Raw genomic sequence first — 72,089 nt, forward strand, 5'->3', positions numbered from 1 at the left:
AACACACGAAAGAGTCTAAGCCAAAGCCGGCGTACTGTGTGCCCATAATACACAGTCGCCCAGAATGATGGTGAAGCTGGCTTTTATCCACGAGGCACCGCCCCTTCCAGGAAGTCCCAGCACTGCAGGCGACCAATCCTGGCGGAGGAGAGGAGCAGCTCCTGATGGCAGTCGTCAGGTCACAACGAGACACAGCTGGATCCAATTCCGGCACCAGGCTGACAGGCCGAGGGCCGTAACAGCTAACTAATTATGCTTCACATGACTCTTCAGGATGTAAATCTAAGTCTTTCATTGACATTTTTCCTTAAATAGGCATTTATTTTTTTTACAAACTGGCTTGTATGAACACTGTCATTATTAACTGGACTATCATAAATTTGTTTTAATGGGATCACAGTGAATTAGCTTGAATTGATTATGTCTATAAAGTGCCTCCAGATGACTGTTGTGAATTGGCATTATACAAATAAAGCTGAACTAAAATTGAACTCTTTTGGCAGTAATTCTATTGTAAGAGGGGTTGTTGGGATTTTGTTTTAGTGCTTGCAGTAATTATCCAATTATCCAGTAGATCCAAAGATTAAATATTGAAAGGAAGAAAGTCTGTCTTGTGTCTCCTGTACTGATTCATCTCACCTGCAGAGTTATCCACACTCAGCTTCTTGTCCATCTCTGATACTCAGAGTTGTGTTGGAAGCTAGAGGTGTACAGTAAGTTTTAGTTCTTTGATGGGTCAAAACCCAACAAAAAGTTGTTAAAAGCTTATTCAAGGACTAAGAAAATATTTTAGGTGGTTGATAAAACGTATTTTATTCTTCATATTGGCTCTTTCTTTCTTTGTTTGTGATGGCACTGAAACTAAGTACTATATCTGTTGGAGGTGCCCTGATCCAGGTGCAAGCAGTGGGGGGATCGGTCCAAGATTCTGGAATATTATTCCCCAAGACTTACACTCCATCACTGACCTGCTTCCATTCAAAGCCAAACCCAAGCCCAATTTATTTAAAAATGCCTTTGACTTTTTGTACTTTGATACTTTGCTTTAATGTGTTTTGCATTTATTTGTTTTTGAATTTATTTATTTGATTGTGTTTTTTGAAGATCAAAGAAAGCAGAGCTACGATGCTGGTTGACTCGGCCAACTTAGTAATAGATTCAATCATTGATGTCAAGCTGAATGGTTGATATGTTTTTTTTTCTGTTATGACAAAGTCGTATTTATTACGTTACAGACAAATCTTTTATTTCTTATCATACTTGAATATCTTGGTTGATATGGACTAATATATTTAGAAAAACAGATCACCTTTAGCTTTGAATCTTTTATCAGGTAATGTGGTCTGTCGTGTCAAGTACACAAGATTAATTACAGTCAGTGGTTCATGGATTTTCTTTACCCAATCACACAGATAATTAGCTTTTTATGTTACATAAGTACCCTATATACAGTCTGCTGTCATTTTTATATAAAATCAAACACCAATGACCATGTAGGGGGCAGTGTGGTGTTCACTACCTTGACATTTTGATGTATGAACACACCTGGATCAAACTGGATGACCACTCTACCAGTTAATCCACAGCTGTAGATAGCAAAGATAAATTACAGCCTCTTTAAACTATTTTAAATGCGTTTAATGATATCAGGACAATAAAGATTTTAGTGATAAAGTGGACTGGAGTTGTTGCTCCCTGACCTCTCCTCTATGTAAAAAGAACATTTGCCTGTTCTGATTTATTGCACAACTCCTCATGCAAACATGCAAATCAACTTCATTGGCTGTCATCCTGACACATGAGCATTATTTTTCACCTGAAACACACATTAAGCATCATTATATACGTGGATTAGACACCACTGAACAGCAGTCTGCCATTTTCAGGACGCTGGAGCCGGATGGTGCAAACACTGCTGTGGAGGTGGGTGTTTGCTGGTAACTTAACAATTTAGAGTTCAGATTTTATTACCCGTGATAAGAAATTTTGATCTCCACAGGATAAATCAGTTTTACATTTCATTCTTATTATTATCTTCATTTCTTATTAACTATTTGTAAAATATTGGATTTTGACAACCGGGACCCCTCCAGTCAGGTCCCGGTCAGGTCCAGCAAGATTACACAAATTCCATAATTCAAAATAAATAAATTAGATTATCAAGAGTAGCCCAGACTACCCATAAAGCTCAGCAAGAGCACAACACTGCAGCCAGACCATCATTCTGCTGTTACCATGCTGGACAGGACAAGTTAAAAAAAAAAATATATATATATGTAAAATAAAGAACTGTGGCACCAACTAAGCATGACTTAAATTATTCAGTATCAGTTTATGACCTTTATATGTTGAACCTGCTTCACAGCACAGGCTGTAGGTCTTCACCTGACTTTGAAACTGTAACATTTCAGATTTCTCCTCTTCTCCTCAGGTCTTCATCTACCCACCATACCATCATGATGTCAGTTAACTACTCCTCTCCCTTCAACTCCTCTCTGGATTTGGTTCACTCTCTCTGTTTCAACTCCACACTTGGCCATTCAATCATGCACGCCCTTTCTGCCACCAGACTCATCCTCCTGATCCCCATTTCCATCTTTGTCCTCCACCTGGGCATCCAACAGTGGTGGCAGCATCATTCCTTTAAAACAGCGAGCCACTCCGACCTCTTCACCTACAACCTGACTGTCATGGAGCTGATATGGAGTTTGGGGACAATTTTTTCCTTTTCAGGGGTTTTCTCTGATTTTGCTGATTTAATTTCAGCGATGTATTTTTTTTACACCATGATTTTTTTTGCAGGTATCTGCTTTCACACACTTACCTGTGTAGATCGCTACCTAGCTGTTGTTCATCCAGTAACATATCGTAAACTTCGAAGTACCCGTGGAGTCACAATCAGAAACATCAGCATAGTTTGTGTTTGGCTGATGCCGTTAGGTTTGAGCTGTATGTCAAGTTTTTATATCTCTACTTTATCCGTTATCATATTGTTCAGTTTTTTTGTCATTTCTGTGGTTGTTGTCTCTTTCTGCAGCCTTTCTGTTCTCTATGTGCTCTTTCGTCCAGGCCCGGGGGCAGGAGGCAGGAACAGGGGCCATATTGACCAATCGAAACAAAGGGCATTCTTGACTGTTATGACCATAATGGGGGTCCTGTACTTGTTTTTCTTGGGGTTACTTATTTCCTCTGCACTTTTGTTTTCACAAGTGTTGTGTCCTGGTATCTCCTCTGTAGTCCATTCTTCTCTGATGTGGTTTAGTCTGCCCAGCAGTTTGGTTTTACCACTGCTTTATCTGCACAAGGTGGGAAAGCTACCATGTGGACACCTTGGTTGTTAAAGAGATTTGAGTTTACAAAATTTTACAATCGTAATTTGTCAGGCTGTCAAATCAGATCATCTGAGGAACTTAAGGTTTAATGATTTGATATTGCAGAGTGATGTAAACATGCAAAGATGGATGAAAAATCCTCCTAGAGCTACAGTCTAAAACAAACTGTTGAACTCTCAGGCCCTTTCCTTATTTGGTCATGTTTCCTGTTACTTCTCTACCCCCTCTCTGTTCACAGCAATCAGCCACTAATTATCTAAATTAGTTTCATCTGTCCCTCTCTCTTCATGAGCAGTGTCAACCCCAGCCCTTTGCCAGATTGTCTGTGAACATCACCACAGCTAGGGACTTTCCAGCCTTCTAAACCCTGCACCTGAATGTCTGTTATCTGACTTGTTCTGGACCTGACCCTGATCTTTGCCTCTGGCCCCACTGGTCATGTGAGTTTATTGATACCTTAAACCTGAATGTTAGTGATGACTAGATGAAGCTTCATAAAGCATCAAAGCTTTCCAGCAAATTGGTTCAGAAAATGAATCATTTCTTGAGGCTTCATGTGAACATTAAGCCACCTGCTGGCCAAAGTGTATAAAACAGGCAGCTTTGATATAATCCACAACATCCTGCACTTTGTGTCTGTAAAGACTGTCTTGATTTAAAAAAGACCATAAAATTAGCTTCTATCAGTGTGTTGTGTTTTCTACAGTATATCAATATTATGTTGAATCATTTACATGAGATAAAAATAGGTCCATATTCTTTCTCAGTGGGTTATTACTTTAATCAGACAGATGATCAACCAGCACAATGATCCACGGTTCAGAAATTTTATTAATTTTTAACAAAAAACAAAAGAAAAAAGTTTTTTTTCCAACTGTGCTGACGCAGACATCAAGACTTTGGACATAATCAGTGATGTCAGTCCTCAGCAACAATACAAGCCCTGATAGATGCTCCGAGAAAACACTTCTTGAATTTCACTCTTTTAATGATTTTACCTTAATTATTGATCACAAGTTTGCTCATAATAAAACATAGTAAAGATGTGGGTCAAATTAAACTTTTTTTTAAACTAAACTGAGAAATTTAAGCTTTTTTGTTTGTAAACAATATAAACTAACATTACAAGATAATAAAATGACTGTTATTCACTTTTATCACAAAATTGTTTAAGAAAAATAAAGTCACCAATGTAAATTAACTAAATAAAGGCTAAACCTATGATTGGCTGGCTTTTATTTGCATTCTTCAGCTTTTTGCCCCAAAGCCCTCTAAGAAAAACCCCATTATGTTGGTATTGATCGATACAGAAAACCTTCTTATTGATATCTGGGTTGATGTCTTAACAAGAACACAGAAAAAAGCCCAGCACCTCTGTCCTGGCTGCTTGTTTGACCTTAGAGTGCTTTTTAAAATTCTCCCTTTTTTTCTTTTTTTTTAAGTTTTAATTGGTTTTGCTCCACTTTCCTTCTTGGCTTCTCCACCACTGAGCATCCACTCGGTCTCTCAGGGCTGCTAACCAGCTGCTCCTGTTCGTCATCATGGAGCGATTTACTGTCCAACTCACTGACCTCCAACCCAGCTAGAGAGTGTAAATAACTTTATTTAGATACTAATCAAGGAATTACTCAGATGTGCTACTTATTTCCATTTACATAATTATTCTATTATTCATATTAAATCTGTAAGCTCATATGTTTACTGAACAGTGTGCTTGAGCAACAATAAGGCTCCTCAAATGGGACATGTGAGGAAGTTGACTAATGCTGTGCTGCCAGTAAAACAAAATATGTGGTCTCAGGTCTGCATTTACGTTGCACTTAAGGGGAAATTTCTAGTTCGACCAGAGTTCAGAGTGAAAGGACATTTGCACTTGTTTGTATGGTCTTTTTTTGTTCCTGCTTTTCAGAAAACAAGAAGCCAGTAACAGATAAGGGCCACAAGGCAAGCTCCAGACATATGCATGTGGTCGACTTGTGACTGCATGTGACTTTGCTCCAGCAGCTGCAGCATTAATTTAAAAAAAACTATGTACAGAAAGAGGAGGAGCATATATAAGGGTTCAGGGGCCGATAGTTGAGTGTTCTGGCTATGGTGGACAGCAGGACATTTTAATGTCTGTTGGTCAGGGTTAGATATCTGAACCCAGAGACTCTGTTGCACATTTCTCATACTATTGTAATCAATAAATTCTTAACTGAAGAGAAGTAGTTTGTCATCTGTACTCCATTAAACAGACATGCGGGAGAACAACCTAACAAGAGAGGTAATTAGAAATTAGGTGGGAACAGTAACTGGTTAACACTAGAAGTCCCAGGAATTTTGATGTCTCCCTAAAGTCCCAGAGAAGGGTCGAAAGACCTTTAGTCCAAACTGACGACTCTGCTGGCAAAAATTAGCATCTCTTCATTTGTAAATGCAGCCATTACCTGAGGAATGCACCCATTGCATCCAGCCCCTCCTTGTTACCTTGAAACGTCTGGTAAATTCTGTGGCAGTGGGGGATGGTGGGCTGAGGGGGATAAATAGTAGCTAGCTTCACCTCGAACAAATAGAAGGAAGCAAAATGCAGAGGCGGCTTACAACTCAGCAGGCATTGGACCTGATCCTCAGCGATACAAACCCTTGTGACTCAGATGGAGAAGAGATACAAATTCAGCTGGATTCGGACTCTGACTCTGAGCAGTCTTCAGGTAAGATTTGAAACTATTATTGAACTTTTTGGTATGACAAATTTCTTTCTTTCTGCTTTGTCCTGTACTGTGAGTTGCAACACTGGAATTTCTCCATTTTGGTACAAATAAAGGATTTTTTTAATCTTATTTCCAAAACATCCTATTTTCGTCCTCTGAAATTGTGAAATTGTTTACCTTGCAGATGATGAGACTGCTCCACTGCCAGAAAAGAGGGCTCGGTTGGGAAGTGAGAGGACAGAGATGGCTAAAGATGGCACAGTGTGGCATGAAGAACAGCTGGGGACATGTCTCAATTTCACCCCAATAGAACCATACGGCACAGATGGAGAGCCAACTGCTAAGGCCAGAAGAAGTATCCGGACTCGTCTTCAAAGCTTCTTCTGTTTTATAACACTTGAAATGCTTCGTAGCATTCAAGAATGGACCATTCAGCATGCACGGCAAAAGGAGCAGGCAGATTGGTTCATGAACCTCCCAGAACTAATGGCATTTATTGCAATTATTATCTTGCGGGGGGTGAAGAAAGTTCCATCACTACGTGACAATTGGTCAGCAGAGCTGGGAAACCCACGAATCATTGCTACTATGGCCCGAAAGTGCTTCCAAAACATCATGCAACACCTACGCTTTGATAACATGTTCACACGCAGTGAGCGAGTGGAGACAAATAAGTTTGCTGCAATTTCTAATCTGTGGGAATCTTTTGTCAATAACTGCATCAGATCTTATAACCCTGGTCGACACATCACTATTGATGAACAGCTTTTCCCGACAAAGACTCGCTGCAGTTTTCTGCAGTACATTGCAACAAAACCGGACAAATTTGGCATTAAGTTTTGGCTGGCTTGTGACTTGAAATCAAAGTACATTTGCAATATCCTGCCATATCTTGGCAAGGACCCCAGTCGTCCCAGTGGAGAGAGACTCTCTGAGAGTGTAGTGATGAGGCTGATGGAGCCGTTCATGGATAAGGGCAGAACTGTAACAACAGACAATTTTTTTACATCGCTGTCCCTTGCGCAACGACTGCTTAGCCGGAAAACCACCATCCTTGGCACAGTCAACAAGATTCGCCGGGAAATTCCTCAGTCAACTAGACTGAAGGACCACACTAAATTCACCACTCGAGTGTTTTCCACCACTGGTGCAACACTCACAGTATATGCGCCGAAACGGAAAAAGACTGTCTATCTTCTCAGCAGCATGCACAATGTGGTTGAGACTGAGAATACCACCAAAAGGAAGCCAAACACTGTCACACAATACAACACCACAAAGTGTGGTGTGGATGTGATGGACCAGATGGTGCGGGAGTACAGCGTGCGTGCAGGAACACGGAGATGGCCAGTCGCCGTGTTCTACAACATGATCGACATGGCGGCACGGAACGCTCATGTTCTTCATAAGGAATGCACCGGAGTGCAGGAGAGAAGAGTGGACTTCCTGGTTGAGCTCGCGAAAGAGTTGGCCAACTCTCATGTGAGTCAGAAGAAGGCACATAAGGAGCAACTGCTTCAGCAGCAACCTCCCACACCTAGATATAACTGGTATAGTGGGAAATTAGTTCCTGCCTAATTAATATTGTAGGAAGAAGTACCTGTTATTTTACTGCTTGTGCATTTTTAAGGTTTTTCCTCCAACTAGAGCATTATAATTAGAGGATGGCTTCAACATGAGCTGTCTGACATATCACACAATGAAATTTGTCACTGGTCACATCTGATATTCTGGTGCCCCTGCCCCGTCGCTCCAGGGGGCTCCGGTCTGGGGGCCCCTCTGCTCTGGTCTGAGTGGGCCACTGCTCTGTCTGCTTTGGCTGTCCTGGGCTTGGTGCTCTATGGACCTGCTGGACCTTTGGGGCCTCGGGCTCCCCCTGTCCCCCGCTGATGCTTCGGGGTGTGGTGTGGTCACGGCCCCCTTGCAAGCACACATTTCTTCCTTGTTGCATGGCCACACACAAACATTCACACGTGCATGCTCACAAACGTGCTCGTCTCTGATTGTGTGTTGGTACGTTTCTCTGCAGGTACGTTTGATGACTACTGTACTTTTTCATATCATCATTATCCTATTTTTCTTTATGTCTCATGTAGTACTGTGGTAGTTTATATTGTTTTTGGTGATATGTTGGCAACTGTTATTTCCACAGTTTAATCCTGTCCTTTTCTCCCTTTTTCCCCCTTTTTCCTCTATCTCCCTGTCAGATTCGGCACTGACATATAAAGGCTAGAGGAAAATAAGATTTCAATAAAAATAATAAAAATATCAAGGGCGGCCATGTATATAATATCTCTCCCTTGGTAGAGCAAATCTGTCAAGCAAAATATGGCACACAGACCACCCTTCTGTATGTTAGGATGCTGGACAGGACAGGGTAAAAAAAAAAAAAAAAAAAAAAAGATATTCTGGTCTACACTCCTTACCAGCTGGTGGGAGCAAGAAGTCATCGCCTCAATGTGATGTCTGATTGTGACCAGAGTTTGGTGGAGAAAGCCTGCTTTGAAAGTGATTTTACAAACACATAAAGTTACAGTTTAAAGGAGGGATACACAAACTTTTTGCCTCCAAGGGCCAAAATGAAAATGTACCAGTGAGCCGTGGGCCAAACACAGCTATATAAGGGTGAAACACAAATAAATGTAAATCATAGTTCTTTTAATTATTATTCATGCATGCAAACGAATTCTTTTCCATCATTGCAAATAACACACTACAAACATCAATATGACCAAATAATAACAAAGACATAATAAAAACATAAATGGCAGGTACTAAATTGTAACCAAATATAGTGCAAAATGCCATCAACAACAATGCATGTTAAACAAGGCAAGTTGCTAACGCTAGTGTGACATGCAGCTGATCTTTGGACATTACTAGCCTGTCGATGTTAGGTTGCACCTGGCTCACTGACAAGGTGTCATTGAGGTGTGAGTCAATCTTTCCAGTGTGACATACTGGAAATAGTTTTGACATCTAATTGGGGAACCAGATGTAACAGGCTGGCGGGCCAAATTTTAGGCACCCCTGGTTTAAAGTACCAGACTGGTATTGCCAATACAGGCTTGAATTTTACTTGGCATATGATCGGAAAGATAATCAGTGGTATCAAACATTGCTGCCACACACCTCCCACATGTCATACACAGGCAATCTTCTGGAAATAATGGTCTATGCTCTATACATTCACCCCACTGACCCCAATTTAAGTTTCTCACTCTTGTTCGAGCAGCCAAGAACTGCACAAGTCATGACTGACAACCTTAATATCGTATGGAAATATGCTACTCTTCCCTTCATCATGGACATTCACATACATAGCATCATAACAATCATCGAAATAGCTGTATTCGAAATAGCTGCAGCACTCATGGTGCCAATTACATCACGTTCACAAATAAGTGACATTTAAAGGTCCCAAATTATACATTCTTTCAATCTTTACTATTCTACTATTCTATTCTACAGTCATTTAGCAGACGCTTTTATCCAAAGCGACTTACATTTGAGAGTAAGAACAACACAAGCATGAATTCAAACAAGATGGGACGTCATAATTAAGTGATAGTCAGACCGCTTTTGAGTCCAGTTGGACCCAGGTGCTGTCATGTAGTGCTAGTGCAGTGCATATAATTTTTTTTTTTTTTTTTTTTTAGTCATTTTAAATACAAGATCACGAGTTCATCACACAATATCAACTTTGTCATAAGTGCACACAGCTTCTTCAGTACTTGGTTGAGCCAAAAAGCTGGACAAATCTTTCTAACTCATTTAGTCAAGCTACATGTGGAAATGCTCCTTAAACAACTGAGTCTTTAGCTTGGTCTTAAAAGTGGATACGGACTCTGCAGATCGGACGGAGTTTGGTAGATCGTTCCACCACCGGGGAACAACAGAGGAGAGTTTACCTTGTAAGGACACAAAGGAACTAAAATTGAACACTTTTAAAAGTAATTCTACTGTAATATGGGTTGTTGGGATTTGATTTTAGTGCATAATTTTAATTGAGATTTTAACATTTTCTTAAGAGAGAGAAAAAAAAAGCCAATAGTTTCTAAACCAAGTGACTCAGTCACTTCAAACCACAGCTGAATTGAAGCAGATGAACATCCAAACAAGACACAACTCTTCCTGATTTTCTTAAAGCTGTGTCACAGTCAAGTGTTTGACCACTTTGTAGAATTTAAAAATAGGCAGTACACTTTAAAAGACTCATGCTTTTTTTTTTATTTGACTAAAACTAGACTAAAACCTTTTTGAGTTTTCGTTAACTACAACTGGACTAAAACTACCAAACTCAGAAATGACTAAAATGTGACTAAAACTAATAATCATTTTTGTCCTGAAGACTAAGATTAAAACTGAGATGCCTGCCAAAAACAACATGATTCTTTTTTACTTTTTATTCTTTTTTTTCCCCCAGCTAGGCCACTTAAGAACCCATGCAACCGGGAATTGTCCCGCTGCTCCCGACGGCCAGTACGGGCCTGGCTGTAGATAAATTATAGCCTCTTTTTGTTGGTTTTCCAGTTTTGTCTTAAAAACTGACATTTACTCATGTCAGAACAATCAAGCTTTTAGTGACAAAGTGGACTAGAGTCATTGTTGCTCCCTGGTGTCTCTGAGAGGTGGAAAAACATTTGCCTGTTCTGATTTATTGCACTGATTTTTTTTTATTAACAAAGTGGACTACATACATTGTTGCTCCCTGACCTCTCCTCTATGTAAAAAGAACATTTGCCTGTTTTGATTTATTGTATAAATCACCATAATTTGTCATATAAGCATGCAAATCAACTTCATTTCTGTCACCCTGACACACGTACATCATTTATCACCCTGAAACACACATTAAGCATCATTATATCCGTGGATCAGACACCACTGAACAGCAGTCTGTCAGTTTCAGGACGCTGGAGCCAGACGATACAAACACTGCTGTGGAGGTGAGTGTTTGCTGGTAACTTAACAATTAAAAGTTCAAATTTCATGATCTGTGATGTAAAATTTTTGATCTGGAATATAACAACCCGTCCAATGGTTGCACGCTGGACATTCTTGCCTCTGTAAATTAAATTTTTAAAACCGTCTATCCATCACTCATCATGCAGTAGCAAGGAACTATAATTTGGTAAAAATATAAACATGCCAGACAACTTCAAAACAATGATCAGACCAGCTGAAATAAATCTGTTGATCGTGAGATTGTTCATCTGTAGGTTTAATCTGTTGAACTAAGAAAGTTTATTTTTCTGGAGCTGAAACCTGCAAAACTATTACATTTCCCATCAGATATGATAATATGATTTTTGTGCTCATTAAAGCGCAATGTTACCTGGTCACATATGGAAAACAAGCTGCTTTTATCTAGTTTTTTATCAAGTACAGATGTAATCCACACAGACGTGGGAACCTTTCAGGCTCTGGTAAAGGATTAGGTTTATATTACAAGGATTAACATAATTTTCAACATAAAAACGTAACTTCTGTGTTGAAAAAACAAACTGTTTCTGTGGTTTATGAAATAATCTAAACCATGCTCCATAATTTCACTCAGAAGCGTCTCGCCTGGGCTAAAGACTAAAAGGACTGGGCTGCTGCTGAGTGTCCAAAGTTATGTTCTCTGATGAAAGTAAATGTTGCATGTCCTTTGGAAATTAAGGTCCCAGGGTCTGGGGGAAGAGAGGAGAGGCACAGAATCCACGTTGCTTGAGGTGGAGTTTAAAGTTTCCAGTCAGTGTTAACATCTGGTGTTGGTCCACTGTGTTTTCTTAGGTCCACGGTCAACACAGCCGTCTACCAAGAAGTTTTAGTGCACTTCATGCTTCCTGCCGCAGACCAACTTTATGTTATTTTCTAACAGGACTTGGCACCTGCACACAGTGCCAAAGCTACCAGTGCCTGGTTTAAGGACCATGGTATCCCTGTTCTTAATTCCCCAGCAAACTGGCCTGACCTTAACCCCGTAGAAAATCTATGGTGTATTCTGAAGAGGAGGATGCGATATGCCAGACCCAACAATACAGAAGGGTTGAAGGCCACTATCAGAGCAACCTGGGCTCTCATAACACCTGAGCAGTACCACAGACTGAGTGCTGTACATGCTCATACTTTTCATGTTCATACTTTTCAGTTGACCAATATTTCTAGATATCCTTTTTTGTACCAGTCTTTAGTAATATTGTAATTTTCTGGGATATTGAATTTGGGGTTTTCATTAGTTGCCAGTTATAATAATCAAAATTAAAAGAAATAAACATTTGAAATATGTCAGTCTGTGAGGAATGAGTGTCTACATTATACAAGTTTAACTTTTTGAATGGAATTACTGAAATAAAAAAATTTCTGATGAGGACCTGTAGCATATATATATATATATATACAGTATATATATATATGTATGTATACATGCTCCCTCTTCCTTTTTCTACTTTCCTTTTTAATTTCCCGTTTAATTTATTATTCTCTTTTTTTGTGTCCCCTCCAGTCAGGTCCAGCATGATTACATAAATTCCATAATTCAAAATAAATGAATCAGATTATAAAGAGGAGCCTTTTACCCATAAAGGTCCCCTTGACAAGAGCACAGTACAGCAGCCAGACCATCATTCTGCTGCTACCATGATTGACAGGACAAGTAAAAAAAAAGACAAAACAAACAAAAAAACAAGCAAACAAAGAAAAAAGAATTGTGACACCACCTAAGCATGGCTTAAATTATTCAAAACAAGTTTATAATGACCTTTATACACTGAATCTGCTTCACTGCAAAGGTTGTAGACTCACCTGACTTTGAAACTGTAACATTTCAGATTTCTCCTCTTCTCCTCAGGTCTTCATCTACCCACCATACCATCATGATGTCAGTTAACTACTCCTCTCCCTTCAACTCCTCTCTGGATTCGGTTCACTCTCTCTGTATCAACTCCACACTTGGTGATTCAATTGTCCGCGCCCTCTCTGTCACCAGACTTGTCCTCCTGATCCCCGTTTCCATCTTTGTCCTCCACCTGGGCATCCAACAGTGGTGGCAGCATCATTCCTTTAAAATAGCGAGCCACTCCGACCTCTTCACCTACAACCTGACTGTCATAGAGCTGATATGGAGTTTGGGGGCAGTTTTATACCTTCTGGGGGTTTTCTCTGATTTTGCTATTTTAGTGATGCATTTTCTTTACACCATGATTTTTTTTGCAGGCATCAACTTTCACATGCTAACCTGTGTGGATCGCTACCTAGCTGTTGTTCGTCCAGTAACTTATCGTAAACTACGGAATACCCGTGGAGTCACCATGAGAAACATCAGCATAGTTTGTGTTTGGCTGACGTCATTAGGTTTAACCTGTATTTCAAAATTTCATTTCTCTACTTTATCCATTATCATTTTGTACAGTTTTGTGGTCACCTCAGTGCTTGTTGTCTCTTTCTGCAGCCTTTCTGTTCTCTATGTGCTCTTTCGTCCAGGCCCGGGGGCAGGAGGCAGGAACAGGGGCCATATTGACCAATCGAAACAAAGGGCATTCTTTACTGTTATGGCCATAATGGGGGTCCTGTACTTGTTTTTCTTGGGGTTACTTATTTCCACTGCAGTGATGGTGTCACAAGTGTTGTGCCCTGGTGTCTCCTATGCGGTGTTTACATCTCTAATGTGGCTTACTCTGCCCAGCAGTCTGGTTTTACCACTGCTTTATCTGCACAAGGTGGGAAAACTACCATGTGGACACCAGGGTGGTAGTTAAAGAGAACAAGCAGAGATTTAAATTTCCAAAATTGTTATATTAGTCAGGTTGTTAAATCAGATCATGTGAGGAACCTAAGATTTTATTATTTGATATTGCAGAGTGATGTAAACATGCAAAAATCCTCTTAGAGCTACAGCCTAAAACAAACTGTCCAACTGTCAGTGGGATCCTGGCCTATTCCTTATTTGGTCATGCTTCCTGTCACTTCTGTACCTGTTCACAGAAATCAGCTGCTAATTATCTTAATCAATTTCCCCTGTCCCTCTCTCTTCATGAGCAGTGTCAACCCCAGCCCTTTGCCAGATTGTCTGTGAACATCACCACAGCTAGGGACTTTTCAGCCTTCTAAACCCTGCACCTGAATGTCTGATATCTGACTTGTTCTGGACCTGATCCTGATCTTTGCCTCTGGCCCCACTGGTCATGTGAGTTTATTGATACCTTAAACCTGAATGTTAGTGATAACCAGATGAAGCTTCTAGAGATGGGAGTTATGGCTCTTTAAAGGGTGCCGGATCATGACGAGCCGTTCCTTTCAAAGAGCAATTCAAAAGAATGGCTCGTTCTTACAATATCTTACAAAATTTCACAATATATAAGAATGACAATCAAAATGTGTACCTGTATAAAATCAACTATATAAGATTAAAAATGATAGGAAAAATACAGATATAAAAGGATAAACCTAAGCAGTCAGTGCAAATTCTAATAAATGTTTTGGATAGAACTCAGTATTTGTTTCCGAACAATACTCTCTGTCCATAGATGCTTCACATGAATGGAGGAAGTTGAACATCAGAATTCTGTGATGTTTCAAATGTGATGAAGCCAATGTGGAAATTTTGTATATAAACAGAATGGCTCATAAATGAACGGCTCAGAGCTGTGACTCGGTTTCCATCGTTCATTTAAAAGAGCCGTTCAAAAGAATTGATTTGTTCATGAACGTCACATCTCTAGAAGTTTCATAAAGCATCGAAGCTTCAATCATTTCTCGAGGCTTCATGTGGACGTGAAGCCACCTGCTGGCCAAAGTGTATAAAACAGGCAGCTTTGATATAATCCTGCACTTTGTGTCAGTAAAGGCTGTCTTGATTAAAGAAGACCATAAATTAGCTTCTATCAGTGTGTTGTGTTTTCTACAGTATATCAATATTATGTTGGATCATTTACATGAGTTAAAAATAAGTCAATGTTGTTTTCCAGTGGGATTTTTTGTCAATTTAAACATTTTTTATTAGACTGAAGGGTAGAACTGAGGAATTTAATATGTAAGTTTTTTTTGTAAACAATATAAAATGACAATGTAACAAAATAATAAAATTACTCTTTTTCGCTTTTATCGTGCAATTGTTTGAGAAAAATAAAGTCAGCAGTGTCAATTAACGAAACAAAAGCTAAACCTACTATTGGTTGGCTTTCATTCACATTCATTGGGAGACACTAAGACACTAAGCTTGGTATCGATGTCTGGAATGATCCACCAAGCCCGAGCTGCACAACTTAACAGGAACACAAAAAGCCCATCACCCTGTCCTGGCTGCCTGTGCTCATTAGATTTTTTTTTAAAATTCTACAGTTTTTTGTTTGTTTGTTTGTTTGTTTTGAGGTTTTAGTTGGTCTGCTCCACCAGCTGCTCCTGGTTGTAATTATGGAACGATTTACTTTCTAACTTACTTACCTCCAACCCAGCTAGAGAGTTGCCCGTGTGTTTGTTTTCATGTTATCTTTGCTTGTCATTATCTCTATTTGTCCTTTTGTTTAAGCTGTAAATGTATACAAAGTGTATAAATGAACTGACTAATGATGTGCTGTGTAATTCTGTTATTAATCCAAATGAAGTAAATTACAATCGGATCTGGCTTTGAGTCTTTTTTTTATTTCTGTTTGGCCTTTTTGTTTAACACTCGATTAGCTTGCAGATTATCAAGAGGCCGCCCTGCAGCAGCATCCTTGATGCCACAGAAGTGCACTGATGGGAAAACACATTTGCATTCTCAAATTTACTGGAAGAAGTTGCCTAAAACATACATCAGCTTTGCAACATGCAAAAGACTCTTCAGTGTTCATTAGTGTTAGATATTATTATAAATTATTATAAATTTGTCTTTGAATGCGACAAGTGGATGCTTTTGGCCGTGCATCTGTTTTTGCAGGAACAGGAAACCAGAACCTCAGATGGATAGAAGCAGGCAGACGAGGCTGACAGCAGAAGATGCAGAAAAAATCTGCCTTGCAACAGCTGACTAGTTAGTTATATCGTCCAATCACTGTTTAGTTTAGACAAGGTATACCTACTAGGTTCAGAGAAAGCAGTGGGGTTCTGATTTTGGCTGTTATTTCATTTGTAAACAGAGAGGGTGGGATAGTCTCTGAACCCAGAACTCTGTAACATTTCCAATTATTTGTAAAAATAAATATCTTAATTTGAGAGAAGTTGTTTGTTCTCACTGACCAAATCAAAGAACGCGCAACAGATATTAGTGTAGAAAGTATCTTTATTACCTGTGCATTTCTATAGTTTTCTTCAACATTAGTTCCCTCTTATATAGAAAAACAGTCTGACACATTTCTACTCATTTGTTTATGACACCAGCAAGAAGCAGCTTGAAGTTGGAGACATTTCTGCAGGATAATTACTGAGGTGAGCTTTTATTACAAATATTTTAGTGCTTTATGTCTCTTCACAGATTCACCATTCCACTTTCTGCATAAGGAATTTCTCTCATGCATGTTAGTTCTGGTTGGAAAGTCATCTGGGAAGCGCCGGTGTGTGCTGGAGATATTATTGCTTGGTCTGTTGTTTGTCTGTTGTTTTTAAAATTTCTTTTGAATCTTCCCTTCTGGTATAAATAATGTATTTTTTATTTAATTTTTCTTTCTGTTTAATGACTTGCGTATTTTCACGCGCTTTGTTGTAACTTTAAATTAAAAATTCAAACTTGAAAAATAATTCAAAAACAAACAAACAAAAAAATAATAAAACGAATAATTCAAACTGGATAAAATAAAACAAGGGCTCAGATCTGATTTTTGGATTTTTCATCGGAAGCGATGACGTGACCCAGAAGTTCTGTCTCCTCCACGTACCTTGTATCTCATTCCTCGTATCTGCTGCTCCAGCATGGAAATCTGGACTGACCACAGAGACAGTGGTCCGCAGTTACTGTAACGGTATCTGGCTTCCTCAAAGTTATTCAGTTTCTTGTAATAGTTAGTTTACATTAATGCACTGATGTCTATCTGACAAAATGCTTTTAATAACTGACAACCCACTCTGGAATATAAAACACTAATCTGCTTATAATAAGTTATCAAAAGTTGGTAAAGAAATAGCTTCAAACTTTTGCAAACCCTTAATCATTTTCATTTTCTGGTCAAAGGGGAAAGATCTCAGACTCACCTGTTTGAGCACACATTTGCTAAAAAGTGCAGCAAGAAAGTGAGAGCAGACAATTTTCTCATTTTTGGGCCTCACAGGTTGTGAGGACACATATGATTGTTATAAAACCTTTAGAATTAGGGAATTTTGCATAATATGGAACCTGTAAGCAACCCTGTCTAAATGCAAACATTGTAAAGACATAACAATGAACAATAAAAAGGTAATACATAAGGGTGCAGTTCAACTAAAAGTGCTCTTCCAGTCTGCGATTTTGTGCTGCTCCATGTGACCTCTGTAATTACAGTTCATGGCCACTAGGGGGCTACAGCACTTTAGTCCATAGGTAGTATTACAGCGTTCGGCAGAGAGACGCAGACCCATCAGGATGTAGTGTAATACGGTCTTCTGTGATAGAGACAGATAATTGATATCTCCAGGATAATAGTATAGACAGTTTTGGACATGTTGTCAACGCGGAGCAGAAAGAATGTCCAGGTCATGCTGCAGCCTGAAATGAAAAATACAAAATCAGAGCATTTTATGCACAAAATCACAGAATGGATAACGGTGCATTATCCAATTTTTTATTTTGGATTAGGACACATAAAAAGGGTTTTTCCATATTTATTCTTTCTCTTCATTTAAAAACAAACAGCCTGAGTGCACAACTTCTGTGTTTGAGTCTAAAATAACTTTTATACACCGTTTCCAGCAAGCTCTGTCAGCAGCTGCTGGTAATATATAGGCCAAACATCGGGGTGGATGATGCTGTCATCTACCTACTGCACAGGGCGCTGGCTCACCTGGAGACCGCTGGGAGCGTCATGAGAGTCATGTTTTTTGACTTCTCCAGTGCGTTTAACACCATCCAGCCGGTGCTGCTGCGGGGGAAGCTGGAAGGAGCTGGTGTGGATGGAAAGCTAGCCGCGTGGACCATCGACTACCTCACCAACCGGCCACAGTACGTGCGTCTGCAGAACTGTGTGTCTGAGGTGGTAGTCTGCAGCACGGGGGCCCCTCAGGGAACAGTGCTCTCACCGTTCCTCTTCACCCTCTACACCTCGGACTTCACCTACAACACCAGCAGCTGTCATCTCCAGAAGTTCTCTGACGACTCAGCCATTGTGGGCTGTGTGTCTGAGGGGAACGAGCTGGAGTACCGGTCAGTCATCAGGGACTTTGTGGACTGGTGTGAGCGCAACCACCTGTGCTTAAACACCAGTAAGACCATGGAGATGGTGATTGACTTCCGGAGAAGGACACTACCCCACACACCGGTGAACATCCAGGGGAAGGAGATTGACCGGGTGGACAGTTTCAAGTACCTGGGTGTTCACCTCAACAATAAACTGGACTGGTCACACCACACAGACGCCCTGTACAAGAAGGGCCAGAGTCGCCTCCACCTCCTGAGGAGACTGAGGTCCTTTGGAGTATGCAGGCCTCTGCTAAGGACATTTTATGACTCTGTGGTAGCCTCTGCTGTCCTCTACGCCGTTGTCTGCTGGGGAGCGAGCAGCACCCACCGGGACAGGAAGAGACTGAACAAGCTGGTCAGGAGGGCCAGCTCTGTCCTGGGCTGCCCGCTGGACTCTGTGGAGGAGGTGGGTGAGAGGAGGATGTTGGCCAAGCTCACATCCATCATGGACAACACCTCTCACCCACTGCACCAGACTGTGGGGGGGCTGAGCAGCTCCTTCAGCAGCAGACTGAGACACCCTCAGTGTAGGAAGGAGCGCTACCGCAGGTCCTTCATCCCCACTGCTGTCAGACTGTACAACTTGTCTGTATAGTCATATTACTGTGTAATATTTATTTATATTTTACTGTGCAATACCCCCCATTATCAATGTCATCATATTCTTCATATCCCACCATCACCATGTAAATATGTATATAGTCTGTGAGGTTGTTGTTATATTTTATTTTATTTTATGTATGGATGTAGTGTGTGTGTGTGTATGTATATGTATATATATGTATATATATATATATATATATATATATATATATATATATATATAATGTATGTGTGTATGTATGTATATATATGTATGTATATATATATATATATATATCTTTATATTATAACGGTACATATTTTTGCTTTTCTTAGACTTGTAAATAATTTCTATTGCACTTTCTTGCTGTGATGCATGTTCACCTTATTTTGCCTCTCTGTACTTTATTCTATAACAAGAGCTGCTGTAACAAGTGAATTTCTCCACTGTGAGATAATAAAGTCTAATCTAATCTAATCTAATATTAAAAACCGATCTTTAGAACAAAGCTGCTGCTTATAAATGTACTAAAAATGAACAATTACTTGTTTTGTCTTCTTGAAATGAATGAAATGAAATGAAAAATACTTTATTAATCCCAAAGGGAAATTCAATATTGTAGTAGTAGTAATTTTTTTTTTTAAACAATCACATTAATTAATTAAGGGCTTTGTTCTTCAGCCTGATAGCTGCTGGAAGGAAGGATCTTCTGTATCTCTCTGTCTTGCATCGGACTTGAACAAGCCTCCCACTGAACACACTCTGTTGTTTCGTCACGGCGTTGTGTAGAGGGTGTGAAGGATCTTCCATTATCTTCGTCAGCTTGTACAGAATTCTTTTTTTGATGATCAACTCCAGCGGCTCCAGAGTTACTCAACGCACAGAACCAGCTTTCTTGATCAGTTTGTTAATTCTTTTCAAGTCTCTGGTTCTGATGCCGCTGCCCCAGCAGATTGCTGCAAAGCTGATTGCACTTTCAACAACAGACCTGTAGAACATTTGCAACATTTTGGTGCAGACGTTAAAAGATCTCAGCTTCCTTAAGAAGTAGAGTCTGCTCTGACCTTTCTTGTAAATGTACTCAGTGTTGCTTTTCCACTCAAGTCTGTTGTCCAGCTGAACTCCAAGGTACTTGTATTCCTCCACCACCTCCACCTCCTCTCCCATGATGGAAACACTTCTATGTGTGTTCTTGTTCCTCCTGAAGTCAACAATCATCTCCTTTGTTTTCTTGGTATTCAAGATGAGATGATTGTCACCGCACCATTTCACAAACTGACCGACCAGTTCTCTGTACTCTGCTTCTTGTCCATCACTGATACACCCAACAACTGCTGAGTCATCAGAGTATTTCTGCAGATGACAGAACTCAGAGTTGTACTGGAAGTCTGAGGTGTACAGCGTGAATAGAAATGGTGAAAGTACAGTCCCTTGTGGTGTTCCAGTGCAGCTGACCACCATCTCAGACACACAACCTTTCAGTCTCACAAACTGTGGTCTGTTTGTGAGGTAGTCGTAAATCCAGGTGGTTGTGGAGGGATCCACCTGGAATTTCTGCAGCTTCTCACACAGCAGAGCAGGCTGAATCGTATTAAAAGCACTTGAGAAATCAAAGAACATGACCCTCAAAGTGCTGCCTGACTGGTCCAGACGAGAGTGGGCTCTCTGAAGCAGGTATATGATGGCATCTTCAACCCCAAGCCCATTACGGTATGCAAACTGTAGTGGGTCCTGAAAGGTCTTCACCTGCTTGCTGAGGTGAGCCAGTAAGAGTCTCTCCAGGACTTTCATGACGTGAGATGTCAGGGCGACTGGTCTGTAGTCTTTTGGTTCAGCTGGTTGTGGTTTTTTAGGCACTGGAACAAGGCAGGATGTTTTCCACAGCACCGGGATTCTTCTCTGACTCAGGCTGGTGTTGAACAGGTGCTGGAGAATCGGACATAGCTGTTTTGAGCAGGTCTTGAGAACTCTGGGACTGACACCATCTGGACCTGCAGCCTTGTTCTGGTTCAGTTTCACCAGTTGTTGCATGACTTGGTTACAGGAGACAGACAGAGTGGAGGTGGAGGCAGAGGAGGTTTCAGGAAGTCCTGATGTGGAGGGAGATGAGGTTGTGTCCAGGTCCTTGACTGAGCTGCAGGGTGACAGAGTGGAGGTGTGACAGGAAAGCTGTGGGCTCATGGAGGGTGTGTGGCTAGTTGGGGTTGAAGCAGGAGGTGAGCTAAACCTATTGAAGAACATGTTCAGTTCATTCGCTCTGTCCAGACCTCCATCAGTCTGATCCTCCTTTATCCCTCAAGCCAGTGATCTTCTTCATTCCTGACCACACATCCCTCACATTGTTTTTCTGAAGCTTACTTTCCAACTTCTTCCTGTAGTCCTCCTTGCACTTCTTCATTTGTGTTTTAAGTTGTTTTTGTGTGGACTTCAATAACTCCCTGTCTCCATCCCTAAAAGCTTTCTTTTTGATGTTCAGCAGCTTTTTCAGGTCACTGGTGAGCCAGGGTTTGTTATTGGGGAAGCACCTCACTGTTCTTGTTGGAACGGTGCTGTCCACACAGAAGTTAATATAATCTGTCACACACTCAGTCAAGGCATTGATGTCATCTCCATGAGGTTCACATAGGACGTTCCAGTCTGTAGCCTCAAAGCATCCTCTCAGAGCATCTTCAGCTTCATTAGACCAGGTTCTAATAGCCTTTCTAATGACTGGTTGTTGCTGAACGATGGGCTTGTAGGAGGAGGAGAGAAGAACTAGGTTATGGTCTGATCTTCCTAAAGGTGGCAGGGCAAAGGAGCTGTATGCATTTTTTAATATTTGCATAAAATAAGTCCAACGTTTTGTTTTCTCTGGTGGAGCAGCTGACAAACTGTTGGAAAGTTGGTAGAGTTGCAGAGAGGGAGATGTTGTTAAAATCTCCAGAGATCGCCACAAATGCGTTTGGATGTTGTGTTTGAAGCCTGGCCACTACAGAGTTAATGACATCACAGGCTGCGTCTGGAGCGGTACCAGGTAATATATATACCGCTACCAGAATAACGCATGTGAACTCTCTGGGTAAATAATACGGGCGGAGACTCACAGCTAGCAGTTCAATGTCTCTATTGCAGATCTTCTCTTTAACAGTGACATGTTCAGGATGACACCAGCGCTGGTTTACCAGCACCGCAATTCCACCTCCCTTCAGCTTCCCGCTGAGTTGTTTATTGCGGTCTGCACGGACCGTCCTGAAGCCGTGTACAGACGCATTACAGTCTGGGATGTGTTCATGCAGCCATGTCTCGGTGAAGCACATAATACTGCACTCTCTGTATTCTTTAAGAGACCTGGTTAGCACCTGAAGTTCATCAATTTTGTTAGCTAGCGATCTCACGTTTCCCATAACAACCGTTGGAAGAAACGGTTTGAATCGCCACCGTTTTTCTCTCTGCCTCGCTCCTGCCCTGCATCCTCTTCTCTTTCTTTTCAACTCCGTTGGGATTTGAAGTGTTGTTTCACTGATAATCTTGAGTTTGGAGAGTTTTATCAGTTGATCCCGATGGTAAACAAGTCTCGTTGCCATGGAGACTCACAATAACAAGTCTTGCAAAAAAGAAAAAATATTCAGAAAAATCTCCCGTATAGCACAGCCTCTGACCAGCGCGAAAAATCTACCCGAACAGATACAGATTGACAGCTGATGTCTTAAAAAAGACGGCTATATTGCAAAAAAATCATAAGTTAAAAACAGAGCTACTACAATTGCTGCCACCTAGCGGCGCATTCTAGAACATTTATGCTTTGACTTCACATCCATGTCAAATCTCAACATACAACATGAATCCCTCGTTTCTTGCAGTCCTGAACAAGACCAGGAGAAACTGGACCATTTGAGGCAAGAACCAAACCTCAATGCAGAACATGCAATCCACACGTTTCCAGCCAAAAACCATGAGCTCAGAGGTATTTCATTAAAATGCTTGTTGCTCAACTGTACAATTAATTAAATATATTAATTTAATTAATTAATTAAACAAAGTTTTTTAATCGAGTCCCACCCTATATTAGGGGTGGAACTTTAACACATTAATTACGATAAATTAATTACAAATAAATTAACACCTATAATATTCTATTCTATTCTATTCTATTCTACAGTCATTTAGCAGATGCGTTTATCCAAAGTGACTTACATTTGAGAGACCTAAAAAGACCACCTAAACACCTAAACACCTAAAAAGAATAACACATTTAATTGCAGTTTGCGTTTCAAACAACGTGGAGCATTTGTCAATGCACAGTTTCCAATACGACGCACACGTCAGAGCTATAATACATATAATATATATATTATATGTGTGTACTCACGTGATCTCTCATGTTGAATGAAACTTGAGGGTTTAGATTTGTTAATGCTTTGAAATCCTGTAGTTGCTTGAGCTTAAATTTGCAATATTGTTTGATTGTTCTGTCCAGTGTGCACATTGAATTAAATAGTCTGTAGCTTATTTAGTGTATTTTTTACCCTTTCTCACAAACACATTTCTTTTATGGCATCCTTGGTAGGATTATGACATGCTACAGTGTGGTGTGGTGTATTTTGACAATACTTGTTCTTCTATCTGGAACACACCTGACTCATATTAATTAGCCATTGGGCAGAACCTAATTGGCTGTTAGACCCATTTAATTTGATGCAGGTGTGTTGAAGCAGGGATACATGGAAAACCTGCTGGATTGCGGCCCTCGTAGGACCGAATGTAGAACCTCGTAGGATGCCACAATATGAAATTAGGTTAGTAAAATTACTGCCATCATAAACTCGTATTCAACATTTCACCCATGTACAGTATGCCTTAAAAACTTTTAAAACCCTGATTCCTATAGGGTTAAATGAGTTTCCTGACATCTGAACAAGCTTTGTTCTATTGATGAATTTGAGTGTTGCTCTCTGACCTCTCTAAAATGTGCAAAGAACATTTGCCTGTTCTGATTTATTGCACAAGTTCTTACGCAAGCATGCAAATTACCTTTACAGTCTGTCATCCTGACACATGTACATCATTTATCACTCTGAAAGATACATTAAGCATAATTACATATATGTGGATCAGACACCACTGAACAGCAGTCTGCCAGTTTGAAGACGCCAGAGCCGGATGATCACAAACACTGCTGTCCAGGTGAGCGTTGGTAATTACAGTTCAGATTTTATACCCTGTGATGGGAGACAAACCTTTCTCCCTATTTTCATTATTATTTCTTATTAACTATCTGTGAAATATTGGGTATTTACAATCCATCCAATTGTTGTACATGTGGATCTTCTTGGCTCCCTTAAACTGAATTTCTAAAACGGTCTATCCATCACACGTCATGCAGTAGTAAGGAACCATAATTTGGTAAAAATATAAACATGCCAGATATTTCCACACAGTGATGAGACCAGCTGTAATAAATCTGTTGATTGTTGATCTGTAGGTATAACCTGTTTAATTCAGAAAGTTTTGTTTTTCTGGAGAAGAAACCTATAAAACTATTACATTTCCCATCAGCCACTGCAACACTGAGATTTGTGGCCATAACTGTTTACATTTCTAATGAAATGGGAGCATAAGTTAAATAAAAATCATATAGTTGTGTCCTTGTGAACATGCATGTTTATTTTTACCCTTCCAGTGTCATGATTGTTTTTGGTGCATGGCTGAGTGTTAATACCTGTATGTTGTACAAATATGTACTAAAAAAACACGTTTACGACCTCATTATGTCAAGAAAACAAGCTGTTTATATTTAGTTTGCTCTATCAGTCCACATAGAGGCTGGAACCTTCCAGGCTTTGGTAAAAGATTAAATTTATGTCACAAGGACCTAACTTATGTTATGATCTGTTTTATTGGTTTATTTCTTTTATTTATTTATTTATCAGGGACAATGCAAAGAGACATAGAGGACATACAGAACATCTGATGTTTTGCATATAGAGTATATTATGAACTAATCGAAATAAATATCCATAAATTCACTAAAGAGATATCAGGGTAAAGATTTTCTTCAGGGATGAGTGATTCAAATTTTCCAATGAAAACATTGGTTAATATTTCAGGTCTAAAACCTTGACTAAAATGTAAGTTAACGCTTACATTTTTAAAGCCTGATGCAAGATATAATGGGCAGAAAATATTTTTTTTTAATCAGAAGTAATTACAAAAATGTGAAATAAATCATATTAATTTGCATATATTTACAGTTTATGACCATGTGATAGGTCAAAATTATAGTAATGTAAAAGTTATTCACCAGGGGACAGAAGGCAATTATCAGATTGTACACAACAGAGTTTTGACTAAGTTTTTTACCATAAAGTGGTACAACAGGTCTCAAAAACTGTATGTATTGAAATTACTTATCTAACAAAGATGAAATATGAGAAAAATGCAATAAAATCAAATCTAACGTGGGTCAACTAAACTGAATTAAACTAATTTACCCAAAAATAAATCAATGCTAAAAGTTATACTTAAGTGGCATTAAAATCCTATTACATTAAATGAAATGTAACCCAATTATCTATTCATAGTGCTTTATAAAAAATATTATAGCATTACAGCGGGGTGCAGAGAAAGCATTAAAGGAAATATTTGAAACAAACTAAAAAAGAAGTAAAATAATTGAAAAAGCTGAAACAGTGTAAAAATAAAATGTAAGAAAAAAAAAAGTTAGTGTGTGAACAATTGACAATTTAGTCCAAATATTTTAAAATAGTGGAATTTAATATAAAATAATATAAAATTGGTGTGGTTGAATCAGTGGGGGAAGAATTAAAAAATAGCCTACACAAACTTGTAGCATGGTGAAGGTAGGTGGGTGGGGCTTCCCAGCATGCCTTGCAGGTGTTCTATAATAGTGTTTAAAGGTGTTCTAATTCACTTAAATGGAACAGTTTGCACAGGAATGTCTCAGTAATCTGTGTTATATTGTTTTAGTGCTTGTTTGGGTAGGTTACTGAAAGTTTTGTGTTATGCATGGTACACACATAAGGATTATTTTAATCTTATGAGTTTTTCCCTGGTCAAGACACACAACATCCAGCATGGAAGGGAATATATAGGGTGAGAGAATGATGGTCTTGCGACTATTGTTAACAGAAAAATCCAGAACTGAAAAAAATAACAGACTGGAGACAGCGTGAACACAGACTTTATATCCTTCCTTGTTCCCCAGGCAGCTCGCTCTCTGATTGACTACATTTCGTACCACATCACAATTTACAGTCACAATTCAGGAGTTGATTCTCGGCTATGACCCGTTTCAGAGCCGATTATCGGGACAAATCTGCTGGTAACACATCTCAGACCAAATGGTAATTGTACAGGAAAATCTTATAAGAATCAAGATAATCGGGCATTTGCTTTCCTTGGTTGGGAAGAGGCAAAATTGGGACAAAAGCAGCCCAATAATCTTTATGCGTGTACTAGGCCTTAAGTGATGTGGAACCATTACTGAGAAGGTAACTACCATTTACTACTTTTTACTTTTCCGCTGGATTTTTTTCAGGAGCAATATGCTGTGAAAAGCACACAAAGTACTATTACTTTGTAATGATGTAGTTAATGTCAACACCAGTGTGTGTCTAATGGAGGTACATGTATTCCACAAGGTACTTAGAGACACTTCAGGGATTATGTGAAAATTAAAATAAACTAAGTTAATTTATTATCATATCTTTAAATCATTTCCATTTTCTTTCTTAACAGATCTGACTTCAGTTTCAGCAATGGAAGCATGTTTAAAATGAAAAGAATCGGTCCAAGCACAGAACCCTGAGGAGCTCCACGACTTACTCTCCTGTGGGAGGAAATCACATATACAAGGACTGTGACACCATTTAAGTGTCAGTTCTGTTGTTCATTATCAGTTTATGTTGACCTTTATATGCTGAACCTGCTTCACAGTAGAGGTTGCGGATCTTCACCTGACTTTGAAGCTTTTTGGATATTTTTATTCTCCTCAGGGTTTCATCTACCCACCATACCATCACTATGTCTGTTAACTCCTTCAACTCCTCTCTGGATTTGGTTTACTCTCTCTGTTTAAACTTCACAGTTAGTGATTCAATCATCATTGCTCTCTTTGCCACCAGACTCATCGTCCTGATCCCCATTTACATCTTTGTCCTCCACCTGGGCATCCAACAATGGAGGCAGCGTCATTCCTTCAAAACAGCGAGCCACTCGGACATCTTTACTTACAACCTGGCTGTCATGGAGCTGATATTGAGTTTGGGGACAGTTTTATTTTATTGGGGAGTCTTTACAGGTTTCATACATAGACTAACAATAGCCTATTTTCTCATCTCCATGATTTTCTTTGGAGAGACCAGCTTTCATGTCTTAACCTGTGTGGATCGCTACCTAGCGGTTGTTCATCCAGTAACATATCGAGAGCTACGAAACACCCGTGGAGTCACCATCAGAAACATCGGCATATTTTGTGTCTGGGTGTTGTCTTTACTGTTGTCTGGTATTTCAAGTTGTGGTGCCTCTACTTTAGCCATTATCCTATTTTTCACTGTTTTTACCACCACCTTGGTTGTTGTCTCTTTCTGCAGCCTTTCTGTTCTCTTTGCACTCATTCGTCCAGGTCCGGGGGCAGGAGGCGGGAACAGGGACCATATTGACCAATCAAAACAGAGGGCGTTCTTTACTGTTATGGTCATAGTGGGGGTCCTGGTCATGTTTTTCTTGGGGTTCCTTGTTTCTACTGTAGTGGTGTTGTCTGGAGTGTTTTGTAAAAATGTCAGTATTATGGTGCAGTCTGCTATGATGTGGCTTACTCTGCCCAGCAGTTTGGTTTCACCACTACTTTACCTGCACAAAACAGGAAAACTACCATGTGGACACCAGGGTGGTAGGTCAACAGAATAAGTGGAGATTTTATGGAAGTTTGAGAAACCAGGTCATACAAGATTTAATCCTCTGTTATTGCAGAGTGCTGTATGAAATGTGGTTCATATATTAAACATAGATGCAGTACAGCTGTTTTGCAGTTTTCCCAATGATGCGCCCCCTATCATTTGCTAATTCAGCATCCATCTTGCATCCTACCTGTACTGGGAGCTCTTCAGCCCTTGAAAGAATGTCTTATCTTGGTCTGACCCCTTTTTTTCTTCTTCCTCTTATAATATTGTCTTCTTGCGTTTCTTTGCTGAATCAGCTACGGTGGGTGTTCGAAACAGTGGGTGTGTTTTTAGCTGTTTGCTAGTAATAATAATAATAATAATAATAATAATGGATTAGATTTTGTTGCAAATATTTTATAAGTGTTCTTATTCATTTAATCATTTAACATTCATTTACTCAGTTAAGTAGCATTAATCATTTACTTATTTAGTTTATCCTTAGATTTTAGTAACATGCATTAGGCTCTGCTTTTAAATAATAGAACTATAGATTTATTGTTCTCATTGCTTCACAGCTTACAGATGCATTCACATAAACAGGAGACAGGGTTACTGAGTTTAAGGGTGAGAAAGCAGGCAAAGAGACCTTGAAAAGGTTCTGGATGCCCAGTAGGGAGTAGTTGCAAAAAATTGTTGTATCTCCTTACTTATCTAAGTTTCACTCCAAGCTGAACAGAATGCACAGTAACTCAGAAAAATTATTAAATATCCTTTGTCTGAATACTGGGGGAGCAGGTGTAAGGGCGTCAGCTCAGGGAGGCACATAGATAAGAAGCAGAGCAGAGTATCTTCTTCCATTTCAGCTCTGACGTACCCTAGAAGGAGGACCTGGCGGAATCACGTTCCCGGAAGAAGGAGTGGACAACTTGTAAAATACACATTCACATGAATGCGCACCACATGCATGCACATAGCCACAATGCATTGTATCACTATAAATGAGGAGGATAACTTAGGTAGGCGGGTCTTTTTGGCTGAACCAAAGGTTCCCGATACTTCATGTATTAGTGGACCAGAAGCTAAAGCTAACGGGCCTCCTTCTCGAGAAGATATGTATTGTTTTCTTATTACTGGCTTAACAAAGAATTGTCAATTCTACTCAGTCTCTGGTGTTTTTGCCTTCTTTTAAAAATGTGGATTTTTGAACACTCTTTCTTCTGATGATTTATTTACAGGTGATGAACAAATATTATAATACCAAAGAATTAAAAAAAAACTTCAATTGGTGACCCCGGACGTGATCCACTAAGAATGGCAACAGAGAGTATCCAGAGCAGGATTCGGGTTGTCTGAGTCTGGGCCCACTTCAACAAAGGTAAGCAGTAACCTATTGTACTTAATGTACTGAATACTGCAGATTGATTTTAACCAAATTTATCAGACATCCTGATCCCTCACTCTGGTGAGTAAAAAGCCAGTCTCTAGGAAAGCAATTCATTTAAGAAAAAAGGGTATTTCAGTCCCTTTAAGAAAAAAAGGGTATTTCAGTCCCTTTAAGAAAAAAAAGGGTATTTCAGTCCCTTTAAGAAAAAAGGGTATTTCAGTCCCTTTAAGAAAAAAAGGGTATTTCAGTCCCTTTAAGAAAAAAAGGGTATTTCAGTCCCTTTAAGAAAAAAAGGGTATTTCAGTCCCTTTAAGAAAAAAAGGGTATTTCAGTCCCTTTAAGAAAAAAAAGGGTATTTCAGTCCCTTTAAGAAAAAAGGGTATTTCAGTCCCTTTAAGAAAAAAGGGTATTTCAGTCCCTTTAAGAAAAAAAAGGGTATTTCAGTCCCTTTAAGAAAAAAGGGTATTTCAGTCCCTTTAAGAAAAAAGGGTATTTCAGTCCCTTTAAGAAAAAAAGGGTATTTCAGTCCCTTTAAGCATAAAAAGGGTATTTCAGTCCCTTTAAGAAAAAAGGGTATTTCAGTCCCTTTAAGAAAAAAAAGGGTATTTCAGTCCCTTTAAGAAAAAAGGGTATTTCAGTCCCTTTAAGAAAAAAGGGTATTTCAGTCCCTTTAAGAAAAAAAAGGGTATTTCAGTCCCTTTAAGAAAAAAGGGTATTTCAGTCCCTTTAAGAAAAAAGGGTATTTCAGTCCCTTTAAGAAAAAAAAGGGTATTTCAGTCCCTTTAAGCATAAAAAGGGTATTTCAGTCCCTTTAAGCATAAAAAGGGTATTTCAGTCCCTTTAAGCATAAAAAGGGTATTTCAGTCCCTTTAAGAAAAAAGGGTATTTCAGTCCCTTTAAGAAAAAAAAGGGTATTTCAGTCCCTTTAAGAAAAAAGGGTATTTCAGTCCCTTTAAGAAAAAAGGGTATTTCAGTCCCTTTAAGAAAAAAAGGGTATTTCAGTCCCTTTAAGAAAAAAGGGTATTTCAGTCCCTTTAAGAAAAAAAGGGTATTTCAGTCCCTTTAAGCATAAAAAGGGTATTTCAGTCCCTTTAAAAAAAAAAAAAAAGGGTATTTCAGTCCCTTTCTAGTTTTGGGGTACCCTGTTGTATGTCTCATGTTCGTCTTAATATGTTTCATGTTTGTCTTAATGTCTTATAAATAATAGTATATAAATATAAATATAAATATTAACATAAATATATAATTACAACAATAATTGTGGGAAGAAAATAAATATATATATATATATATATATATATATATATATATTGTGTGTAGATCAAACTGTGGTGGCTTTGATACACAGAGCATAGAACAACTTAAGATAATAACCTAAAAGTGTGGGATTGCACTGTCCTATTCTAGAACCGGAGAGCAGCAGCCAAGAAGGAGGTGATTTTGCATAAAGCATGGTTATATTTTTGCATTGTGAGTGATTTCAGAAGCGTTTTCAGAAGCTGTGGTGATTGTGCATACAGTATTGTGATATTTTTGCATTGTGAGTATATTTAGAGCTTTAGTGATTTTGCTATGGTAGTTTGCAGACTGTATTGTGACATCTTTGCATTGTGAGTGTTATCAGAGCTTCAGAGATTTTTCTGTGATGATTTTGCTTGCAGCATTGTGGCATTTTTGCATTGTGAGTATATTCAGAGCTTTAGTGATTTTGGTATGGTGATTTTGCATGTGACATTGTGACATCTTTCGATTGAGAACTTTAATGATTTTGCTATGCTGATTTTGTATGTGGCACTGTGATATTTTTGCATTGTTGGGAACTATATTGGGGGGAGGCTTTTAAACACAGAGCTTTGAGTGTTTTGAAAAAAAGAAAAAAAAAAGAAAAAAAAAAGAACTCTCTGCTGTCTTCATTTAATTCCGGACAGGATTGAGACAGCGCAGCTTTTACTGGATAAATTTTTCTGCTCTGTGGGGGAAACTGTATTGATTGTTGACTTCTGTTGTGTGGAGAATTAAAACTGGGTTTTGTGAATATCACACCGAACGCTGAGCGAACATTTTAAAGGTCCCCTATTATGCAAAATTCACTTTTTAATGGTTTTGGAACAGTCATACTGGTCCCCCCGCATGTGTAGGAGACCCGTAAGTGTGAAACTCTTTCAGGCGCTCTCTCTCCCCCCTGCTCCACCTCTAGGGAAGTAAGCGCTGAAATGAGCTTGTTTGAAAGCGTGTACGTTATGACGTCTTAAGGGACAATAACCACTCCCCACAGAGCGATGGACAGGTGCACCTATCCACAATATATTGAAAAACTTTCAGAAAGTGACACAGTATGTGTTTGTGACAGTAAAAAGCTGCCGTTAGCTACATTGTACCAAATATGAAAAAAACTTGACAACATATTTAGAGACAATATTTACAACTAACCATGCAGAAACTCCCTGCTGCAGCCGCGGAGTTTGACCCTCCTCAGATATCTCTCCTTCTGGGTCCGACTCTGGCTCAAACTGGTAAGGGAGAACGACAGCGTCTCTACCAGTTGCCGTAACGCTGCTGTTCACGAGAGCGGCATGAACGGGCATCATCCATGAACATAGTTACAAAAGAGGGGGAAAAAATTCAAGACAGGGACTAATGGAATGGCTGAAATTTTACTGGCTGGACGAGTAAAAGTCACACTAACCTTTCACTAACGTCCTGTTAGTCTTCTTGCTCGAACTTCTTCAGGAATGGGTTCCGGTGTTCCGGCGTTTGTTTATCCTTCACTACGCTGTAATCAGCGTCTAGTAACCGCTAAGGCCTAACCTGTCAATCACCTCATGAGGGGCGATGCGATGGGCGGAGCCAACAGCTGAGCTGCTCCACCAGGGTTCCGCCCACCATAAACGGCACATTTCTGAAGCTGCTAAAAAGAGGGAGGTGAAGAGAAGCCGCTGCACTCAAACTGAGGGTCGATTTGTCCATACCATGGCGGAAATATTTCATTTAGATATTAATGAATGGTCTCAGATTGGGAATAAAGTGTATAATATGGGACCTTTAACTGAAGCATCGCACTGGTAGAAACCTAGCGGTGTTAACATAAGCCAGTGGTCTGGTGAAGTAGGTAGGTTGATCTGTGATCGCGCAGGTGGTGTGAAGGTAGCAAACTCGGGGACACGATCCATTCACATACATCAGAGTCCATATTTAAAACATGTCTATTTCAGAAGAGCAAGTCCCTTCTGCGGAGGGCAAGAAAGACAACTTTTTAACTCGTGTAAAAAACCAAGCCCAGTCAAGCATTGCTGGCAAAGAAAAAGAGTTTGCTTCTTTTTGGTCAGATTGTGTGACTAGAATGCAGACAAACCGGGTGAATGTGGAAAACCCTGATCCCCGAAAGGTACTGACATGGTTACAATGTGCAGAATCTCAGGCAGAAGGAACTATGGAGGTTGTTAAGAAAGACATGGAAAACGCGAGTAGGATTAATAAGGGTAAGAAGAAGAAAAGATTTGAAGAAGCTGAGAATTGGAGAGCTTTTATTCATCATATCTATATTACTGCAACAGCATTGTATGCACTTCAGCGACACTAGCATAGCAGACACGGGGAGTCAAGCTTTTCTCCCTCCCGTCCTGATCCACCTCCTTATCAGACCTCTCCAAGCCCTGCTCTTCAGGCACCAATCCTTAATGTAAAAGGAGGATTTTTCGATTGTGTGGAGGCTCGGGAAGAGTCTTTGACTTCTGACTTGATTACTTTTAAAAGCACAGAAAACATTTCTTCAGTGGCAACGCAGAGCTCTCTTTCCACTGATCCACAAATGGGCCCACCATATCTTCAGAATATGCCACAGCGACTTGGAGGACATTTTCCTCTGATGCAACACCAAGCTGGAGGCTCAGTTTATGAACCTTTTTCTTGGACTGATATGCATTCTCTTACTTCTAAGTTGCCTGCTCTCACTTCTGGGGGACTGATGTGGTGGAACAAAATGATTCCTCTTACTGCGGGGACTCAATTGGCTCTGGGAGATGTGTGAGGGATGGTGGCCTCCTGTACTTCAGCTATGACACTTAGAGAACTTGATTATTTGGCAGGAACTTTTACTCATCCTAATGACATCCCTTTGGGACCGTATGCTACTGCATGGTCAGCTGCACTTGACAGAACATTTCCCCCTCCTGCGGGTGATGTAGCTAAAATGACTTTCCAGAGAGATGAAAAAGAGACACCTGAGGACTATGTACTGAGATGCATTACTACATACACTGACAGGGTGGGGCATCACCCCAGCTGTAGTGAGGTTCACTGCTCATGGTTTAAGCAGGCGTTTGAGTCTGGCCTCCCTATTGAGGGTAAGGACAAATTAGGGGACCAGCCTGACCTTTTCTCTTCAGAAGCTTTTGAGCGCTATTGCATGTTTGCTAAGCATCATCTTAATCAGCATGACAAAAAGCAGAAGGACCAGCAGAATCAGAAAGAAGACATAGAAGTCACTATGCTTAAACTACAGCTTGCTAAACTTAAAGAGGAAGTTAATAAGGACAAAAAGTCCAAAGAAGCTAAAAAACAGATGGTAGCCACACCCCCTACTCCTCCACTTCAGGCCCCAGTGACTGTAGCTCCACAGGCCCCTCCCCCAGCTACACAGCAGTCCTATTATCCAACCTACTCTGGCCCTCCCAGAGGGCGGGGTAGCTTTCAGGGACGGTCCAATGGGGGCTATACTAGGCGGAATGGGCGGAGAAGGGGTGGATCTGGGCGTCAGGGTTGTTACATCTGTGGACAGCTCGACCACTGGCAAAGGGAATGTCCATATGCACCACCTCCACATCAGGCACCCTATACCTCTGCAGCTCCGCCCCCACCACCTCCTCCTGGAACTGGAGGGTGGATACCTCAGCAATAGGGATGCCCAGGAGGAGCCTATCCAGTCATGGGGGAGGAGACAGAGCTCATGATGACCGTCAGAGTGGGTGGAAAGTTTGTGACTTGCTTGGTAGATTCAGGGGCAAAATGGTCCACTGTAAAATATGGATTAATGGTTCACTTTGGGATGGGAACACAATGGACAGATTCCGGCCAGAGAATCCTTCATCAGCTTTATTATTCTGGTCATCAATTGCAGCAGATACAGGTTGGGTTTGGCAGGTTAGATGCTTAAGTATAAGAATGCTTGTTGATGAGCGTGTATGTGTGTGTGTGGTCTAAACAGAAAGATAAACAGGATAATACAATTAGAATATTGTTCGCCAATAAACAAATGAGCAAGTAATAACACTTGTTAATAATGCGAATAACTTGTGTGACTGATGATAAATTGCTTTGAAACAATACAGAACTGGCATTACTACAAGAAATGCCTCCTCAAATCACCCTATAATTCTTCATTAATCAACAAGCATAACTACTACAGGAGTGCAGTTTTCAAGCTAGTGAACACGGTAAATATAAACAGTTATACACTAAATGTGTACAAATACACAACAAATAGGGATTAGCTTACTTTAGCAAGCTACACATTGTACACAGTGAGCACGTTTCACAAGCTAGCAAGATACAGCCTCTTATTAATCAATAAGAAATTTAGGGAAAAGACTAAAGTAAAGTTAACAAATAAAATTACAAATAGTCATGTAAAGTACCTAAACATGTAACAATGTAACATACAACTTACTTGTTGTTCATAAAACGCACACGAACAAAGAACGGTTTTCCTCCGTGTCTGCTCTCATCATACCCGCATGTCAAAACGGAGGTGCCCTGCATGCACTCTTCAGGCACAGTTCACGTGATGGGGCGTTCAGGTACACTTCGTTAATCACGGCTTTAGACGAATAGGCTTTCAGACATCCACTTTAACCTCTGTCTGCCACTAACTGCTCCTTTTCCTACCGAGGCAGCTGGATATCATTTTGAACATCGCTATGTTTCCTCTCCACACTGCCCTGTTCCACTGATGGGCAGAGACATCCTCACTAAGCTGAGGGCAGAAATTTTTTGTTCTCCAGATGGAGTGACTGTCAGATTCCCTAATGGAAATATAGTGGACTGCAACTCTGGTCTCATTCATTCTGCCTCACATGGACAATGGCTTCTTTCCACCCCTCCTGCTCCTGTACCCAGCATGCAAACTGAGCATGCACGTATATTCTGGCTTCTTTTGGATGACCTCACACCCTCACCACAGTCACTGCTCACCCTGTATGCTCAATGGTCCCCCTGGATCCATCACCATGCTCCCTACTGACCCCCTCCTGACCCTCCTCACTGTACTATGTTATATGATCGCTGGGACACCAGCACTGATTATTATCACAGATGGACAGATGAGGCTGTGGGGACCTGGGACCTGTCTGGCTCTGGCATTGTTTTGGGCCCCCAAGGTGTGGCTGCTTTAATTGATTTAACCCCTGAACAGTTATCCTTTTATGAAATGTCTCCTTCTGCAGCACCTCATGTCACTTTAGGAGTCAGTCCAACTCATTCTGCTAAAGATTTAGGCCCTATGTGTAAGCAGGCCTCAGATGCTTCTGACTGGGTAAACACTCAGCTGCCCCAGGTTTTCTTTTCTCCCTCCACCTCACTGTACAAAATCTGTTCCCTCACTCAGGACAAAGCACCTGACTCACACCTGACACTCTTCTTTTGGACAGACAGCATGGCCGTGAAAAATCTGACCATCCACATAAAGATTTTCTTTGCTCCACTCTGCCCTCTTTCTTATGGGCTGAAGGGCCTGGTGATGTGGGAACACCTATTAAGGTTTCCCCTGTTACTTTTGACTATGAGTCCCCCAAACCTGTCTTTCGAGCTCAATATCCCATTTCTGAAAAAGCTATGGCTGGATTGAGACCTGTCATTGCTGATCTCAAAGCTAAACAGGTTATTTATCCTACCTCTTCTCCCTGGAACACTCCTATTCTTCCTGTCCCCAAACCAGGAACTGACATTTTCAGAATGGCTCCTGACCTCAGACTCATTAACCAGATAACCAAAACCAAACTACCAGCAGTCCCTAACTCTTATACCTGCCTGAACTCCATCACCTCCCAGTTCCAGTTTTTCTCTGTCATTGATCTAAAGAATGCTTTCTTTCACATTCCTCTTCACCCATCAGTCCAACCTCTTTTTGCTTGGTTCAGTGTCATCCTCGTACTGTACACACCCCTCATGGAGTTAGAACTTTGTTGGACTCCTCTGCTTTCACTCTCTCTCCTCTTAGACGCACAAAAATTTCCCACATTGTGTGTCAGCCCCATATCACCTTTGAGTGCACCCGTTCTAATGCTGCTGAGGCCTTCCCTGAAGGTGAACCACATGACTGTGTGCCCAGAGTTATCTCTCTTTCATCTTTTCGCCCTGGCTTGTATGCCACACCTCTTTCTGATCCTGATCTCTCACTCTTTACAGATGGCTGTTGTTCCAGGGGCACACAGGGGGAGTTGAGGGCTGGATATGCAGTGGTCCAAGATGTAAATACAAAAGGAAAAGATGGACAGTTTGAAACTGTCCTATCTGAAATCATTACAGATGAACACAAGTCAGCACAAAAAGCTGAACTAAAAGCTATCATTGCAGCCTTAAAATATGCAAAACATAGAAGAGTGAATATTTTTTCAGATTCTGCTTACATTGTAAATGCTGTACATATGGAACTTCCACAGTGGGAAAAAGGTGGATATCTGATATTTAATTTTTTTCTTTTCTTAGACCTTTTTGGGAGCTAATGAAATTTTACATTGTATTGTATTTTATTATAAAGCAGCACTGTTTAAGCTTATAGGGCAAGTTTCTTATTTTATCCATTTTAGTTGTCTTTAAAAAAAATAAATAAATTAAAATAAATAAATAAATAAATAAATAAATAAATAAATAAATAAAATAAAATAAAAATAAAAATAAAAATAAAAATAAATAATTATAAAAGTACCCCCCTTTCCGAGATGGTTCGCTGAACCACACAAAGCTACAAATGACTCAGAGGACAGGTCTTATTTCCATACATTCCTTAAAAGACAGATAATGAACCTAGACACTGTTGTATTTACAGCAAAGGCATTAATTTAAAACTTTGAACAGATGTGAACTCACGTTCTCACTGAAAACAATTCAGCAGATTTTAAAATCATATCAGACATAAGTTTTATTTTAAGACAAAATTTAGAACTGAACCATGTTTGTTTTTTCTTTTTTCATAGCCGATTTTTCAGCATGAAATTGATCTGTGGCTGTTGTTGTATTCAACTAATCTCTTCTCTCTGTGAGCGTTCTATTCAGGCTGCGGTTGACCAAAAGTATTGTCCTCCCCCAACTTATTCAGCTCAGTTTCCCCTTCTGGAGGTCCAGTCCCAACTGGACTCTGATGACCCCCTGGATGGAGAACTGTCAGGGGAGGACACAGAGGTTTGAGACCCCTTAACCATATTTTCTGCAGCTAACTTCCTGCTTAAAGGTACAGACTGTACTGTGTTGGTTGATGAGGGTTTGAAGCTCCGGGAGACAACGGATCTCTCGTACAATTGCTCTTTAAGGGTTAACCACACAGGAGGATGGTTTAGTGGACTGAAGGATTCCTTCAGTCCAACAGGGGGAGTTGTTGCAAATATTTTATAAGTGTTCTTATTCATTTAATCATTTAACATTCATTTACTCAGTTAAGTAGCATTAGTCATTTACTTATTTAGTTTATTCTTAGATTTTAGTAACATGCATTAGGCTCTGCTTTTAAATAATAGAACTATAGATTTATTGTTCTCATTGCTTCACAGCTTACAGATGCATTCACATAAACAGGAGACAGGGTTACTGAGTTTAAGGGTGAGAAAGCAGGCAAAGAGACCTTGAAAAGGTTCTGGATGCCCAGTAGGGAGTAGTTGCAAAAAATTGTTGTATCTCCTTACTTATCTAAGTTTCACTCCAAGCTGAACAGAATGCACAGTAACTCAGAAAAATTATTAAATATCCTTTGTCTGAATACTGGGGGAGCAGGTGTAAGGGCGTCAGCTCAGGGAGGCACATAGATAAGAAGCAGAGCAGAGTATCTTCTTCCATTTCAGCTCTGACATACCCTAGAAGGAGGACCTGGCGGAATCACGTTCCCGGAAGAAGGAGTGGACAACTTGTAAAATACACATTCACATGAATGCGCACCACATGCATGCACATAGCCACAATGCATTGTATCACTATAAATGAGGAGGATAACTTAGGTAGGCGGGTCTTTTTGGCTGAACCAAAGGTTCCCGATACTTCATGTATTAGTGGACCAGAAGCTAAAGCTAACGGGCCTCCTTCTCGAGAAGATATGTATTGTTTTCTTATTACTGGCTTAACAAAGAATTGTCAATTCTACTCAATCTCTGGTGTTTTTGCCTTCTTTTAAAAATGTGGATTTTTGAACACTCTTTCTTCTGATGATTTATTTACAGGTGATGAACAAATATTATAATACCAAAGAATTAAAAACTTCAATTTATACAGCGCTTTTCGAGGAACCCAAAGCGCTTCTCAATGTATCCATTATTCATTCACTCACACATTCACGCACTGATGGCAGAAGCTGCCATGCTAAGCGCTCAACCACAAGTGTGTGAAGCAAAACTCTGCAACATCACGCAGCAGCGCTACATGAAAGCTAGTAACTTTCATATCATTTCAGGGCACCGGTTAACTAAAGCGAGGAAGGAATTAAACACTCCTTACAAAGTGGATGCGTGCTACTTGCATGGTTGTAGTCCAGCACTCCATTTCTCACCCATACTCTTCTTTTTTGCCGTTGAAACGTGTTATGTACAGTGGTCCCTCGTTTATTGCGGGGGTTAGGTTCTGAAAACCGTGAAATGACGACCTTATTAATTTTTCACAATTCAAATGCATGTTAAGGCCTAATTATCTCTCCTCTGTGTGTTTATAGACCTTTCCCAAACTATAATGAATCATTTCAACATTCTCACACACTTTATACATGTCATTGTCTGTTGGTTTTTGGGTTCAGTGTTGGGCTATGTTCATTGACATCTTAACCTCCTATGACCTGGCATTCCCATCTTGTGGGAAATTAAATTTGGTTGTCTGCACCATGATACTTAATTGTGTGTACATGTTGTACACTAACATGGGCTCTTGCACTGTCATCTGGTAGTGTCAGAAAATAAATATTTAAAATTCTGTATAAACCAATGGAAGTTCATTTTGATGCTCATGTTTTGTTAAAACCTCCAATATTTAGCAATATTGTTGATTTACTCCTGTTTAATGTTGTCACTCCTGACTTGTTTTCTGATCATGTGTTTAACTGTTATGTAACTTATTTTGTTACTGTTATGGCTTCTTCCTCTGTTAAATTCAGTTAGCTGTACTCCTACGCTTACACCAGTTTCTGTTAAGATAAATTAAATGGAAAATACTTTATGTGCAAAAGGAAAACTGTTATGATGAAGTAATTTCTTCTCTCTTCTAAATAAATTAGAAATAGTTCATCATTCATTTACAGTCTGCTCAGTCTCTTCAAGTGTCTGGTTCTGATGCTGCAAAGCTGATTGCTCTTTCCACACCAGACTGTCGCAGCATCTCAGTACAGACATCCAAGAACCTCAAGAAGTAGTCAACTCTTTCCTTTCACATCCCCTAAAATCCACAATCATCTAGTTTTGTTTTGTGTTTAGGATGAGGCGATTGTTTCTTCACCATCTCACAACCATGTGCAGTCAGTTTTGGTTCTTTGATGGGTCAAATCCTGACAGTTTGCTAAAAGGCTTGTTATAGTTTTGAAGTGTGTTTTAGGTGGAAACGTGTATTTATTCTGCTGGTGACTCTTTATTCTTGTAATTCTGTGGGGCTGAAATGAAGCATGTGTATCAATCTGCAAATTATTTTCTTGGGGCAAACAAACGTGGATGAAATTATTGCTTTCCCCTGATACAACAACTGCCTTACAAATGTTTGTTTTTGTTTTTTATGTTTTCTATAACTTTTTATTAGATTCATAAAATAGTTATTTTCTAGAGGGCTCGCTGCTGTTGGGCAAAAACCTCCTATATCCAAAATTGGTGATTTTTGTTTTCCTTCATAAATCAGTACTATTGGTCACCCTTTATGTCTGTCTGTTGTTTTACAAATATTTAACCAAAGATATATGATTAAAACACAATACAAAGTTTAATGACATTATGTCCAGTTATTACAAAACCATACAGTTTTTTTCACTTTTTGAAAAATGACAGTGTAGGAGATTTTTGGAGGTTTGCACCTGACAGCAGCAAAATCCTAAAACAATATAAGGTGTAATGTAACTCTATTTCAATTATAAAAAGAAAATTATTTGCATTTGTGTGTCTTGTATATTTTGTTTGCCGGGGTCTCTTTCTGTGGCTGACGACGATGGGTTGGACCGGCTCACATGATACTAGGATAGAATAAGGACAGGACTAGGATAAGCATATTATCACTATTATTATCATTATTGTGAATATTGGTAATGTCAATATTATTATTAATGTCATTATTCCTCCAAAGGGGGGCACAGTAGAAAAAGATTGAGAAACACTTGAGTAGGGTTACATCAGGTAAATTTGGCCACCTATAAGCCATTTAAGGTTCGAACCTCCTAGCATTTTAAATTTTAACAGCCAATAGCTGAAAATTACGTAAAAATGTTCCTATATCCATATTAGACAAAAAAGAATATTGATTTGATTGGTCTGTGGTGGCTGTTGTGGGTGGGACAATGATTTATATCCAACCTGCTGAGTAACACCATGAGGGCAGTGATCTAACTAATTTTTCTTGAAAATTACCAGGTATAAATCAGGAAGTAACAGATATACATATAAAAAATGTTGTTTATAATACATGTTGTAATTCACTCCACCAGATGGAACGTGACATTTTACTTTGTTGTTAATTTTTTATCCACCTGACCATTGGACAGTTTTCCACATGGCCTCAGGCCATTTTAAAAGAGCTTTGATCCAGAGAAGGTCGTGTTGTTTCAGGATTTCTCTTCAGTATCTTGGCATTTTGACACGTGCACACACTCAGATCAAATCAGTAACCTTCCAGCTGGAAGATGACCTCGCTACCAGCTAAGCCATGGCCTCAAAAGTTATTCAGAGCCTCTGTTTTATGGTGAGTTGCCAGTTTTTTTTTTTCAGAAAAGTATTTTAAATGAGGCTCTTGTCAGAACAATTAATTGTTTTTAGTGACAAAGCGGACTACACTCATTATTGCTCCCTGACATCTCTGAAATATAAAAAAAGAACATTTGCCTGTCCTGATTTATTGCCTAAATCACCATAAAGTCATCATGCAAGCATGCAAATCACCTTCACTGTCTATCATCTTGACTTATTTACATCATTTGTCACCCTGAAACACACATTAAGCATCATTATATCCGTGGATCAGACACCACTGAACAGCAGTCTGCTAGTTTCAGGAGGCTGGAGCCGGACGGTACAAACACTGCTGTCCAGGTGGGTGTTTGCTGGTAACTTAACAATTTATAGTTCAGATTTTAGCATCTGTGATCTTAAATTTTAATCTCAGAGGATGAATCAGTCTTATATTTTAGTACTTTTTGATAAAATATTTGTTCAATAATAAATATTGAAGACCCCTTAAATTGTTGTACATTGGGCAGTCTTTCTTTCCTTACATGGGATTTTCAAAATTGTCAATCCATCATCCATGTCATTCAACAGTGACTGACTATAATTTGGTACAAATATAAAAATGTGTCACAGATTAGGTCGGTAGGTATATTTCTGTATCACCACTGCTAAAAGAAGAGGGACTGCCCAGAGTTTAAAAAACAGGGTTAATGAAGATAAATCCTTTCATTTAAAAAGGTCTCCAGAATAATTATAATATCTAAAAAGAAGTATATAAGTTAAAAGTTAAACAGTTCTAAATTGTTCATGTGTTGCTGGTGGGAAAAGCTTTTAGTGTTTGGTTACTAGAGGGTTGTGGTGAACACAGCTTTTGGCAGTGGGTCAGTTTGCTTTGGGGTGATTACCCAACACATTAAACTAAATTTTTCAAGATATAACTGTGTCCTGAATTCTTCAAAGACAAAAACTTATGTGTCCAATATCACTGGACATGAATCAGTTGAAGCAGTAAACTTTAAGTTAGTCCAGTCTAAATTAGAACAATGAAGTCTCGCACAAAAACAGGCAGTCCAGCATCTTCTTTTTAAAAAAGCTTCACAAACATGTTTCCAGTTACACTTCAGTGTAAAATGAGTGCCACCTGCTGGTTTGTACATAGAACGCTCATAAAAGTCTCTGTTAAATGAACTGTCCAAATTCTTGTGAAGTTCTAATTTGGTGCTCTCTGCAGGATGCTCATAAGTATTGCAGAATAATTGCAGTGTGATGTTAATTTTACCTTCTATGTAATGTTATGCAGTGGTTTACTCTGCTACTAGTTACATATTGTAATGAGTCCATGGAGTGCAACTGATATATATAGCTATCAGTATATAGATATTTATGTTTCAAGCTACATTCAACATGATTTTGACTTTCCTTCTCTTTAGAATCACATTATCAAGGGCTTTGGTTTTCCTCTATAAAGTATTTGTGTTGTTCAAGAAGAGAGCATTTCCATAATGCCCCAGACATTCACGCCAAAAGATAAAGGGTCAGCCCCACAAGGCAGTCTCTTACCTCGTGTCTTCCCACACAAGTGATGCTCATCTGCCATCACTACACGGAGGGGAAGGGCAAGGCGCACACATGCGGACACACATGCACACACACCTGTGACACATAGCTATATCCAGTGATGCCACAGATTACTTGAAAAAGTAATCTGACCACTGATTACTGATTACTTCTTTAAAAAGTAATCTAGTTACTTTACTGATTACTAAGGTTTAGAAGTAACTAAGTTAGATTACTAGTTACTTTATTAGTTAAAACCCCCCAAACAAAAAAATGACAATCGATTTTTTTTCGCATATACTTTACATATACTTTACCTTTTTCTTCTTGTTCCATTGTTGAGCTTGTGACCATCAACATAAGTAAATACATGAGTTCATGTCACGTTCTCGCGATAACCGGACTTTAACGTCCACCTCAGTTCCAGAGGCAGCTTGCAAGTTTTGAAAATTACGGGGGAAAAAAAAACGAAAAAAAAAAAAAAAAAAAAAAAGCATAAGACAAATCTGCATTATGTTTTACGTTTACACATGAGAAAATAATGAAATAGTAACGGACTTATTAAAAAAAAAAAAATCAATTCGGTTTGGAATAGGTTCTGATGAGGGAAGTGGAGAGGCGGACCTCCCATCATGCACCAGGGTAATAAGTTTCTATATCATATTTTTTTCTAAAGTCATGTGCAGTGAATGATTTGTGTTTGTCGATTTAAAAAAGGTCAAGTTTCAGCGAAGAAAGGTAACTGCATGCTTACGAGTACATAAAATTTCTGTACCACCGTTAATGAGAAGGTGTGTTGAGTTAGATAAATACACTTTCGTCCACGGCGCTTGATTTCAAATCATATGTGAAAGGAGTGGGGAGTGCCGAAGTAACGCAGGACGAATATGAAGAGTAACGGTAATTTGATTACATTGTAGGACATCCTAACGCGTTAGATTATATTTTGTTAAAATATGTAGTCAGATTACTGTAACGCGTTACTTTGTAACGCGTTACTGGCATCTCTGGCTATATCAACTTTCTTACTACTCATTCACTCAGGCATTGCTCCTTTTCATTTCCTGGTACAGCCTGCAGAACACTCTGTGGTCACCAACCCCGACAACCATTGCTAAATGCCTCCTATGTGGCTGTTTTTTCCTGGGCTAGGGCCCTTCATCTACTTGCCACAACCAATCCCCTCTACTCTGCGTTCTGTTCATCTCATTATCAGTTTATCCGTCATCTGTCCCTTTCCTCCATGACAGCACCCGTGTCTGAGGCACCACCCAGGGTTGGTGCTTTTTTCCAGCCCGTCACCCATTGCCATCTATTTCCACTGTACATCTTCTTACTCTGATTTCTATACATGAACACCTCCCCAGAGAGGCATCCAGGGGGCATTCTAACAAGATGCTTGAGTCACCTTATCTGGTCCCTCTCCATGCAGAGGAGCAGCGACGGAGAAAAGCCCCTCCGGGATGACTGAGCTTCTTATTTGTGATCTAATTTTTTCTGTCACTACCCATAGCTCGTGATCATAGATGCACGTAGGAATGCACCAATCCTCCTGTTCATCTCCCGTTCCACTCTCACTCATGAAAGAGACTAGTGATGTGTCGGTCACGAACGATTCGTTCAGTATGAACTAATCCTTTATATAACTCGGGAGTAACGGGTCCTCTCAGTGAGCGATTCGTTCATTTTCATGCGGTACCTCCTCTCGCCACATGGCAGGCAGCTGCATAAACTCAGTCAGTAGGTCAGGACAGGAAACAGAAATGATTCGTTCAGGACTCGCTCAGGTCCGTCCTCAGGTCCTCGTTCTTTTGTCACGTGACAGCCAGGCTGCTCAGGCATTTGTGACAGACAGCTCGGGCTGCACTGTCTCGGTCTCGGTCTCGTTCTCGGTCTCGTTCATCATTCAGGCTGTTTGGCGAGCAGTACGTTCGCTCTCGGATTGGTCTCTCTAGTGCTTCTCTCTGTCACGTGACAGGCAACTCGGTCTCTGAACGGGTCTTCCTTCGTTCGTTCACAGCTCAAGCTCAGCAGTACGTTCGCTCTCGGATTGGTCTCTCTAGTGCTTTTGTCACGTGACAGGCAACTCGGTCACTGAACGGGTCTTCCTTCGTTCGTTCACAGCTCAAGCTGTATCAAGCTCAGCAGTACGTTCGCTCTCGGCTCGGTCTCTTGCTCATTTGTCACGTGATAGCTACCGAGTCACTGTTGTGCTGTTAAACAATGGCAGGGAGGATGTAGGACACAAATCACTTTATTGTGGTATTTGCTTCCCTATGTTTTCACATGGTTTGAATTGCTTGTGGCATTACCAGTAGTTTTGTTGCCTTCAGTATTTACTGCTTGAGAATCGCGGACTTTTTTACATCGCCACCTGCTGTAAAAATGAACGACATGATTCGTTCAAGATTCGTTCACTTTACTGTTCGAGAGTAAAAGACCTGGGTTAGTGAAAAGAGTCGAACTTTGCATCACTAAAAGAGACCTGATATACTTGAACTCCTCCAATTGGCCCGGGACACATTCCATAACCGGAGAGGATACTCCTGGCTGAGGACCATGGTCTCAGTCTTGGAGGTGCCAATTCTGATCCTCGCCACTTTACTCTTCTCTGTGAATTGGTCCAGTGAGTTGGAGATCATGGCCTGATAAAGCCAACAGAACCACATCATCCAATTCCACCAAAATGAACCCCCTCAACATGTTGAGTGCACCTAGAAATTCTGTCCATAAAAGTAATAAACAGAATTGTGACAAAGGGCCACCTTGGCGAAGTCCAACTAACACCAAAAATTAACCCAACTTAATGACAAAAATACAAACCAAACTCTAGCACTGGTCGTACAGGAAACGGACAGCTTGTGAAATGGGATCTGATAGTGCTTACTCCCAAAGCACCCCCCAATGAACACCCAGAGGGTCACAGTCAAATGTCTTCTCCAAATCCACACAACACATGTAGACTGGTTGAGCAAACTCCCATGCCCCATCTAAGACCCTGCAGAGGGTGTAGAACTGGTCCACTTTTCCATGACTGGGATGAAAATCCCACTTTTCCACTTCAATCCGAGGTTCGCTCTCCATGACCCCTGAATAGACATTACCAGGGAGATTAAGAAGTGTTATCCTCTGTAATTAGAGCATACCCTCCACCCTAGTCTGCAGGTTATCCTCTGTAATTAGAGCATACCCTCCACCCTAGTCTGCAGCTCCAGGGGCACTGTCCTGGTGTTCACGCAATGTCACAGAGGCATGGTAACTAAGTCAAACTCGCAACATCCAGAGCCTTGAGGACCTCTGGGGAGATCTCACCCACCCCTGGGGCCCTGCCACTAAGGTGCTTAATAACTAATAACTATGATCTCGGCACCAGAGCTACCCCACCATCTGAGCTAACTCACCACCTGGTGATTATCAGCTGACAGCTCCACCCGTCTCTTCACTAGGGAGTCCAAGACATGTGGCCGCAAATCCGATGACATTACTACAAAGTTGGCAATCGAACTGCAGTCTAGAGTGTCCTGCAGGGTCGGACTGTGAGCTAATGTATATAAACAGTTAGCCTATCCATTTGTAGTTATGTGTTTGGGCTAATGTGGTTTAATAACAAAACAACAAACCAGTGCAACATTTCCAGTAGAATGAAGTTTAGACAGGAGGTAGTAGCCTCCCTGTAATGATCGTTTCAGGAAGACCCGGAAATTCAGCCCACACACGGTGATGAGTTTGAACAGTTTATTGGGCGCTGGAAGAGTAGAGGCGGGAAGGGAGCAGGTTGATGGGAGGCACAGCAACCAGGTTCAGGAAGTGGGGCTAGGCAGAAAGTGGAGGTCGGTCCAGAAAGAGGTCAAATCCAGGTAGGCAGAGATCAGGAAAGTCTGGCAGGGGATCAGGCAACGGGAAGTCCAGGAGTGGTAGCAAGGTCGGCAACAGAGATCTAGAACAAGACAAGGATTACTACAGGATATCTCACAGGAAAGGTAAATGACCATCTGGCAGGGAAGCATGAACGGGAGAGGGTTTAAGTAGGGCAGAGCAAAGGTGCAGATGGTGTGATAATCAGGGGTGCCACAGGTGGAGCAGATGAGCTTGATGAGGGACTGGAGCCCCAGCAGAGCAGCAAACATGACACTCCAAGCTCATTATTACAGCTACATAAAAGGACTCATGGAGAATCTCAACCAGTGATCATCATGTTATTTTCAGATAAAAGTTTACCCCCATTCAACAAGCTGTCATCCTTCATCTGTCATTTATTAAACGTTAACTCACGTCACGTTGCGGGTGACCACTGCTGGTGGAGGATCTGAAAATATTGGATATTTTCTGGCATTTCCCGCCTCCTCTTCAAGCACCTTCTTTTCTTTATAAGTTCTATTTCTGCTCCCCCTTTCCTCTTTTTTTTCAAGTCCATTAGCAGGCTACCAGCACCACGTTCCTCTGTCTCTCTACTGTTCCGCCTCCACGCTCTCTCATGTTGATTAGTTCTTGTGTTGAAAATAAAACTTGACTACTGATATTTTTAATCAGTCGCCAATTGGTGAAGGTGAAAACTGACAAACACAAATCATTTTATTGGTGGGCGGGTGCCAGTTTCTGCAGACCAGTCAGCTGCACCAATGTAGTTTTTTTTTTTTTTTTTCTTCCTCAGGCCACTTAAGAGCCCAGGCCACTGGGAATAGTCCCGCTGCTCCCGACGGCCAGTCCGGGCCTGGTGTCCTGATACCAAGTGCACATGTGGGCACTCTTATGCTTGAACACAGTGTGTGTTATGGACAATTTGTGATGAACATAGAAGTCCGATAACAAAACATCACTTAGGGTTGGGGTGTGGAAGACTGTTACCCCCAAAGAGAGAGCCTACTCTCTTGGTAAACCCCAACATACAGGCGCCAAGCTGTAGAATAATGAGTATGTCCATGCCCGCTCAGCACCATTCACCAGCAGCAACTAGTCCAGCCCTTCTCGAGGATACTGGTTGCAGAGCATAAGCTGTGTGTTGAGGTAAGCCCAATTATATCTAGCTGGCACCTCTCAACCTCTCAAGTACCAGCTCAAAACATGATCAAAATATAACTTAAAAAGTATAACAAAAATCTTTTCTGTCCTCAGGACTATTTAATGAAAAACAAAAAAACTGAATGAAACATCAAATTTTTATGACTGCAGTGTTTACTAGAACTGTGGCACCAAGGAAGCATGACTTCTATTGGTCAGTATTTATTTATTATGGCCTTTTTATGTTAGGTTAGCTCAATTGGTAGAGCATCAGTCTCCCAGGGTTTGAATCTCCCAGGGCACAAATATTAACACCTTCCACTTGGGTCCTTAAGAAAGACCCTTCCAATTGGGTCCTTAGGCAAGACCTTTAAAACTACTACCTAACCATTGGTAAGGCAGTAGCGTTGGTTAAGCTTTGGATAAAACTGTCAGCTAAATGACTGTAATGTAATGCTGAATCTACTTCACAGCAAGAGTTGTAGATCTTCACCTGACATTGAAAGCTATAACATTTTCGATTTCTTCTTTTCTCTTCAGGTCTTCATCTACCCACCATACCATCAAAATGTCAGTTAACTACTCCTCATCCATTAACTCCTCCCTGGATTCGGTATACGCTCTCTGTTTTAAATCGACAGTTGCTGATTCAATCCTCAGCAGCTTTTCTGCCACCAGACTCATCCTCCTGATCCCCATTTCCATCTTTGTCCTCCACCTGGGCCTCCAACAGTGGCGGCAGCACCATTCCTTTAAAACAACAAGCCACTCCGACTTCTTCACCTACAACTTGGCTGTCTTAGAACTGATATGGAGTTTGGGGGCAGTTTTGAACTTTTCAGGGGTCTTTTCTGATTTTGAAAATAGAATTTCAGTGGTGTATTTCCTTTACGCCATCATTTTTTTTGCAGAGATGGGCTTTCACATGCTAACCTGTGTGGATCGCTACCTAGCTGTTGTTCATCCAGTAATGTATCATAAACTACGAAACACCCGAGGAGTCAGAATCAGAAACATCAGCATAGTTTGTGTTTGGCTGACAGCGTTGCCATTGCATTGTATTTCACATTTGTATGTCCATACTTTATACATGATCATGTTCTTTACTTATTTGCTCACCTCCTTGGTTGTTGTGGCTTTCTGCAGCCTTTCTGTTCTCTATGTGCTCTTTCGTCCAGGCCCGGGGGCAGGAGGCGGGAACAGGGGCCATATTGACCAATCAAAACAAAGGGCGTTCTTTACTGTTATGGCCATAATGGGGGTCCTGTGCTTGTTTTTCTTAGGGTTTCTTGTTTCTTCTACATTGACATTGTCACAAGTGTTGTGCCCAAGTGTCTCCTCTGCGGTTCTTTCTTCTGCAATGTGGCTTAGTCTGCCCAGCAGTTTGGTTTTACCACTGCTTTATCTGCACAAAACAGGAAAACTATCATGTGGACACCAGGGTGGCAGTTAAAGAGAACAAGTGGAGAATTGAGATTACAAATTTTTACTAAATATACATCTGGGTCAAGTTTGCTTTCCATCCAGACTTCAAACTAAACATTAGTAAACACCAGAAAACCTAAAATCTATACCAAACCATTTTATTTAAATTAAGTTTTAAAACTAATATTTTCTGCTCTTTTAAATGAATTTTTGCTGCTTCTCATTTTTTAATTTTCTTATTGAATTTATATTTATATATGTGTGATGATGATAATGACGATAGCGATGACAATGAAAATGACCATGACTACGGTAGGATGTGTTTCCTGTTGACTGTTTGTATCATATTTAACTTGCTGAATGTATTCACTTATCTGTTTCTATCATGTATAAGACATTGGTCTTCCTTATGTATGAAATGTGCTATATAAATGCATTTATGTTGCCATAGAGACCTTTTCTGATGAGGCTTTGGCCAGTATTGGATGGAATAACTGAAGGTCCAGATTAGTCTTAATCTCATTAACGAAAACTAAACAAATACATTTTGGTTAACGCACATCTTTTACCGAACGAAAACTAGACTAGACGAAACTAAAACCCCCTTTAATAAACAATAACTGGGATTAAATCAGAATGCATTTTCGTGGACTAATAAAGATGAGACGAAAATGTAGTTCACTTAATAAAGAATGGGCTAAAATGTATGGACATTTTAATTTACGAACAAAGATAAGACAAAAATAAAATTATATTATTTTATGATATGATTTTGTCAAATCCGGCCTCTTCCTCCTCCTTGGCTCTTCCACTACACACAGTGACACGGCCCCTTTAAACTGCAGTGGGCAGGTGCACAAACACATGGGACAGACAGGAGGTAGATTCACGGCGAAAGGTTAAAAGTGAAACGTTAATGACCATGCCTTTCATGGGCCCGGGATAAAGAGAAGATATAATTTATTAACACGTTTTTGCTACAGTGAAGTGCAGAAAAAACCTTATGCTTGATTTTAGTTAAAGGGAAGGAATATGGCCACAAGGTAGCTGGAAAAACAACACACTTAAAGAGACACATCACAGTTCACCACAAAGACATTGTGGTAAGTTAACAAAAAGTTTGGTGGTGGTTGTTTATAACGTAACATTAAACCAACGGCTGTAATGTTCCAACAATAACGTTAAACTGACCACAAACTAATGCTGGCTAACTTTCTAGCTTGTGGTATGTAGGGATAGTAGCCACTTGTTGATATTGTGTGTGGCTGGCTAACTTATGTTAGTGTCTTAGCATGTAGTGACTGTAGCCACTTGTTGATATAATTGTGTGTGAAGTTGAATTTATGCTATCTTAGATACGTTATACTTGTAGGTGTTGTGTGTGGCTGGCTAACTTACGTTAGCTTCTTAGCATGTAGCAACCGTAGTCACTTGTTGATAGAATTGTGTGAAAACTTGAATTTATGCTAAATTAGATATGTTATACTGCTTTTCATTTGGATTGCAAGATTAATTAAGGCAGACAAGAATGAGCTAATAGCAGAGCATAGTTAATACAAAACACCTGGGCAGCTACAAGCGGATGCAAACTAAAAACTAAAACGTTCTAAAACAAATCATCTAGATAAAATAAAATAAAATGATATGCCACACTTAATTCAAAACAACTTTAACCTACATTTCACACACGAAATAGCCAAAACGTGGTATAAAAGTACAGTAAGTAAAATTGTCTGTGTTTTTAATGTCTGGGTTCGCCAGAGTTTTGTGATATTAAAATGGGGTTGATATTCATTCCTGTTCAGCTCATTTGCAAGTTAAAAAATAGTTTTCTTAGTTCCAGCAAGCTCTGCCTTGTTTCACCTTAAAAACTGTACCTGTGTATACCATGTGAACTAGCTTGCTATAAGGCACGTTTGTTGTATCCATTGTGGTTATTTTTATTTTCATAACACTGACCTCAGATCCATTTCTTTTATTATTCTATGTGAACTAGCTTTAAAGAGACAGCACTTATGTTAAGTTCAGATGTAATTTATTTATTTAAATGCAAGCATTGGTGTCTGTGTCTTGGAACTAGAGGTCGACCGATTTATCGGTCTACCGATATATCGGGCCGATATTTGCCCTTTTTTAAGGTATCGGCATCGGCCGATATCCGTGTTTACCAGCGCCGATTTAAAGTCAGGCACATCCGCGGGCAGCCCCGTGTAACTAGTGGCGTGCGCTGCCATTGGGCTGCTGCAGCATGTGAAGGACCCCAAGACAAAACTTTTGCTTACTGTTAACAACACTCCTCGGAGATAAAGGTAAGGCTTAAATTCAGATATTTCAAGTCCTATGTACATATACACCAGTATATGTTACTAGTGAACTATATGAAGTGTTGCTTCACTTTGTGAAAGAAAGAACGAGTAGCAAAGAAATGGTGTTATGCCACAAATCGTCCGCTTGCCACAAAGTCCCCCTACACGAACAAATTCTATTAAAGCCGATGTCTCCCACACATCATTCGCTTTTTAAGCTATGTTAACGGTAATTCTGTAAACAAGCACATTTACGAGCCACACCCTGCTATTTTTCATGTTTAAAACGTGTGGCTTTAAAATGCGTTCGTGTAGGAGGGAGTTTCTGGGAAGCGGACTATTTGTATCATAACATAAAGGCATTCTCTACCGTTAGCCTAGCTTAGCAGTGAAGTTAAGTCTATCGAACTAGCATGTCATGAGCAAAAGCCACAGATATTAACAGCAACAGCGAGCAAAACAACAGGCTCTCTCTATCCGCTGGTTAGCGTGTGCTCACTTGTATGTGCATCTGTGTGTGTGTTAGTGTGCGGACCTGTTTGTGTGCGCACGTGTCTGTGTGTGTGTACTGGCATCGGGCTGCTGTGCGCCGACAGCAGATGTGAATGTAGAGACAGAAATGACATGCCGTTGTTCAAATAGGACAAATAACATAAGGCTATTTAGTTTGTTTAATAAAAGAACGAGGTAAAGACCTGTTCTATCGGAAATGTAACCTTAAATGACTTCTGTCTGATCAGAATGTGATGTGTAAAGTAATAAATACATAAATAAATAAATTCATTAATTAATCCATTATTAATAATAATAATAATAAAGTGACGTGTTCCAACCAATGACTACATATATGTAGTTACAAGTTGCAAACCAAATTACAATTTAGTAATCACCAAAAAAATAAATAAACTTTATCATGTTGCACAGCCTTGTATGAGGACCTATCTATCTATCTATCTATCTATCTATCTATCTACAGTTATTATCCTTATGCAAGGCTGTGCAACAAGTTTATTTATTTTTTGGTTATTACTAGATGGTAATTTGGGGTGCAACTTGTAAGCAATCTGTTAAGAACAAAAACAACACATTAGTAGATTTTTCTTTTTATGCAATTAGAGTGTAATTGTTTTAATGTGTATCAAATATTGGAATTATATACTGAACTGAATATGAACATACTACTAAAATGCTAACCATGAATATTTCTTCTGTTTAGACTTATGGCTGAACAAAAAACGAATCCAGTGTGGCAGCATTTTACCGAGCCTACTCAAGGGAAAGCCAGGTGCAACATCTGTGATGGACTTGTGAGCCTGGGAGCTGAAAAAGCCAACAAGAAAAACACAACAAATTTGTGGAGTCACCTGAAGTGTCACCACCTCCAGGCTTACAAAGAGGCACAAAAAGAAAAAGAACAAGCAGCTTTCTCTAAAGCTAATGTATCTCAGCCAACTCTCACAGAAATGTTTGATGCCAAACGCAAGTGGCAGAATTCGGATCCAAGGTCAAAACAACTTGACACTTTAGTTACTGAAATGATTGCTACAGACAATCAGCCATTTACATTTGTCTCGGGTATTGGGTTTCGTAGGCTGGTGGCTGCAATGGAGCCCAGATACAACATAAAAACTGAGAAGCACTACCGCACAGACATCCTAGATGGTATAGTTGCCAAAGTTGAGAAGAAAATAAAAGTACTGATTGCAGAGGATGCTGGTCCTTTTCTGTCTTTCACAACAGACTGTTGGTCTGGGGACACTGAAGCCCTGATGAGTCTAACATGTCATTTTATTGACGACAACTGGAAAAGGAAACAAGTTGTCCTAAATGCCAAGGCCATGTCTGGCTCACACACCGGGGAGTACATCAGTAACATGTTCATTAGCCTGCTGAAGTACTGGGACATCAGCCACGACAGGGTTGTACTTGTGCTCCGTGACAGTGGTGCTAATATGGTTAAGGGACTCAGACTGGCAGAAATGCCTGATCTCAGCTGCAGCGCACACACCATACAGCTTGTGGTGAACGATGGCCTCAACAGTCAGCGTGTGGTGCAGGACGTTAATGCCAAGCTAAAGAATATAGCTAAACATTTCAACCACTCTGTTCTTGCAAAACAGAATCTGAAAAAAATTCAAAAAGATCTTGGCCTCCCCCAGCACAGTATCATACAGTCCGAACCCACTCGCTGGAACTCCACACTTCACATGATGAAGAGGATGCTGGAGCAGAAACGAGCACTCAATGTGTATGCTGGGGAATATGGAAAAATTGCTACGCCTGCGGCAGAGCAATGGGACATAGTTTCCAATTTGATTGACTCATTGGAACCTGTTGAGGAAGTCACCCTTGAGATCAGCAGGTCTGAGGCTTCCATCTCCAGTGTTATCCCAAGCATTGTGGTGCTGAAGATGATGCTTCAGGCAGAGGGTCCTAACACGAGGGGGATTAAAACACTAAGAGAAACCATGCTGCAAAGCTTGCAGAAAAGATTTGCAAGGATGGAGGAGACAAAATGTTTGGTGGTAGCAACACTACTGGACCCTCGTTACAAGGATCATGTCTTTTTTGCAGTGGACACACTGACCAAGGCAAAACAATGGATAAAAGAGGAGCATGCCATTGTGTCTGAACAACTGAAAATTGCTACAACAGAAGACCAAGGACCAGATCCGAAACAAATAAGGGTCGAAAATGAAGAATTACCCGGTCCCCCCAGTGTTCTTCAACAAATGTATGCCAACATCTTGAGGCCTCATGGATCTCCTACTCAGGAAAGTGACGAAGAGCATCACATCTCTGAGCAGCTGCATCAGTACCTCCGTGAGCCACTGATTGACAGACAGAGTGGTCAGCCACTGGAATGGTGGAAACAGAATGCATCCCGCCTACACCTTCTTGCACCACTGGCAAGGAAATTTCTCTGTCCACCCCCCTCCTCTGTTCCCAGTGAGCGAGTATTTAGTGAGATTGGGAATATTTATGACAACAAGAGGAGCCGGCTCACAGGAGAACATGCAGAACATTTGTGTTTCCTGCATGACAACCTGTCGTTCTTAAACTGGGAGTACTGAGAACTTTCAGTGAAAGATGGGTAGAGTAAGGAAGACTCGGGGTCTGCAGCTGAGTTAAAATTAAAGCACATTCCTTTCATATTGTTCTGCAATGTTTACATAATTTCCTTTACTAAAAAATGAAGGGTTTGCTGCTGTTATTTGCACAAAAAATGTATGACGCTGCTAAGTCAAGTGCACAAAAACCTTTAAGTTTATTCACTGTTTCATATAAAAATGCTGAAAGTTACAAAAAAGCTGAAAATTAGAATGCACTTTAGATGTTCTGTCATTTATACCAAACACAAATATTGTTGGCTGGGTGTGTTTGCCGCACTGCTATTATTTATTTTTTATATATTTTATTTATTTATATTTTTCTGTTTAATTGATTTTTGTATAGAAAGTCATTTTGATTTAATTTAAATGTATATTTAAGTATACATTTATGTTCCAACAAATTTTAAAAATTCTTTTTGATAAATGCCCTTAAACTTATATGTAAATCATATACATTTTTTATGTTATCTGTTTTATTTATGTTATATTTGGTCAGTTTATTGATTTGTTTGGATACATATTTTATTTTAATACTTGCAGTGCACAAAATACATTTTCAAGAAATTGTGTTCAATAAATGATAATGTTAAGTTTTGGAATGTGCATCCACTTATTAGTGTGACATTTTAGCATGCAAATAAAGGGTAAAACTTCAAGATATCGGCACTAAAAATCGGCCAAAAAAATCGGCAGCACATATCGGCCATCGGCTGACCCTAACTTCTAAACATCGGCATCGGCATCGGCTATAGAAAAACCAATATCGGTCGATCTCTACTTGGAACCACAACAATGTTCAAAATAAATATGTAAATTTTATCAGAACATGTTCCATGTCTGGACGTATTCCTTAAAATAGTCTTTTTCATCAAAAAGATGACAAAAAATGTTATGTGAGATCATTTTAGAGCAGATGAAAATGTTCAATATTATCAGCTGACAAAAAAGTAAAAGAGTAAAATGATTGTCCCAACTAAAACTAGACTAAAATGTTGACTAAATCTAGATAAATCAAATTATGTTTGCTTGGACTACAATAATGACTAAAATGCTCGACTCAAACTTGACTAAATAAAAACAGTATGAGGTTGTCTAAATGTGATAAAAAACTAACAAGCTTGATTGAAACTGGACTAAAGCTAAGACTAAATTTAAAAATGGCTGGTAAAACTAACACTAACAGGTCTTGTGTCAGGTCTTTACATGTTTTATATCAAAATTATAGACAATAATTTTAAGGGCCCTTACTTTAATAAAGACTGTATAATATAAAAATAAAACCGAACCGAGGGCATGGCTCAAGACATGTTCATAGTCTTGTATTCTGTATGTCTCACAATTTAACTGATCTAAACATTAACAACTTATTGCTGTGATTATTTAGTTTATTTCAGTTCATGAACTATTACTTTTGTTGATTGCCAAGGAGCTTCTTTCTGTCACTTCTCTTCTAAGAGAGGGTTTATAGCTAAGTTCAACATGACCAAGCTTTTTTAGAACAATATCCTCATTGATCTGTAGGAAACACAGCTCTTCTTTTCTTTTTCTGAAACATATTTATATAGTAATGTCAATAAAAGAAATAATTTATGTCTGGCTGAATAGTAAACACATTATCTGTCGTGTGATAGAGACATTTTTTTTTTATTGCTGAATTTGAACAATAAACACACAAACAATTCAATACACGAAAGGACAAGCCCCCACCTCCCCACCCTAATCACAGACAGCTCTTCAGTTAAAGGCACAAGCAGTTGTGACAGTGACTGTCACCGTCTGGGACCGTAGCAAAGAGGTGGATCCAAAAGCAGAATACACAGAGAGTGGAAGAGGGAATGAAAAGAGTTTATTTATAATAATAATATGGAAGGCTTGTTCCTGGGCCAGGGAAATCTTCCTGAGAGAGAGCAGAAGATTAGTATGGATCGGGTGATGACGTTGGGTAGTGAAAACAAGATCAGTGGCTTACTTGGTCCAATGGTGGAGATAGTAGCCGAGGAATGATCTCCGATTGTGGTGACTACGTTAAGATGGAAGGCAGGACAAGCCGGCAGACACTAACAGCATGTGGTAGGCTAGCAGAAAAGGAAGTCCTGATCCAGAGTTGCTTGTAAGTCTTCAAGGGATTTCTAGAATGAACATCAAAGTGCTGAGGGGAAGAGTAGATAACAAGGTTAAGTTTAGTTGCAAAGAGCCACAAGAAAATCACTGGAGCTGTCCTGATTACCACGCAGCAAAGAAAGACAATCTGGTGAAGACTGGAGCTCCTGCATGTCCTTAAATAGCAGAGTGATGAGTTTCAGGTGGTTCCAATCATCTCTCCAACTCCGCCCTGATCCTCCATGGCAACCTGCTCAGTCCTACCTGGAAGCTAAGAACAAACACAATCAGAGCAAACCATGACAAGTTTAACTCAAAGCATGACATCAAATAGAGAAACAATAGGGCAAATTAATCCACAAAGTCCCCGTCCACGGCCCCCCTTTGCTCATGATGCTTACATTAAAGGAGATCTTCTTATGGGAAAGTTTTGTCCCTTCAAAAGCAAACCCCTGAGGTCAGCAGGAAGATGGTTTAAGAAAAGAGTGCAAGTTCTTCTCCTTCCCCTCCATAACCGCATTCAACTTTCGTAGGGAGCAAACTGAACACCTCCCTCAAGCATCGGTTGTTAGTCCGTACAGCGACAGCAGGTAAATGGTAAATGGTCCATATCAATTTAAGAAAATTCCCTCCCAAATCCAAATCTGCAAAAAATGTCAAAAAAGTAGTCCCACTCAACTTAATCAAAGGCCTACTCAGCATCAACAGAAATGGCCAAAGTTTTCTGCTTCTTCTCAGAGGAGAACTGTACCACATTTAGGAGCCTTCTTCTCATGTTGCTAGATGAGAAATGGCCTGGTATAAAGCCCTGAGGTTTCTGTTCTCGTTATCTTCATATCGATCCGTTAAAGTTTTGGCTTTTTGCTGTAGTTCATGATTTGGTTCTCCAGGGGTTAAATACGATTCTCATCTTCGGAGATGCAGCTTTCTGTCTCACTTAACCTTTTGGAATTGTCCTTAACATGATTTCATGAACCTTTTACCCTTTCCAGGTTTCATAGTAAATCAAGCAATTTCTCCTCCATAAATATGCTGATTTTCTCTGTCACTATCTGGGCCACAGAGGCTTTGGTGTCATCTTCCATGCTAGTCCGGCTGCTAGCTGTGTTTGGCAATGATTGTTTTGGTTCAGGGTGAGCTTTTTTCAACACATTTTGAGCAATTCCTGTTTAGGCTTCAAATACACTTAGAATACAAAAAGGTAAAGTTATCTGTTGTTTAATCACTAAAACAGTAAGTAAAACTGCTGTGTTCACAAGAAGCTGGCGAAGTATGTCCTGTCACTCAGAAAGCATCATGTAATCCCCAGATATGTATTTTTTAGAAACTTTAAACAGTTGATGACTTTATTATACACTGCTAAAAAAATAAAGGGAACACTAAAGTAACACATCCTAGATCTGAATTAATGAAATACCAACAATTTTGTCCACGTTTGTATATCATTTTACGTAAATAATGTGACATGTTACATATTTTTTCTCAAGTATACAGGTTGAAGCAAACAATAAATAATGTGCATATAGAAACCTTTTGACGAACCAACACAACAACACTTAAACATTACTGGTTACAATATTTCCATCTAATCACACACTAATGAACATATTGAGGGTTAGTCTGGTGTTTAATATCTTTACATTTTGACATGTGAACACACTCAGATCAACTCATGGACCTTCCAGCTGGAACACGACCGCTCTACCAGCTAAGCCACTGCAACAATAATAATTCAGAGCCTCTGTTTTCTGCTGATTTGCTTTAGTTTAGTTTTCTTAGTTTTCTTGAGAAAAGTACAGTATTTTAAATGAGGCTCTCATTTCCAGAACAATAATTGGGTATGTGACAAATTAGACTAAATTCATTATTGGTTCCTGACACATCTGAAATATAGAAAGAAAATTTGCCTGTTCAGTCATCATGCAAGCATGCAAATCACCTTCACTGTCTGTCATCCTGACATACGTACATCATTTATCACCATGAAACGCACATTATTCATTATATCTGTAAATCAGATATCAGAGAAAAATATTTGAAGTTATGTTTATTGTCAGAACAATGTTTTTTTTTTATTAACAAAGTGGAGTACATTTATTGCTGCTAACTGACCTCTCGTCTATGTAAAAAGAACATTTGCCTGCTTTGATTTATTGTATAAATCACCATAATTGGTCGTGCAAGCATGCAAATCACCTTCACTGTTTGTCATTCTGACACATGTACATCATTTATCACCCTGAAACACACATTAAGCATCATTATATACGTGGATCAGACACCACTGAACAGCAGTCTGCCAGTTTCAGGACGCTGGAGCCGGACGATACAAACACTGCTGTCCAGGTGGGTGTTTGCTAGTAACTTAACAATTTACATCTCAAATTTCATGATCTGTGATGTGACATTTTGATACCTAGAAGATGAATCAATCTCATACATTTTCATTATTTTTTTAATTAAATATTTTAACAATATTGGATATTGAAGACCCCTTAAATCGAGGGGTCCCATGGATGGATTTCCAAAACTGTAAATCTATCACTCATGTTACTCAACAGTGAGTAACCATAATTTGTTACGAAGATAAACATGCTTTAAGAGATAGACTGAGAGAGAAAGAGATTGAATTGTCTCTTTGATTTAGTCCCCAGTCCTGAAGAAAGAAGAAGAGGCAACAGTGGAGAAGAAACTTCCATTTAAGCAGATTAAACCTCCTCAGACAACCAGTCACCCTCACTTTTAACAGTATTTAGAAGTAAAATATTCAGTCATCCAGGTCTTTATTGCTTTTTTTAAGAAATGTTTGCAGTCTGGCCAAATGATTGGTTTCATCCGTCTTCATGGCTAAGTAAACCTGATTATTTTTCCTCCAAACTTACAAAACAAATTGATCTTCCTTTCAGGCTTTTTCACCCACATGGCATGACATTGATCGGTATCAGATCAGACATAGAGAGGCAGAAATGGATTGAAGAGAAAAATCTACCTCTTTACATGTTTTTGTATTTGTCTTCATCTTTTGGTCATTATGTTGTGACTAAGTTTAGCCTCCGTCATTAATGTTCAAGGATTTTTGGCAAGTTAAATTACACGCCTGTGCTTCACATTAACAACGGTGCAAGTTCATTAAGTGTTTACTACAATTCTAGGTAATCAAAGAAGATATACTGTACATTAAGAGATTTTTTTTCTGGCAATCGAAGCTAAGACAATATTTTATTTTAAATCACTTCAGTGATTAATTTGGCAGATTTTTTTCGCTATCAACCACTCTGTGACACCAGTCCTAAAGACAAGTCTCTGGAAAGAGGGAAACAGGAGAGAGAGAGAGAGAGAGAACGAGAGAAAACCTATTGCAAGAGTCACAAACTTCCAGGAGAAATCTGGAAGGGTTGCAATAAGTTCATCCACCTGATGTTGCTTCCTTTTGAGTCCTGTTGAACCCACTGACTTTCATGAAGGCAAGATGGTGGACCCAAAGAGCAGACAGAGATCTAAAGCTGAGAATAAAAAACAGTTTATTAGATGACAAGAGTCTTGTGAGCTGGTAGGAACAACGAGCGAGCAGACAGCTGATTCTTGGTATTCTGGGTTAAATTAGAGGCAGAGATATACCGGCGTGGCTCTGGACCAGAAGAAGCGATATGTCCAACAGGTCTGGAACTTAACGAGCCTGAAACTGGATTCTCTGGAAGAACAATACAAATATTAATTCTGGAAGCAAGGGCAAGACAAGATTCTCAAAAATACAAAAGACCAGATACCACGTGTTGATAGTTCAATGATCTGGCGTCGAGTGAAGGAAGGATGCAGTCTAAATTCACTGCTGGTGGATGATTGGCAGCCATGATGATTAGATTAATGACAGCTGTGCTGTAGAAAACTGTCTGAGGAAACAACCACGCCCACGCATAGGGGAAAGAAGGACAGACTGAAGGGCAGACACTAGAGTCCAGAGTCCCAGAGTCCATGACACTGACAGGTTCAATATTCTCTCATAAGGTTCTATGAAACATGATTGGTGGCAAAAAGATTGGTGAATTAATCTTCCTTCTCAGGAATTACACTAAGTCTACATTTTAAACAGACTATCAAATTTAGCTCTATTGGATTTAGAAATCCTTTCTTCATTCTTATGAACATTAACACCACAGTTTAATTAATTTATGTTTAATTTGTTTTTCTTTTCAATGTGAATTTTGGTTGACCATCATATGTACATATTTTCTGCTCGTGTTTTTCATTCACCCACAATTTTGTACCACTTATCTTGGGTCGGGTTGCGGCAGCAGGGTTAGGGTCCCAAGGCTTACCCAGGCCAGCCGAGAGATGTAATCTCTCCAGTGTGTCCAGGGTCTTCCCTGGGGCTTCCGCTCAGTGGGATGTGCCTGGAACACCTCACCAGGGAGGCATCCTGAACAGATCTCCAAGGCACCCGATCTGGCTCCTTTGATGTGGAGGAGCAGTAACTCTACTCCTCCCGGATGACTGAGCTTCTCACCCTTTCTCAAAGGGAGAGCCTGCCCCCCCGTAAAGTAAACTTATTTAAGCCGCTTGTATTCACGACTTCGTTCTTTTGGTCACTACCCACAGTTTGTGACCATAGGTGAGAGTAGGAAAGTAGACTGACCAGTAACTTGAGAGCTAAGTTTGTTGGCTCAGCTTGGCTTCTTCACCACTTACAGACTGATGCAGAGACTGAAGACCCCGAGATACTTTAACTCCTCAACTTGGGGCAGGACTTCATTCTCAACCTGGAGAGAACACTTCACCCTTTCTGGCTGAGGACCATGGTCTCGGATTTGGAGGTGCTGATTCTCATCCCACCCTCTTCACACTTGGCTGCAAATCGCTTCAGTGAAAGCTGGATCACGGTCCAATGAAGCCAAAAGAACCACATCATCCGCAAAGAGCAGAGACCCAATCCTGAGGCCACCAAACAGGATCCCCTCAACACCTCAGCTGCACCTAGAAATTCTGTCCATAAAAGTTATGAACAGAATCGGTGACAAAGGGCAGCCTTGGCACAGTCCAACCCTCACTGGAAACGACTCTGATTTACTGCCAGCAATATGGACAAAGCTCTGACACTGGTCATGCAGGAACCAGACAGCTCATACAAGGGGGTACGGCACTACATACTCCCAGAGTACCCTCCACAGGAGTCCCTGGGGGACACGGTCGAATACCTTCTCCAAGTCTAATAAGCACATGTAGACTGGTTGATAAACTCCCATGCCCCCTCCAAGACCCTGAAGATGTTGTAGAGCTGATCCATTGTTCCACGACCAGGACGAAAACCATATTCTCTTCCTCAATCCGGTGTTTGACTATCCGACGGACACTCCACTCCCTAAATAGACCTTACCAGGGAGGGAGGCTGAGGAGTGTGATGCCCCAGTAGTTGGAGCACACCGGTCCCCCTTTTTGAAGAGGGGGACCACCACCCAAGTCTGCCAATCCAGGAGAACTGTCCCCAATGTCCATGTGATGCTACAGAGGTGTGTCAGCCAAGATAGCCCTACAGCATCCAGAGCCCTAAGGAACTCTGAGCAGACCTCATTCACCCCCGGGGCCCTGCCACTGAGGAGCTTTTAAACCTCCTTAGCAACCTCAGCCCCAGAGATGGGAGAGCCAACACCAGGGTCCCCAGACTCTGCTTCCACATTGGAAGACTTGTTGGTGGGATTGAGGAGGTCTTCGAAGTATTTCACTCCACCACCTCAGAACGCCCTGAGTCAAGGTCAGCAACCCAGGCCCTCAGCAGCAGTCCCGGAACACTAAGTCAAGCTACCCCACCCCGAAGACGACTCCAGCCCTACCCGAAGGGTGGCAGAGGAGAGCCCCAGTAAGAGCCCCCTGCGGTCTTGGGGCACAGGTCCCAGTGAGCCAAGATCGGCAGCCGCCAGCTCCACCAGGGATGGGCCATCCAGGGCGGCCCGAGCGAAGGGCCCAGGGCTCCAGGAGCCCAGAGGCGGCCTCCCCACCCCCCAAAGGCAGAGGGCCCGCACCATGCCTAGGAGGACCAGACCCCCCGGACAACCACCTGGCATAGGCCAGCACACGCCCCGATGTTCCAGCCGCTCACCCCGGTAACCAGGGAGCCATCGACCCCCCTCTGCCACCCTCCACCTATTCCAATCTCTACTCCTTGTAACCCCACATTCACACCCTCTCCTGTGCCATACCCACAAACACTCACTATCACACAGTCATGTCACACATAACCCACCCACCATGCCCCATGGGGGACACTCCAGGCAGACAGTGCGCCCCAAGCATGTGTGTGTTGTTTGCAATTAAAATTGAGGGGCAGTGACCGCAATGTGCTGGGAGCCAGGCCACCTAAGTGGCCCTGTCCAACATGCATTGCATGACAAGCCTCCCCAGGTGTTGTTTGTGTGTTGTTTCTTGTGTTTTGGTGTCTAAGTACAATTAAAACTGAGAGGCGAGTCGCCACAGGGCGCATCCGAGGAGGCCACTAAATGGCCCCCACTAAATGGCACGCCATGCTCCACCCCACATGGCGTGCACACCTCCCAAATCCCTACATGTGTGTATGTGTGTGAGACAGAGAGAGAGAACGGGGAAGAAGAGGGGTCTGTAAGTCCAGAGGGAAGCAAACTTCCCTCTGGATGTTGAGCCTCTTGTGGCATTAGGCACCCCCGCTCCCCGGGAGGTCCCCCAGGGGAAGACAGGCCAGTGAGCCTCCACCGATCACAGAAGGTACTCTACCCCCCCCCCACATTCCTAACGGGGAATGGGAGGATGGGAAGGAGGACAGCGGCAGAGCCCAGACCCACGGCACACCACCCCCAGGCCTGCCCAGCAATTACCCACCCCAACACACACAGAAACACATGCATACACCTATATCCTTGCACACTCCCGCTCATCCTAACACACACACACAGTATAAACACACACACAGCATACCAATCTCCCAATCTCACTCCCCAGCCCCCCCCCCCCCCCCCCCCCCCCCCCCCCCTTCCTCCCAGCATGCCCCGTGGGAGACGTCCCCGACAGACCAGAGAACAGCGAGCCCCTAATCCGGCCCCCACCGCCATCCCAGCCACCCCCATCACCTCCCACCCAGATGCTGCCGACCGGGCATCCCCCAAGATCAGCAGCCCCTCATCAGCGCAGCCATCCCGGGTCCCGGCCCCCAGGGCAACCACCTCCCCCTGCCCGCCCCTGGTGGCGCCCCGGGGAAGAGGGGTGTGACAGGTCCCCATTGTCCTCCTCCCCGCTCATGACTGTTTGTGGTGAGTGTGTTTTTGCAAGTAAAACTGGGGCAGCGACCATATTGTGCTGGGAGCAAGGTCATAATAGTAGTCCATGCACTCGATGATACCCCTCCCCCGCCAGAAGTTGTTCGTCTGTTGTGGTTGTGTTTTGATGTCTAAGTGTAATTAAAACTGAGAGGGGAGTCACCACAGGGTGCAGCCAAGGAAGCCATTTGGGTGGCCCCCTCAGTTACACCCAGCAGGACGTGCATGCATCCTAAATCCCTACGTGTGTGTGTGTGTGTGGGTCTGTGTGTGTGTGTGAGAGAAAGAGAGCGAGAGCGGGGAAGAAGAGGGGTCTGGGGATGTAAATCCGAAGGGAAGAGAACCTCCCCCCGGATGGTGAGCTGCTAGCAGCACTAGGCACCCCCTTTCCCCAGGAGACCCCCCAGGGCAAGACAGGCCAGACATCCACCCACCAGACACCCAGGGGGGAAGGAGAGGAGCGGAAGGAGGACAGCGGCAGAGCCCAGACCCACGGCACACCACCCCCAGATGGCACACCACCCCCATGCGGCTGCAAGTCCGACAATACGACAACAAAGTCGATCATCGAACTGCGGCCTTGAGTGTCCTGGTGCCAAGTTCGCATGTGGACACTCTTATGACTGAACAAGGTGTTCATTATGGACAATCCATGACAAGCACAGAAGTCCAATAACAAAACACCACTACCAGATTTAGATCAGGGGAACTGTTCCTCCCAATCACACCCTTCCAGATCTCACTGTCATTGCCCACGTGAGCATTGAAGTCCCCCATCAGAACGAGGGAGTCCCCGGAAGGAGTGCTCTCAAACACCCCTTCCAAGAATTCCAAAAAGGGTACTCTGAACTGCTGCTTGGTGCATGAGCGCAAACAACAGTCAGGACCCTTCCCCCCACCCGAAGGCGGAGGGAGGCTACCCTCTCGTCCACTGGGGTAAACCCCAATGTACAAGCGCCAAGTCGGGGGGCAATGAGAATGCCCACACCTGCTCAGCACCTCTCACCGGGAGCAACTCCAGAATGGAAGAGGGTTCAGCCCCTCTCCAGGACAGTGGTTCCACAGCCCAAGACATGCATCGAGGTGAGTCTAACTATATCTAGCCGAAACCACTAAACCTCATGCGCAAGCTCAGGCTCCTTCACCGCCAGAGAGGGGACATTCCACATCCCTAGAGCTAGCTTCTGCAGCCAAGGATCAGACCTCCAGGATCCGTGCCTTTGGCTGCCGCCCAGTTCACACTGCACTTGACCCCTATGGCCCCGCAGGTGGTGAGCCCAAGGGGAGGGGGGGGGCATGTCATCCTTTCGAGCTGAGCCCGACCGCACCCTATGGGCAAAGGCCCGGCCATCAAGTACTCACCTCCTTGCCCCAACTCCAGGCCTGCTCAAGAGGGGGGCCCCGGTTACCCACGTCCGGGAAAGGGAAACCTGGGTCCATGGTTTGTCATCATCATAGGGTTGCTTTGAGCTGCACTTCGTCTGGTCCCTCCCCTAGACACCTGTTTGCCATGGGTGACCCTACCAGGGGCATAAAGCCCCCGACAACATAGCCACTTGGATCATTAGGATGAGCAAACTCCTTCACCACGGTAAAGTGGCTCAGTAAGGAGTAATATTAATATAATATTAATATTATTATTAATGGAAACTGTTCTGAAAATAAAGGGATGAAAAATTATTCAAAAATGTAACTGTAAATTAAGTGTTTCTTCTGTTCTATATTAGTTTATAATGACCTTTATATTTTTAACCTGCTTCACACTCTGAAACTGACTTTTCAGACATCTTCTCTTCTCCTCAGGTCTTCATCTACCTACTATACCATCACAATGTCAGTTAACTACTCCTCTCCCTTCAACTCCTCTTTGGATTTGGTACACTCTCTCTCTCTCAACTCCACACTTGGTGATTCAATCATCTACGCCCTTTCTGCTACCAGACTCGCCCTCCTGATCCCCATTTCCATTTTTGTCCTCCACCTGGGCATCCAACAGTGGCGGCAGCATCATTCCTTTAAAACAGCGAGCCACTCTGACGTCTTCACCTACAACCTGGCTGTCATAGAGCTGATATGGAGTTTGGGGACAATTTTATCCTTTTCAGGTGTCTTTTCTGATTTTAAAAATATAATTTATATGGTGTATCTTCTTTACATCACCATTTTACTTGCAGAGATCGACTTTCATGTGCTAACCTGTCTTGATCGCTATCTAGCTGTTGTTCATCCAGTAACGTATCGTAAACTACGAAATACCCGTGGAGTCACCATCAGAAACATCAGCATATTTCGTGTTTGGCTGTCACTGCTAGTGAACTATATTTCACATTCGTATATTTCTACTTTTTTTATGATCATGTTCTTTATTTTTTTTGTTGCCTCCTTGGTTGTTGTAGCTTTCTGCAGCCTTTCTGTTCTCTATGTGCTCTTTCGTCCAGGCCCGGGGGCAGGAGGCAGAAACAGGGGTCATATTGACCAATCAAAACAAAGGGCATTCTTTACTGTTATGGCCATAATGGGGGTCCTGTGTTTTTTCTTCATGGGATTTCTTATTTCTTCTATACTAATGGTATTCCGACTTTTGTACCCAAGTGTCTCCTATGTGCTGTTTTGTTCTATGATGTGGTTTAGTCTGCCCGGCAGTTTGGTTTTGCCACTGCTTTATCTGCACAAGACAGGAAAACTACCATGTGGACACAAGAAGGATGGGTAAAGAGAACAATTGGAGAATTGAGATTACAAAATTCTACTAAATATATATCTCGGTCAAGTTTGCTTTCCATCCACAGAGTTCAAACTTAACATTAAAAAAGACAGAAAAGCTAAATTCTAATCCAAACCATAGTTATTTAAATTAGGATTTACAACTCCACTACTTCAAATGAAGATCATTAGTTTTTTCTTTTCTTTCGTTTTTTTTTCTTTTTTTCTTATTGAATATATTTTTGCATATGTGCATTAATGACGATGTTGAAGATAGTGATGACGATGATGATGTATTTCCAGTGGACAACTCGTTGTATTTAACTCACTGTATGCATTCACCGCTCTTTTTCATGTCATTAAGAACACATTGGGGTTTCTTTGTGTATGAAATGTGCTATATAAAAAAATAGTTTTTCCTTATCATGGAGACCTTTTCTGATGAGGATTTGGCCAATAGTGAATCAACTGAAGGTCCACATGCATCTCTCAGGTCCTGTGTCAGGTCTTTGCATGTATTATAAAATGTCAAAATTAAAGATAATAATTAAAAGATAACTTAAGACTGCATAGTGGTTTGGGGGTTAGCATCCAAGCCTCACAGCAAGGTCACTCGTTCGAGCCTCAGTTGAGGAAGGTTTTGATCAGTAGCTTGTCTCTATGGAGTTTGTATGTTTTCTGTGTGTATTCGTGGGTTCTCTCCGGGTATTCTGGCTTTTTCCCACCATCCCACATACAAGCTGGGTTAATTGGTCACTCTGATTTCTCTCTTGGAGTGAGTATGAGTAGTTTTTTGTTTCTCTGTGTTGTGTGGTGGTATGGTGATCTATTCAGGTGTACCTGCATCTCTCTTGCTAATTGCTGAGTTAGGTTCCAGCTTCCCCACTACAGTGAAATGGAATGAGCAGTATCAAAAACAGATTAATGAATAACTATACTTAACTATAATAAAGATAGTATAATATACACGTGAGGGCAAAAATGAGGGTAAAGCCTGGTACACACATAAGGATTTTTGGGCTGTTTTTGTCCCAATTTTGCCTCCTCCCGACCACGGATGGCAAACACCTGATTATCCTGACTCCTATAAGATTATTCTGTACAATTATCATTTGGTCTAAGGCGTGTTATGAGCTGATTTGTCCCGATAATCCGCTCCAAAACGGGTTGTAGCCAACAATTGGAAATATTGAACCGATTTCTGAGTCACGCCGACAACTCGTGCATTCTGACTGCGTGGATGGTGATGTGGTAAAGAATGTAGCCAATCAGAGAGCGAGTTGGCTGGGGAACAAGAAGTACATAAATTCTGTGTTCATGCTGTCTCCAGTCTGTTATTTTTTCAGTTCTGGCTTTTTCTGTTAACAACAGTCCCAAGACCACCATCATTCCCTCGTCCTGTATGTCCTCTTCCATGCTGTGTGTTGTGTTTTCCGGTTGTCACTATGTTTGTTCTTCGTTTATTGCCAGTTGTTGCTATGGTTCTTGTTCTACGTTTTTGTTAGATGACGTTTGGTCATGATAGATGTCCGGCTTAGTGGACCAGATTGTAGATCACTTGCGAGACAGCATCGTTATGTGTGTGTTGTTCTGTGATTAGATTATCGGAGCACACCTCACACATTGTGATCAAAACTGTTAAATGCCTGATTGTTTATCTTTACGTTTGAGGTCTCAACAGATAAAAAATCTCATAAGATTAAAAAAATCTGTATGTGCGTACCAGGCTTTAGGGATTAACTCAAGGCTCACATAGTCCTGTAAGTGTGTATGTCTCACAATTTAACTTTGATTAAAATATCACCTACTTATTGCTGTGATTATTTAGGTTTAGTTCATGGACTATTACTTTTGTTGATTGCCAAGAAGCTTCTTTCTATCACTGCTCTTCTAAAAGAGGGTTTCCAACGAAGTTCAATGTGACCAAGCTTTTACTGAGTTAACTGGCTGAAACCTATTTTTATGTTTACAGCAATAAATCAAATGATTTATGTCTGGCTGAATAGTTCATGCAGTTTTCTGTTGTATGGTAGAGACATTTATTTCTTTAGAGACTGTAAACATTTGATGATTTTATTATTTTTTTGTAGTTTCACATAACTAATATGACCTGTTATGTAATTATTGTCAAGTGCAAAGGTTGAATTAAATAGGAAATGATATACCTATTTACAACTGTTTTCACCAGCTCACACGAAAACACTTAAATATTACTGATTACAATATTTTCATGTGCTCCCACACTAATAAACATATTGAGGGTAGTCTGGGGTTTAATATCTTCACATTTTGACATGCAAACACACTCAGATCAACTCACGGACTATCCAGCTGGAAGACGACCTCTCTACCAGCTAAGCCACGGCTGCAATAGTAACTCAGAGTCTCTGTTTGGTATTGATTTGCCAGTTTTCTTTTGTATTTTAAATGAGGCTTTTATTGTCAGAAGAATAATTGTTTTTATTGACAAAGTTGAATATCACTGTTGCTCCCTGGCCTCTCCTCTATGTAAAATGAACATTTGCCTGTTCTGATTTATTGCACAAGTCCTCGTGCAAGCATGCAAATCACTTTCAGTGTCTGTCATCCTGACACACGTACATCATTTATCCCCCTGAAACACACTTAAGCATCATAATATGCATGGATCAGATACCACTGAACATCAGTCTGCCAGTTTCAGGACGCTGGAGCCGGACGGTACAAACACTGCTCTCCAGGTGGGTGTTTGCTGGTAACTTAACAATTTACAGTTCAAATTCAGTTATCTGTTATGTGAAATTTTTATCTTCAGAGGATGAGTCAATTGCATAATTATTACTTGCAATAAAATATTCTATTATTGGATGTTGAAGACATATTAAATTGTTGTACATTGGGCCTTCTTGCTCTCCTTTTTTGTGGGATTTTCAAAATGGTTAATCCATCATCCGTGCCATTCAACTGTAAGTAACCAGAATTTGGTACAAATATAAACATGTGACAGGCTAGGTGGGTAAGGTAATTTTATATACAAGCATTTTTTTCCCACTTATGAAGAATTATGAACCACTGCTCGAAATTTAGAAACAGGGTTTATTAAGAACACTAAGTTGGATCAAATGAAATTTCCCCTTAAGAAAAAAGGGTGTCATAATTTTGAGCATTGGTTTTAGTTCTAGTTGTTTGTGGATTTTTGTCTATAGTGACTTCTGTTGCTTTGTGTGCCCTTGTTTTGTGAATTGATATGTATTCCAGTTTTCTTCCTGTTTTATTTTGTAGTCTGTTCCTTTGTTGCCTCAGTTTAGTTTAATTTCTGTTCACCTGGTTTCTGTTGGCTGACTACACCACATACCCCTGGTCTGGTCATTAGTCCCATTACTATGTTTACCCTTTGGTTTTTTTTCGTCTTTGCCACAACCTTGTTTTTGTTTTCACGAGTGTCATCCTAATGTTTCTTGTTCATGTTGGTTGACCTCTAAATTTTCGTTTTTCGCCTCTACTAATATTGTATTACTTGTCTAGTTATCCTGCCCATGCAGCACCTTTTGTATTTTTATACAATTAACCATCAATTCCCACATCTGCTACTCTCCTGATTAAAATAACAAAACAAATAAACAAATAAAATTTTAATGCACTAGAAGTAAGAAATAAAAGACTATTCTAAACTGTTTATTGCTGTTGGGACAGTCTCAAAACTTTGAATGATCTGTTACTTGAAAGGATAAGGGGATTTCAATAATGTCCCAGGCTGTCATTCTGCTGACTCCCATACAACTAATCCCAATTGTGACCTGACCACAGTTGCTGCTAGGAAAGTGCAGAAAGACTTTTAAGACACGCCCCATGTACAGTCACTGGCCCACTTAATCACACGTAATCACTAAGGTAAATCAACATTCCTTTCTACTCATCTATTCATGCATTGCTCCTTTCCTTTCTGGATTTGGCTCACAGTCACAGTCAGCTGGCCCTCTGGCATCCTCACTTTCTATAGCTGTCATTTCCTGGACCCAGGTCCTTCTTCATCCACCTACCACAACCAATGCCCTCTACGCTGCAGTCTGTTCATCCGGCTGTGCATTTATCCGGTCATCCGTCCATCTGTCCCTTCCTTCCTTGTCTGCGCTTTTGTCCATGGTGCCACCAAAGGAATTACCTCACCTCCTCCACCGTTCTCTGGTCCTCACCCATACCATCCATGTTCACTCATATATCCAGTATCTTCCAGGTGGGTCTTTAGGCAAGACCCTTAATGCTCCTGCCTAACCACCTCATCATGAGTGCAGTCAAACAGAGAGATATACTGGCTCAGTCATTGTCTGGTAAAACAAGGTCTGCGTCAGGTAGTCTGGCGAGAAATTGGCTACTGTAACACAAAATAGATGCGAACACAGCACTGTTGGAATGTTACTACTTTAGTGACGCAAGTGAGCAGGGCTACATGAAGAGAATGTCAGATATATGGATACTTTAAAACTTACAGTCTACACTGACATCGAAACAACTCATAGCTCAGTGTTCTCATAGTTCAGTGTTTTAACATCCACAAATGACAACTGCTTTCACAGTTAAGAGATTGAAGAGATACAACACACTAATGCTATGGCAAGGGGAAGCCAAGACCATAGGTCAGAAGGGGGGGTTAACATGAACTCCCCCTCCAGAGATTGGGTACCAAGCTCTAACGATGAATGAGATGAAGAGAGAGCAAATTATGTGGGGGATAAGATCATGGCAAAGATGAGAGCCTGTCAAGCCTGTCAATGAGTGAAGTACCACCAGAAAGTACTTACACAAATGAACCAACTGCTGAAGGGTGGCACCCCCACCCTTAATGGCTGACCAAGGTATGGTCAGTCCTGATACTGAAAGATCCCCAGAAGGGAACTGTCCCATCTCTTCACAACATGGAAGCTCCTATCGGGCATCAAAACAGCTAAGATAAGCAGGAACATGGATCAATACATGACAGATACACAGAAAGGCATTGGTAAGGGTACCAGAGGAACCAAACACCAGCTGCTGGTTGATAGAACTGTTGCCCAAGACTGCAAAACAAGACAGACAAACCTGTGCACTGCCTGGATTGATTACCAGAAAGCCTATGACTCAATGCCACATACATGGTCCGTGGAAAGCCTAAAGCTGTACAAGATCAACAACACTGTAAGAGCCTTTGTTGCAAATTCAGTGACGCTGTGGAAGACCACACTTTAGCCCAACTTTGAGGTAATTGTAAGTCTCCATCAAATGTGATATATACCAAGGAGATACTTTGTCCTCGCTGCTGTTTTATATAGGTCTTAACTCCCTCGGCCAATT

General features: G+C 40.8%; 1 protein-coding gene and 2 long non-coding RNA genes across 3 annotated transcripts; 2 read left to right on the forward strand and 1 right to left on the reverse strand.

Moving 5' to 3' along the window:
* The first annotated feature begins 16,183 nt into the window (after positions 1–16,183).
* LOC121640596 lies at positions 16,184–29,339 on the forward strand. Its single transcript, XR_006010532.1, has 3 exons — positions 16,184–16,414; positions 22,776–22,879; positions 26,674–29,339. It is a non-coding gene; the product is annotated as an uncharacterized LOC121640596 (long non-coding RNA).
* A 3,119-nt stretch (positions 29,340–32,458) lies between these two features.
* On the reverse strand, positions 32,459–34,391 carry LOC121640549. The gene is made up of 2 exons (XR_006010472.1): positions 34,062–34,391; positions 32,459–34,016 (listed from the first exon to the last, which is right to left on the reverse strand). It is a non-coding gene; the product is annotated as an uncharacterized LOC121640549 (long non-coding RNA).
* Positions 34,392–51,358: 16,967 nt separating this feature from the next.
* Positions 51,359–55,286, forward strand: LOC121640444 (zinc finger BED domain-containing protein 4-like). Its single transcript, XM_041986199.1, has 2 exons — positions 51,359–51,592; positions 52,806–55,286. Exon 2 carries the CDS (start codon positions 52,810–52,812, stop codon positions 54,661–54,663), a length of 1,854 nt encoding a protein of 617 aa, XP_041842133.1. The 5' UTR covers positions 51,359–51,592; positions 52,806–52,809; the 3' UTR covers positions 54,664–55,286.
* The last annotated feature ends 16,803 nt before the right edge of the window (positions 55,287–72,089 follow it).

Source organism: Melanotaenia boesemani, chromosome 5, assembly GCF_017639745.1.
Source record: "Melanotaenia boesemani isolate fMelBoe1 chromosome 5, fMelBoe1.pri, whole genome shotgun sequence".
Lineage (NCBI taxonomy): Eukaryota > Metazoa > Chordata > Actinopteri > Atheriniformes > Melanotaeniidae > Melanotaenia > Melanotaenia boesemani.

What these genes read in the sequence shown, in the direction of transcription:
- LOC121640444 (XM_041986199.1), top strand. Translation starts at nt 52,810, where the DNA reads ATGGCTGAACAAAAAACGAATCCAGTGTGGCAGCATTTTACCGAGCCT.